Below are 72,089 nucleotides of genomic sequence, written 5' to 3'. Positions count from 1 at the left end.
GTGAAAACAGACGCAAAGTATTCATTAAGAACCATACTCACATCTTCTGCCTCCACACACAGATTACCTTCATGGTCACTAATAGGCTCTATTCATTCTTTAGTTATCCTCTTGCTCTTAATGTATTTATAAAACATCTTCGGGTTTTCCTTGATTTTACTTGCCAAAAATATGTCATGCTCCCTCTTTACTTTCCTAATTACCTTTTTAATGGCAGCCCTGCACTCTCTATACCCTAGCGATTCTGCAGTATTGAGCCCTCGGTACCTGTAAGCCTCCCTTTTTTTCTTTATCCTACCCTGTATGGGCCTTGACATCCAAGGGGGCTCTAGATTTGTTAGTCCCACACTTTTTCTTTAAAGGAACATACTTGCTCTGAACCCTCACTATCTCCTCCTTGAATGACTCCCACTGCTCTGACACGGATTTACCATCATGTAGCTGTTTCCAGTCCACTATGGATAAATCACATTTCAGCTTCGTAAAATTAACTTTCCCCCAATTGAGAACTTTTATTTCTGATTCATCTTTGTCTTTTCCATAACTACCCTAAATCTAACTGAATTATGATCACTTGCACCAAAGTGCTCTCCCACTGATACCCCTTCCACCTGCCCCTCTTCATTTCACAAAACGAAGTCCAGAACCGCCCCCTCCCTTGTTGGGCTTGCTACATACTGGCTAAAAACGTTCTCCTGAATAGTTTTTAATACTTCTGCACCATCGATACCTTTCACACTAATTCTATTCCAGTTAATTTAGGGTAGTTAAAATTATTACTGCCCGATACTTTTTGCGCTTCTCAGAAATTTGCCCACATATTTGCTCTGCCATCCCCTTCTGATTGTTTGGGGGTCTATAGTACACTCCCAGCAGTGTGATCGTCCTGTTTCTATTCTTCAATTCAACTCAGATGGCCTCATAGGGGATCTCATAGAAACATATAAAATTCTGATGGGATTGGACAGGTTAGATGCCGGAAGAGTGTTCCCAATGTTGGGGAAGTCCAGAACCAGGGGTCACAGTCGAAGGATAATGGCTAAGCCATTTAGGACCGAGATGAAGAGAAACTTCTTCACTCAGAGAATTGTGAACCTGTGGAATTCTCGACCACAGAAAGTTGTTAAGGCCAATTCATTATTCAGCCTAGGGGGTAAGTGATTGACTGGTGATTGGTGAGTAGTTTTTCTTTTTCTTCTTATATTGGTCAGTAACTTTTAACATTGTTATTACCAGTTTAAGTGTATCTAAGGGTTAAGACATGGCAGGAGAGCTCGGTCGGGTTTTATGCTCCTCCTGTACCATGTGGGAACTCAGGGACACTTCCGGTGTCCCTGACGACTACGTGTGCGGGAAGTGTGTCCACCTCCAGCTCCTGACGGTCCGCGTTACGGAATTGGAGCTGAGGGTGGATTTACTCTGGAGCATCCACGATGCTGAGAATGACGTGAGTATCACGTGTAGTGAGTTGGTCTTACCGCAGGAGAAGGGTCCACAGCCAGATAGGGAATGGAAGACCAGCAGGAATAGTAGTGCAAGGAAGGTAGTGCAGGGGTCCCCTGTTGTCATCCCCCTGCAAAACAGATACACCGCTTTGGGTACTGTTGAGGGGAATGACTCATCAGGGGAGGGCAGCAGCAGCCAAGTTCATGGCACCGTGGCTGGCTCTGCTGCACAGGAGGGCAAGAAAAAGAGTGGGAGAGCGATAGTGATAGGGGATTCAATTGTGAGGGGAATAGATAGGCGTTTCTGCGGCCGCAACCGAGACTCCAGGATGGTATGTTGCCTCCCTGGTGCAAGGGTCAAGGATGTCTCGGAGCGGGTGCAGGACATTCTGAAATGGGAGGGAGAACAGCCAGTTGTCGTGGTGCACATTGGTACCAACGACATAGGTATAAAAAGGGATGAGGTCCTACGAAACGAATTTAAGGAGCTAGGAGCTAAATTAAAAAGTAGGACCTCAAAAGTAGTAATCTCAGGATTGCTACCAGTGCCACGTGCTAGTCAGAGTAGAAATCGCAGGATAGCGCAGATGAATACGTGGCTTGAGCAGTGGTGCAGCAGGGAGGGATTCAAATTCCTGGGGCATTGGGACCGGTTCTGGGGGAGGTGGGACCAGTACAAACCGGACGGTCTGCACCTGGGCAGGACCGGAACCAATGTCCTAGGGGGAGTGTTTGCTAGTGCTGTTGGGGAGGATTTAAACTAATATGGCAGGGGGATGGGAACCAATGCAGGGAGACAGAGGGAAACAAAAAGGAGACAAAAGCAAAAGACAGAAAGGAGATGAGGAAAAGTGGAGGGCAGAGACACCCAAGGCAAAGAACAAAAAGGGCCACTGTACAGCAAAATTCTAAAAGGACAAAGGGTATTAATAAAACAAGCCTGAAGGCTTTGTGTCTTAATGCAAGGAGTATCCGCAATAAGGTGGATGAATTAATTGTGCAAATAGATGTTAACAAATATGATGTGATTGGGATTACGGAGACGTGACTCCAGGATGATCAGGGCTGGGAACTCAACATTCAGGGGTATTCAACATTCAGGAAGGATAGAATAAAAGGAAAAGGAGGTGGGGTAGCATTGCTGGTTAAAGAGGAGATTAATGCAATAGTTAGGAAAGACATTAGCTTGGATGATGTGGAATCTATATGGGTAGAGCTGCAGAACACCAAAGGGCAAAAAACGTTAGTGGGAGTTGTGTACAGACCTCCAAACAGTAATAGGGATGTTGGGGAGGGCATCAAACAGGAAATTAGGGGTGCATGCAATAAAGGTGTAGCAGTTATAATGGGTGACTTTAATATGCACATAGATTGGGCTAGCCAAACTGGAAGCAATACGGTGGAGGAGGATTTCCTGGAGTGCATAAGGGATGGTTTTCTAGACCAATATGTTGAGGAACCAACTAGGGGGGAGGCCATCTTAGACTGGGTGTTGTGTAATGAGAGAGGATTAATTAGCAATCTCATTGTGCGAGGCCCCTTGGGGAAGAGTGACCATAATATGGTGGAATTCTGCATTAGGATGGAGAATGAAACAGTAATTTCAGAGACCATGGTCCAGAACTTAAAGAAGGGTAACTTTGAAGGTATGAGGCGTGAATTGGCTAGGATAGATTGGCGAATGATACTTAGGGGGTTGACTGTGGATGGGCAATGGCAGACATTTAGAGACCGCATGGATGAATTTCAACAATTGTACATTCCTGTCTGGCGTAAAAATAAAAAAGGGAAGGTGGCTCAACCGTGGCTATCTAGGGAAATCATGGATAGTATTAAAGCCAAGGAAGTGGCATACAAATTGGCCAGAAATAGCAGCGAACCTGGGGACTGGGAGAAATTTAGAACTCAGCAGAGGAGGACAAAGGGTTTGATTAGGGCAGGGAAAATGGAGTACGAGAAGAAGCTTGCAGGGAACATTAAGGCGGATTGCAAAAGTTTCTATAGGTATGTAAAGAGAAAAAGGTTGGTGAAGACAAACGTAGGTCCCCTGCAGTCAGAATCAGGGGAAGTCATAACGGGGAACAAAGAAATGGCAGACCAATTGAACAAGTACTTTGGTTCGGTATTCACTAAGGAGGATACAAACAACCTTCCGGATATAAAAGGGGTCAGAGGGTCTAGTAAGGAGGGGGAACTGAGGGAAATCTTTATTAGTCGGGAAATTGTGTTGGGGAAATTGATGGGATTGAAGGCCGATAAATCCCCAGGGCCTGATGGACTGCATCCCAGAGTACTTAAGGAGGTGGCCTTGGAAATAGCGGATGCATTGACAGTCATTTTCCAACATTCCATTGACTCTGGATCAGTTCCTATGGAGTGGAGGGTAGCCAATGTAACCCCACTTTTTAAAAAAGGAGGGAGAGAGAAAACAGGGAATTATAGACCGGTCAGCCTGACCTCAGTAGTGGGTAAAATGATGGAATCAATTATTAAGGATGTCATAGCAGTGCATCTGGAAAATGGTGACATGATAGGTCCAAGTCAGCATGGATTTGTGAAAGGGAAATCATGCTTGACAAATCTTCTGGAATTTTTTGAGGATGTTTCCAGTAAAGTGGACAAAGGAGAACCAGTTGATGTGGTATATTTGGACTTTCAGAAGGCTTTCGACAAGGTCCCACACAAGAGATTAATGTGCAAAGTTAAAGCACATGGGATTGGGGGTAGTGTGCTGACGTGGATTGAGAACTGGTTGTCAGACAGGAAGCAAAGAGTAGGAGTAAACGGGTACTTTTCAGAATGGCAGGCAGTGACTAGTGGAGTGCCGCAAGGTTCTGTGCTGGGGCCCCAGCTGTTTACATTGTACATTAATGATTTAGACGAGGGGATTAAATGCAGTATCTCCAAATTTGCGGATGATACTAAGTTGGGTGGCAGTGTGAGCTGCGAGGAGGATGCTATTAGGCTGCAGAGTGACTTGGATAGGTTAGGTGAGTGGGCAAATGCATGGCAGATGAAGTATAATGTGGATAAATGTGAGGTTATCCACTTTGGTGGTAAAAACAGAGAGACAGACTATTATCTGAATGGTGACAGATTAGGAAAAGGGAAGGTGCAACGAGACCTGGGTGTCATGGTACATCAGTCATTGAAGGTTGGCATGCAGGTACAGCAGGCGGTTAAGAAAGCAAATGGCATGTTGGCCTTCATAGCGAGGGGATTTGAATACAGGGGCAGGGAGGTGTTGCTACAGTTGTACAGGGCCTTGGTGAGGCCACACCTGGAGTATTGTGTACAGTTTTGGTCTCCTAACTTGAGGAAGGACATTCTTGCTATTGAGGGAGTGCAGCGAAGGTTCACCAGACTGATTCCCGGGATGGCGGGACTGACCTATCAAGAAAGATTGGATCAACTGGGCTTGTATTCACTGGAGTTCAGAAGAATGAGAGGGGACCTCATAGAAACGTTTAAAATTCTGATGGGTTTAGACAGGTTAGATGCAGAAAGAATGTTCCCAATGTTGGGGAAGTCCAGAACCAGGGGTCACAGTCTGAGGATAAGGGGTAAGCCATTTAGGACCGAGATGAGGAGAAACTTCTTCACCCAGAGAGTGGTGAACCTGTGGAATTCTCTACCACAGAAAGTAGTTGAGGCCAATTCACTAAATATATTCAAAAGGGAGTTAGATGAAGTCCTTACTACTCGGGGGATCAAGGGTTATGGCGAGAAAGCAGGAAGGGGGTACTGAAGTTTCATGTTCAGCCATGAACTCATTGAATGGCGGTGCAGGCTAGAAGGGCTGAATGGCCTGCTCCTGCACCTATTTTCTATGTTTTTCTATATTCAAAAGGGAGTTAGATATGGCCCTTACGGCTAAAGGGATCAAGGGATATGGAGAGAAAGCAGGAAAGGGGTACTGAGGTGAATGATCAGCCATGATCTTAGTGAATGGTGGTGCAGGCTCGAAGGGCCGAATGGCCTACTCCTGCACCTATTTTCTATGTCTCCATGTTTCAATATCATCCCTCCTCACAGCTGTAATTGTTATTCTAATCAATACTGCGACCCCTTCCATTTCTTTTTTTATTCCCCTCTTTATCCCGTTTGAAAACCCTGTAAGCAGGAATGCATATCATAGATCTGGATACATCCAATTATTTTAAGTTTACCGATCTTCATGCCACTGAAGACAGTTTCTCCTTACTTACTCTGTCAAAATACTTCAAGATTTTGAACGCCTCGATCAAATCTGCCTTTAACCTTCTCTGCTCTAAGAACAGCCCCAGTCTCCTCTCTAACTGAAGTCCCTCATCTCTGGTACCATCCTAGTAAACCTCATCTGCACCCTGTCCAAGGCCTTCACATCCTTCCTAAAGTGCGGCGCCCATCAATTTTAAGTACCTATGTACCGGGCTTCCATTCTATCCAGCGGTGTTGTTCCTGTTCCCAGACATGGCAGAGACAACACTATGACCCTCGCAGGGTGTCACGGAGGTGGGTGAGGCTTGAAGTACCAGTGATCAAAATGTGCTCACCCTTGACATAACAAGAATGGGAGCGGTTACTAAAACCCAAACAAAATTGCCAAATTTTATGAAGGTCAACTTTAGGCGCTTGAGAGGTCTTTTCGGTGAAGGTCTGGATTTGATTATAGCTACAAGAGTGGAGAAACTGTGGCGTTTCTTCGAAAAGGTGAATCTGAATGCAATTGACCAATCTGTATCTGTGCAAAGCAGAGGTACCAAGTTTAAAGGCCTGGTTTAATGAGACTACCAAGCAATTCATAAAGAAGAAGGAAAAAGCATTCAAGGCCACAAAGGAGAATGGCAGAGCAAGGGGAATGTATAAAGGGCATTAAAATGGCCGAATTGAATATGACAAGGCAAGGGGCCATATGGCCTACTCCTGCTCCTATTTCTTATGTTCTTATATTGTAAGAAAGGGGAAATCTTCATTTCAGAGTCTCCCTGCTAATTAACCTGAGCTAAATCAATTGTTCTATTATTAATTGTAATGGGGATGGTCGGGGATCGCGGGGGGGGTGCGGGGGGTGGGGGGGGGGGTTGGCGTCTGGGAATTGCTGGGGGGGGGGGTGGGGGTTGGAGGATCAGCAGGGGGGGCAGCGGATTGTGACCGGCTTCGTCATTATTCTGGGGGGTGTGGGTGGAGGACTGGGGGCAGGGGAGGCCTGGGAAAGTGATCGGAGGCCTCGTGGCGGGGGGGGTCTCCGATCATGGGGGGTGGGTATGGCAGGGACCCTGGATGCAGGAGATTTTACTATGTTATTGCTGCACCTCTAATCAACTTGTAAACCCCGTTGTACTAAGCCCTGGGTAGATCCGGTTCGATTTTATAACGCAAGTGTTGGGCCTCCCTTTACCAACATATTAAAAGTACTTCTTAGCAAACTTAGTAATAAGAAAGCGACAACATGTCTGTGGGAACGGGATGAGCAACCTCCTGGCCTTCATTCCTCCAGCGACTTCCTGGCTTTCACTCCACCAACGATGTTCTGGCCTCACTCAACGGTGGAGTCTCTGTCGAGCACGGGATGTGCACAATGGCTGTGGTCACTCCGACTTATTTGACCTCTTCCACAAAGTGGACCTTTGACCATCCCAATGCCTGCCCTCAGCCAGGCCTCGGTTTTCTCACCATCCCACTGACGGGCACTGCTCAGCGCCGAGCTTATGGCTCGCATCCCGCCAACGACAACTAGGCTCATAGAGCCTGACCCCCTTGCCACTGATCCAAGACCTTGCTCTGCTAAGCCCTTGTGGTAGCCATTGTGCAATGGTCACCCCGCGCTAAAAGAACTCACGCACAGGCATCTTCCACACTGAAGTTCGGGACCTGGAAAGTCAGGACCCTCATGGACAACTCCGACAGTGACAGGCCGGAACGCCACACCGCCATAGTTGCCCAGGAACTTAGACGCTTCGATGTCAACATCGCCGCCCTAAGGGAGAGCAGGTGGGCAGGGGAAGGCCAGCTCAAGGAACAAGGTGGAGGTTGCACCTTCTTCTGGAACAGCAAACCAGAGGAAGAACGCCGCCTCCACGCAGTCGGTTTTGCCGTCAAGAACGAGCTGGTCGACCTTGGCAAAGTCATATGTGGGACTGCCACTGCCTTGGAATGTTACAACATCCGCAGTGAATTATGAACACAGGCAAACGGCAAGGACACCATGGCCGCAATTTTCTCCGGCTTTACCAGCAGGGCCTAATTTGATTGGGAGGCCTCGGATTCCCGTCCACAGCCAGCCAACTTGGGAGTCTGGCTGGCTGCAGGCAGGAAGGCCTCAGTTGCGAGAGGACAGTCCGGGGACGGGATCATGGGAGAGGGGGGAGTCGGGAATCGCGATGGGTTCGGAAATTGGTGGTGGTGGAGGGGGTGGGGGGGGGGGCGTTTCGGGAATCGGCGGGAGTGGGGGTCGGAAATCAGGAGGAGGACAGCAATCGGGGTGGGGGGGGGTGGAGAGAGAATTGTGAGGGTGGGCAGTGGGGGGGGGGGGGAGTTGCAGGATTGGCAGGGGATCAGGCATTGATCGGTGATGGGGGTGGTCAGGGATCGCGGGGGGGTCCGGGGTTTGCGGAGGCGGGGGGGGGGGCAGCCAGGGATCGGGGGGGGGAGGGGGGGGTCAAAGGATCGGCAGGTGGATTGTGTCCGGCCTCTTCATTATCCTTGCGGGGGGTGGGTGGAAGACTGGGGGCAGGGGAGACCTGGGAAGGTGATCGGAAGCCTCGTGGAGGGGGTCTCGGATCACGGGGGGTGGGGTAGGCAGGGTCCTTGGAGCCAGGAGGTTGTTAGAAAGCCACTTGCCCCCTGGTATCAGCACTCCCTGCCTCGGTTTTACTGTCGGGTTTCACGAATTGTGTGAAACCCATCGACAGGCAGTTAAATTCAATATGGAGGGGAAAATTGTGGCTTCCAACCTCATTACAATATTTAAATTGAGGTAACGCCCGCTGGAGCGGGTTGGTCTTCCGCCACACACCCCCACGACTCCCCGACCCCTGACCCCTCCCCCCCCTCCGCCACCATCCCGCCTCCGGCAAAACCGGAAGTGGGTGGGTTGGAGGTGGGATCAGGTCGGGATTCACATTTTTAACAATTTTTCTGCCCCCACGCTCCAAACACACCCATGCTGTCGAGGTCATTTGTGACACTATTCGGGTCGGCCATTTTGGACTGAGATGAAGAGAAATTTCTTCACTCAGGGGGTGGTGAATCTTTGGAATTCTCTACCCCAGAGGGCTGTGGAAACTCAGTCGTTGAGTATATTCAAGATAGATCGATAGATTTTTCGACTCCAGGGGAATCAAGAGATCTGGGGATCGAGCGGCAAAAAGGAGTTAAAGTCAAAGATCAGCCATGATCTTATTGGATGGCGGAGCAGGCTCGAGGGGCCGAATTCTTAGGTTCTTATGTATTCAAATTACTAGCAGCTTGGTTGTCATGCAACTGCGCAAACTAAAGGTGAATAAATCTCAGGATAAGATGCATCTGAGGATTCTTAAACAAATAAGGAAGAAGATTAAAATAACTCTGGCACAAATCTGCCAGAAATCACTGAATACCGGAGAGGTGACTGGTGAGAGGCAGATATTGTTATGTTTCTGTAAAGCATGCACTCCCATGTTCCGCCACCAGGGAGCGCATCCCCTGAAGTCCCAAGGGATCCCAGCATCCGTTGGGAGCACTGTATATAAGCCGGCCCCGAAGGCCTGTTCCTCACTTTGGAGTGTCTTAATAAAGACTGAGGTCACTGTTATTTTAACCTCCCTGTGTGCAGTCTCATCTGTGTCAGGAACACAATAACTGGCGACGAGTATACAAATCCAACGCAAAGATGCAGCAAACTGTGGGCATCCTGGAGAAGTTCTCGGAGGGTGAGGACTGGGAAGTCCATGTCGAATGGCTAGATCAGTACTTTGTAGCCAACGAGCTGGACGGAGAAGGAAGCGTTGCAAAAAGGAGAGCAGTCCTCCTCACGGTCTGCGGGGCACCGACCTACAGCCTCATGAAGAATCTTCTGGTTCCAGTGAAACCCACAGATAAGTCATACGAGGAGCTGTGTACACTGGTTCGGGAGCATCTTAACCCGAGGGAGAATGAGATATCGGTTCTACACGTGCCAGCGACTTGAAGGTCAGGAAGTGGCGAGCTACGTCGCCGAGCTAAGGCAACTTGCAGGACAATGTGAGTTTCATGGCTACCTGGAGCAAATGCTCAGAGACTTTTTGTAATGGGCATTAGCCACGAGACAATCCATGAAAACTTTTGACTGTAGAGACACCGACCCTCAGTAAGGCCATTGCGATAGCACAGGCGTTTATGTCCAGCAGTGATAACACCAAACAAATCACTCAGCACACAAGTGCTAGCAATGTTCATAAATTAACTGGAACTGTGTTTGCGAGCAGAAATGTACAGGGCAGAAACCATGAGTCTGTAACTGCCAGCAGGCCTCAGGTGACCCAGATGACTCAGAGTGCACAACAAAGAAAGAATGCAAGGCAATTCACACTTTGTTGGCATTGTGGGGGCTTCCATTTAGCCGATTCATGCCGCTTCAAAGGGTATGTTTGCAAGAGCTGTGGGGCATCTCCAACGAGCTTGCAGATGAGCTGCAAGCTCTGCAAAACCTGCTAACCACGACATGGCAGAGGAAGATCGGTCCATGGTGGATCAAAGCAGTTTCGAGCCTCAGAGAGAGGAAGCAGATGCTGAAGTACACAGGGTGCACACATTTGACGAAATATCCACCTATAATGCTAAATGAAAAAATTGAATGGCTTACCCGTCGCCATGGAACTGGACACTGGCACTAGCCAATCCATCATGAGCAAAAAGATGCTTGAGAGACTGCGGTGCAACAAGGCACTCAGACCAGCCCTGAGCCCCATCCACACGAAACTGAGAACATACACCAAAGAACTCATCACTGTCCTGGGCAGCGCCATGGACAAGGTCACCTACGAGGGCACGGTGCACGAACTGCCACTCTGGATTGTCCCAGCGATGGCCTCACACTGCTTGGAAGGAGCTGGCTGGGCAAAATCCGCTGGAACTGGGATGACATCCGAGCGCTATCACATGTCGATGAGGCCTCATGTACCCAGGTTCTAAACAAGTTTCCTTCCCTTTTTGAGCCAGGCATTGAAAACTTTTCCGGGGCAAAGGTGTGGATCCACTTGGTCCCAGAGGCACGACCCATTCACCACAAGGCGCGTGCGGTACCTCACATGATGATGGAGAGAGTGGAAATCGAGCTGGACAGGCTGCAACATGAGGGCATCATCTCCCCAGTGGAATTCAGCGAGTGGGCCAGCCTGATTGTTCCAGTACTCAAAAGTGATGGCACGGTCAGGATTTGCGGCGATTATAAAGTACCTATTAATCGTTTCTCGCTATAGGACCAATACCCGCTACCTGAGGCAGACGACCTATTTGCGACGCTGGCAGGAGGCAAGAAGTTCACCAAGCTCGACCTGACTTCGGCCTACATGATGCAGGAGCTGGAGGAGTCTTCGAAGGGCTTCACCTGCATCAACACGCACAAGGGAATGTTCATCTACAACAGATGCCCGTTTGGAATTCGGTCGGCTGCAGCGATCTTCCAGAGAAACATGGAGAGCCTACTCAAGTCGGTACCACATATGGTGGTTTTTCAGGACAACATATTGGTCACAGGTCGGGACACCGCCGAGCACCTACAAAACCTGGAGGAGATCCTCCAGCGAAATGGATCATGTAGGGCTGCGGCTGAAGAGGTCGAAATGCGTCTTCATGGCAACAGAAGTAAAGTTTTTGGGGAGAAAGATCGCGGCAGATGGCATTCGGCGCACAGACACCAAGACATAGGCTATCAGGAACGCACCAGGCCACAGAATGTCACAGAGCTGTGGTCATTCCTGGGACTCCTCAACTATTTTGGTAACTTCCGACCGGGGTTAAGCACCCTCTTAGAGCCCCTACATGCGTTATTGCATAAAGGTGAGAACTGGGTATGGGGAAAAAAACCAACTAATTGTGTTTGAGAAAGCCAGAAATATTTTATGCTCCAACAAGCTGCTTGTATTGTATAACCCGTGTAAAAGACTCGTGCTAGCATGTGATGCGTCGTCGTACGGAGTCGGGTACGTATTACAACAAGCGAACGTTGCGGGGAAGTTGCAACTTGTCGCCTATGCCTCCAGGAGCTTGTCTAAGGCCGAGAGGGCCTACAGCATGATTGAGAAAGAGGCATTAGCGTGTGTGTTCGGGGTAAAGAAAATGCATCAGTCCCTCTTTGGCCTCAAATTTGAGCTGGAAACCGATCACAAGCCCCTCATATCCCTGTTCGCTGAAAGCAAGGGGATAAATACTCATGCCTCAGCCCGCATACAAAGATGGGCACTCGCGCTATCAGCATATAACTATACCATCCGCCACAGGCCAGGCACCGGGAACTGTATGGATGCTCTCAGTCAGCTATCATTGCCCACCACAAGGGTGGAAATGGCGCAGCCTGCAAACTTGTTGATGGTGGCGCAGCCCGCAGACTTGTTGATGGTCATGGAAGCGTTTGAAAATGATAAATCACCTGTCACGGCCCGCCAGATTAGAACTTGGACCAGCCAAGATCCTCTGCTGTCCCTAGTAAAAATCTGTGTACTGCATGGGAGCTGGGCCAGCATCCCCGTTGAAATGCAAGAGCTAATCAAGCCGTTCCAGCGGTGAAAGGACGAACTGTCCATTCAGGCAGACTGCCTGTTGTGGGGTAACTGCGTAGTGCTACCCAAAAAGGGCAGGAAGACGTTCATCTCGGATCTCCACAGCACACACCCGGGTATAGTAATGTTGAAAGCTATAGCCAGCTCTCACGTGTGGTGGCCCGGTATCGACTCTGACTTAGAGTCCTGTGTACGGCAATGCAGCGTGTGTGCTCAGTTGAGCAATGGGCTCAGAGAGGCACAACTAAGTTTGTGGTCCTGGCCCTCCAGACCATGGGCGAGGATCCATGTCAACTATGCGGGCCCGTTTCTCAGTAAAATGTTCCTGGTGGTGGTGGATGCTTTTTCAAAATGGATTGAATGTGAAATAATATCGGGAAGCACCGCCACCGCCACCATTGAAAGCCTGAGGGCCATGTTTGCCACCCACGGCCTGCCTGACATACTGGTCAGTGACAACGGGCCATGTTTCACCAGTGCCGAATTTAAAGAATTCATGACCTGCGATGGGATCAAACATGTCACCTCGCCCCCGTTTAAACCAGCCTCCAATGGGCAGGCAGAGCGGGCAGTACAAACCATCAAACAGAGCCTTAAACGAGTCACAGAAGGCTCACTCCAAACCCCCCTGTGTGCGCACTAGGTCCGTGCAGCAGAGCTGTTCTCCTGTCATCTTGGTTAATCCTTGCCACCGGACCAAGACCTCGCTCTGTCGAGCCCGTGTGGTGGCTGGTGTGCAACGGCCATCCCATATTAAAAAAAATCCACGCACAGGCATCTTCCACCTTCAACATGTAGTTCGGGATCGGGAATTTCAGGTCCCTCATTGTAACACCTGTGAACTTTTTAGTGTGGAAGCGGATCATCCTCGAGACGAGGGGCTGCCTAAGAAGAGAAGAGAAGATCCTGTGTAATCCTCTGTAGTTGGCTTTGAGAATCGGGAAAACAGACAAAATTCAATGTCGAGAAATGCAAAGCGTTTCTACATACGTGGACAAAACAAATCCAGGAAGAGTCTTTTTCTTAAATGGAAAGTATTAGCCTCAATTTTTCTGCAATGTGAAGACGGGAGCCAAAATGCAGGATCTCAGAGACCTGTTTGCGATGGCCATGTCTAAAAATTGAATGGCTGCCGCTTTGGGGTCAACTGGCCAACCCGATCTAAATTCAGGTCGAGGGTTTTTCAGCCTGGAACCCGATCCCCTCTGAGTGGTTACACTGCCAGTTTTAATCAATAAAAATACTTACCTCCCAATAGTCAGCTGAACTCTTTAATCCCCCACCGCACGGTGCCCCCGGTTTTTCTGCCAGTGCACCATCTCCGCACTGTGCAGCCAGTGCAATCACATCTTTCCTGTAATGCGGTGACCAGAACTGCACACAGTACTCCAGCTGTAGCCTAACCAGTGTTTTATACAGTTCAAGCATAACCTCCTTGCTCTTGTATTCTATTCCTCAACTAATAAAGGCAAGTATTCCATATGCCTTCTTAACCACCTTATCTACCTGGCCTGCTAGTTTCAGGGATCTGTGGACCTGCACTCCAAGGTCCTTTTGTTACTCTACACTTATCAGTGTTGTAACATTTAATAAAGGAAGTGTGCCTGATAATCGCCCCATCATTTACTCTCCGGCTCTTCCCTCCTCTACACTTTTCGGGCAGCTGTTACTTTCTCCGGCAGCCTCCGGCTCTTTTTCACCTCCTGTTTGAACCTTCCCTGCCATTTCAGCCTCTTCCTTACATTAGGTTTAGGCTGAGGAGCTGCCCCTTCTCCCTCCTTCTGCCCCTCACTAACCTTTCCCTTTCCACATGATGCCCCACCACCCCCTAATTCCATGTCTCCATCCCCCTCTGACTCCTCACTCTCGAGCTCATCTGTAACCTCCAGTCCCTGTTCCCCACCGGATACATAATCTCCCTCGGTGAGTCTTCCTGCTAACATGGTTTCTCCAACAGTACCATTCCCTTCGGCCTCACCTCCACCGCTGACCCTTGCTCCCCGTTTCTTCTCTCTCTGGGACAATGGCGCGTCTCCACCCATCTTGCTCCATTTTGGCTTCTTGTCTCCCCGCTCCCATCCTGGTGCCCCTTTAAGGTTCTTGCACCCTCTCCTGGTCTTGCCCCCTCCTGCTCCCCTGGATGTACAACTCCCCATCTTTCTTTGGAGTACTCACACTTATCCTGCACCCCGCTCCTGCCTCTGCTCCCCCCACAGACACTCGAACTTTAGGGAGACCGAGCCGTATTATGGTTCGGCTCTGCCCTTGACCCTCCGCTGTCTTTGTCCTTTTCCACCATACTTGGGATGTTTCCCACCATCTCCGCAATTTTCTGCCTCTTCTTTTCTCATTCCGTTCGCCAGCTGTGTCCTCCGCCTGCTCCGCTCCTCCGGCCACTCCGCTCACACCTCCTGCTCCTTCTCCCATCTGCTCGTCACTCAAGCGGCTTCCTTCTGCCTCACACTCACAGCGGGTGGGGCCTTTGTAACACACCCCACAGCTCACTGCCTCGCAGCTCCGAGCGATATGTCCAGACTCGGCTGCAGTTATAACAGTACAGGTCTGGACAACTTCCTTATAAGCTGGTCATTTCCAAGACAATAATAGCAAACCTTCATCTGGTTATCATGCAGAACCCGGAAGTACTGCACTCCTTCTATTGCCTCAAATTTCATTCTGTAGGGTAATGGCTTGACCCCTCTGAGAACCGCACTTTTACATAACGGGTTCCATCTGCTACCCGAGTCCCTGGATAGTATCTCCTCTTTATTGCTGAGCAAATTTTAAAGTCCCACAACTCCAACTTTTTTATTAGCATCTTGTCCTCAAAATAAACCATCGGGTTTAAGAATGAGACCAACCACCTCTTCAGAATTCAGCAGAGATACATCCAAGAATTATCACCATCCTTCAAACTCAGTAAAAGTCTTACCACCTCCTCTCGGCCACTGACCGTCACTTCGAACCCAACATTCGGCTTTGATCGACCGGCGAAGCAGCTTCCCTCATGTACTGCCTGGATAATATCCCAAGCTCGTATCTCCTTATCCTCGCACTGAACCACCACCGTGATTTCTTTTCCAAACCTCCTGGGGTACCGGTCCAAATCTTTGGGCCTTTTTTTCCCCCTTCCCCCAACATTTTCTCCCCTGATTAAAGTCATCCTGGGAACATTGTCCACTAAGGGGCCCGGCACTCTGGGCCCCTCAGCAGACATCTGGCTGATGTTTATGGGCCAAAAATGGCCAAAAACCTGAAAAAAACCCCACCACCAACCTTTTGCAAACTCACTCCAACTCCGGCAGCGATCAGCAGCACCTGCTCACTCCTAGCCCCTCCAACCTAGAGAGGGCTACCCACTGAGCCACAGCTGACTGAAGCACAGCTCAACAGTAGACCATCTGTGAATTTACCGACATCATTTAAACACCATTTTTTCAAGAGGAGGTAAATCTCATTCTGACGGGACTGTAGATAGCAAGTTTCTGCAGTTAGTTAATTAGAGCTGATTTGCATATGGAAATCATACTGACTGAAAAATTAGCTATTTTCCACAACAGGGGAAAATATGTCCTTTCTAATAGAACATGGAAAGCATAATTGTAATGTGGAGGAAATGCTTATAAATTGTGCTAATTGGAGCTCATTTACATACACATGAGCTCTAATTAGCATAACCCATTGCTACATTAGTCTTATAGGAATTTCAATATCCACGTTTCATTGAAAGACCTTACATTTCTTTATATTTGAAGAGTTATGGTCAGTTTGCTCATCATTTCTAAGCATGATCAAAATTGAAGCAATAAACATGTAGTTGGGAATCGCAGTTAAGTTAATTGAAGGATGAAATTGTCACCAGCTTGAGCTGGATTTCCGAGTCTGGTACACGAACATTATTGCTTAAACAGACAGTGACATGATCACTTCACCAGCAAAATAAAGAGTAACCAACCTGTAATAGGCCAGTCAAATTGAGCCCATCAGTGCAAATAGATATAAACGATTACAATTCTCTTAAAGGCATTAGCGACCCTGCTTAATATGCCAAATGGACATTGAATTTGTATGCTAATTTTGCTGAATCCAATTTCCATTTGGAATAATAAAAATCCCACATCCAGAAATCTAATTAAGATGAGTTCCACCTCTGGCTTGGGAGAAAGCCGTGACATTCACAGACACCATTCCTAAGCTCCAGGATCTAAAACATTAGCCCCAATTATAACATGGAGAAGAGCAAAACTAGAGGCCATCAATATAAGATAGTCACCAAGAAATCCAATAGGGAATTCAGACAAAACTTTTTTACCCAGAGAGTGGTGAGAATGTGGAACTCGATACCACAGGGAGTGGTTGAAGCGAATAGTATCTGTAAGGGGAACTTGGGGTGTGGTTTCGAATCCACACTCCCCTTGGGTTCTGTACATGCGATTTATGAGGGTGGGTGAGTAATGAGGCACCAGACACAGTGGGTAAGAGTATAAAATGGCTAATGTTGTTTATCTAGAATAGCAAACACAAAGATAGAGGGCACAGGAAGAGGTCATAAAATAGCAGTGATGGCAAAATCTCATTCAACAACCCGAAAAATCTCGCAACAGGGAAGGGGAAAACAAGAGGTTAAAACATCCCACTCACACACAACCACAGCTTCCACTCCCACCCTTCCTACAAACTCCTATCCTAAATTGAGTCTGTGAGGGGATTTGGGCTATATTCACAATCCTATCAACTCCGGGGTTCTGGGGGCACTTATTTCAGCTCAGGGTCCCTCTGGAGTGGGTTTATGTTGTTGTTCGGTTTTCCTCTTCGATGTTGCATCGGTTTCTTCTATCTGCCTCTCGGTTATCGTCAGACTACAGCTGTGAATCCAGGTTATTGAACCAGGTGTCCAGGTCTGCACAGCTCTGCATGCTCCAGCCTGATGCTTCGGCTATTCTCACCCTGTCCAGTGTGTTCAGGGCTAACAGCAGCACCTGCTGCCACTTACTAACCAGGAGGTTGGCTCATGGCTTTTTAGTCTCGACCAAAATCAAAGTTTGCAAAACTCTCTCAGCTCCTTTCCCCCCAGCAGCCAGCAGCCCTTTCAAGAACTGACCCCAAACTGTTTTTCCTACTGCCCCAGCTGCATTCCCCCCCCAGCAGCCAGCAGCCTTTTCTCCACACACTTTTTCCACAACCTCTGTTCTCCCAGTTCTTCCCCACCCACTTCTGCAAATCTTCCTCTCCGCACCTTTCCTCCCCTGTGAACTCTGCCCACCATTGTTTTTTGATGGTTCTGTGTCCTATATTTGTATTCAATTCAGTTCTGGTCTTTACGCGCTCAAACCCAGTGGGTGGTCCATTGTGTAAGTTTGGGCGGGGAGATAGCTTTGAATATTTAATCAGAAGATGTCACAGGTACACGCAGGTGTCAGGACAAGGGTATTGTTACGGGGCACATTGGTGCCGGAAAGTCTGTAGGTCCTTTGTTATAGTCCTGGGAGTCAGTGGGTCATTCCTGCAGTGATCCCAGGTCCATTGTCCATTGTCCATATTAATTAGGTAGATGATGGCCCACATCCGTAGTTTGATTTGGGGGGGGAAGTCATTTTCAAACTGAGCCGGGGAGTCCTTATTGGTTGACGATTTCCCCGCTTCAGGCCCAACTCGACCCCTGATTGGCCTGCCAGAATGCACTTTTCCCCCATTGGCCAGTGCCTCTGTCTCACTTGTGAGCCAGACTCCACAATGTCTGTATCCGTCCACACATTTTCCCAGCCTGCTTTTACTTGGCCAAAAGTGTTCATTTAGTGTATGGAACGATCCCATGTTAGTTTTCTTGTCCTTACGGTGTTTCAAATGCGGCCGTGGATTTTTGACCCTTACATATCAATGCATTTAAGGGGAGGCTAGACAAGCATATGAGGGAGAAGGGAATAGAGAGTTACGCTGATAGTTTTTTATGTTCCTGGGTTGCGTGCATCGCTGGGATGGCCGGCATTTATTGCCCATCTTTCCTTGCCCTCCCGAAGGTGGTGGTGACAACTGAATGGTTTGCGAGGCTATTTCAGAGGGCAGTTACGAATCAACCACATTGCTTTGGGTCTGGAGTCACATATATGATGATGATGATTATGATAATAGGCCAGACTGGGTAAAGGCGGCAGATTTCCTTCCCTCAAAGACATGAGTGAACCAGATGGGTTTTTACAACAACCTGGTAGCTTCATGGTCACCATTGCTGATATATAAGAACATAAGAAATAGGAGCAGGAGTAGGCCATCTGGCCCCTCGAGCCTGCTCCGCCATTCAATAAGATCATGGCTGATCTGACCATGGACTCAGTTCCACTTCCCTGCCCGCTCCCCATAACCCTTTACTCCCTTATCGCTCAAAAAATTGTCTATTTCAGCCTTAAATATATTCAATGACCCAGCCTCCACAGCTCTATGGGGCAGTGAATTCCACAGATTTACAACCCTCTGAGAGAAGAAATTCCTCCTCATCGTATTCTGAGACTATGTCCCCTAGTTTTAGTTTCCCCCATGAGTGGAAATATCCTCTCTGCATCCATCTTGTTGAGCCCTCTCATTATGTTATATGTTTCGATAAGATCACCTCTCATTCTTCTGAACTCCAATGAGTATAGACCCAACCTACTCAACCAATCTTCATAAGTCAACCCTCTCATCTCCGGAATCAACTGAGTGAACCTTCTCTGAACAGCCTCCAATGTAAGTATATCCTTTTTTAAATACGGAGATCAAAACTGTACGCAGTACTCCAGGTATGGCCTCACCAATACAGTTGTAGTAAGACTTCTCTGCTTTTATACTCCATAAAAGGTTACTGCACAAAATAAAAGGTCACAGGGTTGGGGGTAATGTATTAGCATGGATAGAGGATTGGCTAACTAACAGAGAACAGAGAGTTGGGATAACTGGTTCATTCTCAGGTTGGCAATCTGTAACTAGTGGGGTGCCGCAGGGATCAGTGCTGGGACCCCAACTATTTACAATTAATATCAACGACTTGGAAGAAGGGACTGAGTGTAACGTAGCCAAATTTGCTGATGATACAAAGATGGGAGGAAAACAATGTGTGAGGAGGACACAAAAAATCTGCAAAAGGACATAGACAGGCTTAGTGAGTGGGCAAGAATTTGGCAGATGAAGTATAATGTTGGAAAGTATGAGGTCATGCACTTTGGCAGAAAAAAAATCAAAGAGCAAGTTATTATTTAAATGGAGAAAAATTGCAAAGTGCCACAGTACAACGGGACCTGGGGGTACTTATGCATTAAACACAAAAGGATAGTATGCAGGTACAGCAAGTGATCAGGAAGGCCAATGGTATCTTGGCCTTTATTGCAAAGGGGATGGAGTATAAAAGCAGAAAAGTCTTACTACAGCTATACAGGGCATTGATGAGGCCACACCTGGAATACTGCGTGCAGTTTTGGTTTCCATATTTAAGGAAGGATATACTTGCTTTGGAGGTAGTTCAGAGAAGGTTCACTTGGTTGATTCCGGGGATAAGGGGGTTGACTTATGAGGAAAGGTTGAGTCGGTTGGGCCTCAACTCATTGGAGTTCAGAAGAATGAGAGGTGATCTTATCGAAACGTATAAAATTATGAGGGGGCTTGACAAGGTGGATGCCTAAAGGATGTTTCCACTAGAACTAGAGGGCACGATCTTAGAATAAGGGGCCACCCATTTAAAACAGAGATGAGAAGAAATTTCTTCTCTCAGAGGGTTTTAAATCTGTGGAACTCGCTGCCTCAGAGAGTTGTGGAAGCTGGGACATTGAATAAATTTAAGACAGAAATAGACAGTTTCTTAAATGATAAGGGGATAAGGGGTTATGAGGAATAGGCAAGGAAGTGGAGCTGGGTCCATGATCAGATCAGTCATGATCTTATTGAATGGCGGAGCAGGCTCGAGGGGCCTTATGGCCTACTCCTGTTCCTATTTCTTATATTCTTATCCCCCTTGCAATAAAGATACAAGCTTTTTTATTCCAGATTTATTTAATCAAACATAATTTAAATTCCCCAGCTGCACTGTTGGGATTTGAACTCATATCTCTGGATAATTAGTCCAGGCCTCTGGATTACTGGTCCAGTAACATAACCACAATGCTACCTGATGAGTTAGATGAGGAAAGATGAGCAAAGGCTCGAGTGGAGCATAAAAACCAGCATGGACTGGTTGGGCCAAATGGCCTGTTTCTGGGCCTGTATAGCCCACTTAAAACCTGAGGTGGGAATGGTGCAGGTGGGGCGAGACAGCAATCTCCCCATGACAATACGGGATCGAGGCCTCTGAGCTGCGAGGAGGATGCTAAGAGGCTGCAGAGTGACTTGGACAGGTGAGGTGAGTGGGCAAAAACATGGCAGATGCAGTACAATGTCGATAAATGTGAGGTTATCCACTTTGGTGGAAAAAACAGGAAGGCAGAATATTATCTGAATGGTGACAGATTAGGAAAAGGGGAGGTGCAATGAGACCTGGGTGTCATGGTACATCAGTCATTGAATGTTGGCATACAGGTACAGCAGGCGGTGAAGAAGGCAAATGGCATGTTGGCCTTCATAGCGAGAGGATTTGAGTATAGGAGCAGGGAGGTCATACTGCAGTTGTACAGGGCCTTGATGAGACCACACCTTGAATATTGTGTACAGTTTTGGTCTCCTAATCTGAGGAAGGACATTCTTGCTATTAAGGGAGTGCAGCGAAGGTTCACCAGACTGATTCCCGGGATGGCAGGACTGACATATGATGAAAGATTTGATCGACTAAGCTTATATTCAATGGAATTTAGATGAATGAGAGGGGATCTCATAGAAACATATAGAATTCTGACGGGATTGGACAGGTTAGATGCAGGAAGAATGTTCCCATTGTTAGGGAAGTCCAGAACCAGGGGTCACAGTTTAAGGATAAGGGTTAAGCCATTTAGGACCGAGATGAGGAGAAACTTCTTCACTTGGATATAAAAGGGGTCAGAGGGTCTAGTAAGGAGGAGGAACTGAGGGAAATCCTTATTAGTCGGGAAATTGTGTTGGGGAAATTGATGGGATTGAAGACCGATAAATCCCCAGGGCCTGATGGACTGCATCCCAGAGTACTTAAGGAGGTGGCCTTGGAAATAGCAGATGCATTGACAGTCATTTTCCAACATTCCATTGATTCTGGATCAGTTCCTATCGAGTGGAGGGTCGCCAATGTAAGCCCACTTTTTAAAAAAGGAGGGAGAGAGAAAACAGGGAGTTATAGACCGGTCAGCCTGACATCGGTAGTGGGTAAAATGATGGAATCAATTATTAAGGATGTCATAGCAGCGCATTTGGAAAGAGGTGACATGATAGGTCCAAGTCAGCATGGATTTGTGAAAGGGAAATTATGTTTGACAAATCTTCTGGAATTTTTTGAGGATGTTTCCAGTAGAGTGGACAAGGGAGAACCAGTTGATGTGGTATATTTGGACTTTCAGAAGGCTTTCGACAAGGTCCCACACAAGAGATTAATGTGCAAAGTTAAAGCACATGGGATTGGGGATAGTGTGCTGACATGGATTGAGAACTGGTTGTCAGACAGGAAGCAAAGAGTAGGAGTAAATGGGGACTTTTCAGAATGGCAGGCAGTGACTAGTGGGGTACCGCAAGGTTCTGTGCTGGGGCCCCAGCTGTTTACACTGTACATTAATGATTTAGACGAGGGGATTAAATGTAGTATCTCCAAATTTGCGGATGACACTAAGTTGGGTGGCAGTGTGAGCTGCGAGGAGGATGCTATGAAGCTGCAGAGCGACTTGGATAGGTTAGGTGAGTGGGCAAATGCATGGCAGATGAAGTATAATGTGGATAAATGTGAGGTTATCCACTTTGGTGGTAAAAACAGAGAGACAGACTATTATCTGAATGGTGACAGATTAGGAAAAGGGGAGGTGCAACGAGACCTGGGTGTCATGGTACATCAGTCATTGAAGGTTGGCATGCATGTACAGCAGGCGGTTAAGAAAGCAAATGGCATGTTGGCCTTCATAGCGAGGGGATTTGAGTACAGGGGCAGGGAGGTGTTACTACAGTTGTTCAGGGCCTTGGTGAGGCCACACCTGGAGTATTGTGTATAGTTTTGGTCTCCTAACCTGAGGAAGGACATTCTTGCTATTGAGGGAGTGCAGCGAAGGTTCACCAGACTGATTCCCAGGATGGCGGGACTGACCTATCAAGAAAGACTGGATCAACTGGGCTTTTATTCACTGGAGTTCAGAAGAATGAGAGGGGACCTCATAGAAATGTTCAAAATTCTGACGGGTTTGGACAGGTTAGATGCAGGAAGAATGTTCCCAATGTTGGGGAAGTCCACAACCAGGGGTCACTGTCTAAGGATAAGGGGTAAGCCATTTAGGACCGAGATGAGGAGAAACTTCTTCACCCAGAGAGTGGTGAACCTGTGGAATTCTCTACCACAGAAAGTTGTTGAGGACAATTCACTAAATATATTCAAAAAGGAGTTAGATGAAGTCCTTACTACTCGGGGGATCAAGGGGTATGGCGAGAAAGCAGGAATGGGGTACTGAAGCTGCATGTTCAGCCATGAACTCATTGAATGGCGGTGCAGGCTAGAAGGGCCGAATGGCCTACTCCTGCACCTATTTTCTATGTTTCTATGTCTATGTTTCAGAGAATTTTGAAGCTGTGGAATTCTCTGCCACAGAAAGTTGTTGAGGCCAGTTTGTTAGATATATTCAAGAGGGAGGTAGATGTGGCCCTTACGGCTAAAAGAATCAAGGGGTATGGAGAGAAAGCATGAATGGGGTACTGAGGTGAATGATCAGCCATGATCATATTGAATGGTGGTGCAGGCTCGAAGGGCCGAATGGCCTACTCCTGCACCTATTTTCTATGTTTTTATGTTTCTATGTTTGGGCCATTCTAACTCTGAAGGCCTCATTTACATTTGAAGAGCGGACAATCGTCCGTGACGCCTGCAGGGTGAGGCAGCATGCCCACTTAGACCCGCGCAGGCTCCTGCTCCTTCCCCACCGCCCACTGACTGAGCTGTCGGGGCAGCCCCTGATCGCATTAGGCTGTGTATGCCCAAGAGTCCGAGGCCCAACCATAAAACGCACAGTAGACCTTTGCTCAATAACCAGCAGCCGGCTGTCGTGTGCTGGCTTACATTTCACCGGAAGCCCACCCTGCAAGCATAATGACCCACCCGCCATCCCAGAAAATAGGTCAGGGTCACGGCAAGGTCAGCGCACTCCAACCCTCCTCCAGTGGAATGAACAGAATTGAGACCAATGCAAAGAAAGACTTAAAATTATATAATGCCTTTCGCGACCACCGGAGGCCCAAAAGCGCTTTATATCCAGTGGAGTATTCTTGGAGTGTAGCCACTGTTGTAATGTGTGGAACACAGCAGCCGATTTGCGCACAGCAAGCTCCCATAAACTGCAATATGATAATGACCAGATCATCTGTTTTGGTTATGTTGATTGAGGGATAAATATTGGCCAGGGCACCGGCGATAACTCCCCTGCTCTTCTTCGAAATAGTGGCCATGGGATATTTTACGTCCGCCTAAGAGGGCAGACGGGGCCTCAGTTTAACGTCTCCTCTGAAAGACGGCATCTCTGACAGTGCAGCGCTCCCTCAGCACTGCGTTGGAGTGTCAGCCTAGGATTGCCAAACTGGGAGCGGCAGCGGAATCAAAGAACGCAACTCAGAAAATGCACGTTAAGTTGACAAAATAAGCATGTCGACAGAGAAAGGGCAAATAAAATCAAACTCAGATCAAGCGACAGGTACTGAGTTCAGGAAAGGAAAATAAGCAAGAAACATACTCACATTTTTTGCCGGGTCTTTCTCATTGGATGAATTAAGATGGGCCTCATGGCCTTCCTAGTACATAAATATCGTGATTTTGCAAAGATTATAAAGGAAATAATGCTGAGAATAAAGAGAAATTATAGTATACACATTACTTTCAAATCGAGCTTATAAATTCAATTGAATTTTGGCTTAAATGGATGTCAGTTTTGCACTGCAGGGTGCTAACATTATCATTTAGGCTAATCCATATATTCTACTCACTCGGCATCCAAATCAATCAGATTTGTTGTAACAAGACATGCCATCGCTGGTGACTGATGTTATATCATAGTTCTGACAAGGTTATGTGCAGCCTCAATAACAATCTTCATGTCACCTTTATGCTGAAAAATGTCAGTTTGAGAACAGTGAGAATAACAAAGCTGTCAGTTTGCTGCATAGTGGCTGCAGAGTCAATCCACAAGTTCATGAAGATGAATCACACAATGTTGAAATGTGGCACTTTTTTTTCAAAAACTATAATAGCGAGACCAGAACATATCATGCTGAACGTGAATATTTGATTGTGTGTCTGTGTTAGTGTGATTATGCATATGAGTGTGTATGTGTGTATGTGTGTGTGTGTGTGTGTGGGGTGTGGGGGGGGGGGGGGGGGTTGTGTGTGTGTGAGAGTGTGAGTGAGTGAGTGAGTGAATAAGTGAGTGAGTGTCTGTATGAGTGTGAGGGTGTGTGTGTGTGTGTGAGTGAGTGTGAGGGTGTGTGTCAGTGAGTGAGTGAGTGCGTGAGTGTGTGAGTGAGTGTGTGAGTGAGTGTGAGGGTGTGTGTGAGTGTGTGTGTGAGTGTGTGTGTGTGTGAGTGAATGAGTGTTTGAGTGAGTGTGAGGGTGTGTGTGTGAGTGAGTGTGTGAGTGAGTGTATGAGTGAGTGTGAGAGTGTGTCTGTGAGTGTGTGAGTGAGTGTGTGAGTGAGTGTGAGTGTGTGAGTGAGTGAGTGTGTGAGTGAGTGTGTGAGTGAGTGTGAGGGTGTGTGTGAGTGTGTGTGTGAGTGTGTGTGTGTGTGAGTGAATGAGTGTTTGAGTGAGTGTGAGGGTGTGTGTGTGAGTGAGTGTGTGTGTGTGAGTGTGTGAGTGTGTGAGTGTGAGGGTGTGTGTGTGAGTGTGTGAGTGTGTGAGTGTGTGAGTCAGTGTGTGAGTGTGTGAGTGTGTGAGTGTGAGGGTGTGTGTGTGAGTGTTGAGTGTGTGAGTGTGTGTGTGAGTGTGTGAGTGTGTGTGTGAGTGTGTGAGTGTGTGAGTGTGAGGGTGTGTGTGTGAGTGTGTGAGTGTGTGAGTGTGAGGGTGTGTGTGTGAGTGTGTGAGTGTGTGAGTGTGTGTGTGAGTGTGTGAGTGTGTGAGTGTGAGGGTGTGTGTGTGAGTGTGTGAGTGTGTGAGTGTGAGGGTGTGTGTGTGAGTGTGTGAGTGTGAGGGTGTGTGTGTGAGTGTGTGAGTGTGAGGGTGTGTGTGTGAGTGTGTGAGTGTGTGAGTGTGTGTGTGAGTGTGTGAGTGTGTGAGTGTGTGTGTGTGTGTGTGAGTGTGAGGGTGAGTGTGTGAGTGTGTGAGTGTGAGGGTGTGTGTGTGTGTGAGTGAGTGTGAGGGCATGTGTGCGTTAATGTGTGAGTGTGTGAGTGAGGGTGTGTGTGTGAGTGTGTGAGTGAGTGTGTGAGTGAGTGTGAGGGTGTGAGTGTGTGTGTGTGTGTGTGTGTGAGGGTGTGTGAGTGAGTGAGTGTGAGGGTGTGTGTGTGAGTGAGTGTGAGGGTGTGTGTGTGAGTGTGTGAGTGAGTGTGAGGGTGTGTGTGTGAGTGTGTGAGTGAGTGTGTGAGTGAGTGTGAGGGTGTGTGTGTTAAAGTGTGTGAGTGTGTGAGTGAGTGTGAGGATGTGAGTGTGTGTGTGTGTGTGTGTGTGAGGGTGTGTGAGTGAGTGAGTGTGAGGGTGTGTGTGTGAGTGAGTGTGAGGGTGTGTGTGTGAGTGTGTGAGTGAGTGTGAGGGTGTGTGTGTGAGTGAGTGTGAGGGTGTGTGTGTTAAAGTGTGTGAGTGTGTGAGTGAGTGTGAGGGTGTGAGTGTGTGTGTGTGAGGGTGTGTGTGTTAAAGTGTGTGAGTGTGTGAGTGAGTGTGAGGGTGTGAGTGTGTGTGTGTGAGGGTGTGTGTGTTAAAGTGTGTGAGTGTGTGTGCGTTAATGTGTGAGTGAGTGTGTGAGTGAGTGAGTGTGTGAGTGAGTGTGAGGGTGTGTGTGTTAAAGTGTGTGAGTGTGTGAGTGAGTGTGAGGGTGTGAGTGTGTGTGTGACTCCCTCCATAAGCATATAGAAGTAGTCATGTGGAGCCTGGGTGCATCCTTGCACCTCTGTGCACCTCAATGCTGCAGAACACTGGCAGCACAACTGGAGTCACTGTTGTAATGCGGGAAACGCGGCAGCCAACTTGCGCACAGCGAACTCCCACAAACAGCAATGTGATAATGACCAGATAATCTGTTTATTTGTTATGTTGATTGAGGGATAAATATTGGCCAGGACACCGGGGATAACTCCCCTGCTCTTCTTCGAAACAGTGCCATGGGATTTTTTACGTCCATCTGAGAGACCAGTCGGGGCCTCGGTTTAATGTCTCATCCGAAAGATGAGGGAATTCCAGAGCTTAGGGCCTGGGCAGCAAAAGGCACGGCCACCGATGGTTGAGCGATTGTAATCAGGGATGCGCAAGAGTACAGAATTAGAGGAGCGCGTACATCTCGGGGGCTTGTGGGGCTGGAGGAGATTACAGAGATAGGGAGGGGGGAGGCCATGGAGTGATTTGAAAACAAGGTTGAGAATTTTGAAATCGAGGTGGTGCTTAACCGGGAGCTAATGTAGATCAGCGAGCACAGGGGTGATGGGTGAGCAGGACTTGGTGTGAGTTGGGACTCGGTCAGTGAGCACAGGGGCGAAGGGTGAGCGGGACGTGGTGCGAGTTCGGGCACGGGGCAGCGAACACAGGGGCGAAGGGTGAGCGGGACGTGGTGTGAGTTAGGACACGGGGCAGCGAACACAGGGGTGATGGGTGAGCGGGACTTGGTGTGAGTTAGGACACGGGGCAGCGAGCACAGGGGTGATGGGCGAGCGGGACTCGGTGCGAGTTAGGACACGGGGCAGCGAGCACAGGGGGTGATGGGCGAGCGGGACTCGGTGCGAGGCAGGACACGGGCAGCTGAGTTTTGTCTTTTGTTATATAATGGTGTGCTGCCACCTCTCTAATGTGGCAAAGATTACCCGAAGCTGCCTGGAAGAAATCACTGGGAAAAACAAATCAAGACATCAGTCCCTTTCACTGCGACAGACGATGTCCTTCTCCTCATGTTCCTCCAGCCTCTGGCTTTAATTCTCTGAAAACCTCTGGCAGAACGAGGGGAACTTGTGGTCCTCTGAGACAGTTACAGACAGAGGAAACAGAAATCTGAAACTTCTAGGTCCATAAACCAGTGAGCATCGACGTGTAGCAGCGAAAAGATCTTCAATTTACAAGTCCCCATATCCTTATCTTCTTTCTCTTCCGAGCGGTCTCTTCAAACCTGCCTGTTTCTGCCGTGAAGTGTTAAAAGAAAGACTTGCATTTATATAGCGCCTTTCACGACCACCGGATGTCCCAAAGTGCTTTACAGCCAATTAAGTTCTTTTGGGGTGTTGTAACTGTTGTAACGTAGGAAACACGGCAGCCAACTTGCGCACAGCAAGCTCCCACAAACAGTAATATGATAATGACCAGGTAATCTGTTTGTGTTATGCCAATTAGGAAGGCAAATGAAATAGTACCTTTATTGCAAAGGGTTGGAGTATAAGAGTCATCATCATAAGCAGTCCCTCGAGATCGAGGAAGACTGGCTTCCACTCTAAAAGTGAGTTCTCAGGTGACTGAACAATCCTATACAGGAATTACAGTCTCTGTCATGGGTGGGACAGACAGTGGTTGGAGGAAAGGGTGGGTGGGACTGGTTTGCCGCACGCTCCTTCCGCTGCCTGCGCTTGGTTTCTGTATGCTCTCAGCGATGAGACTCAAGGTGCTCAGCGCTCTTCCTCCACTTAGGGCGGTCTTTGGCCAGGGACTCCCGGATGTCAGTGGGGATGTGACACAGTTAACTCAGAGACTAGGGTCCTGAACTTGGGGAAAGGTAACTTCGATGGTATGAGACGTGAATTGGCTAGAATAGACTGACTAGTGATACTTATAGGGTTGACAGTGGAGAGGCAATGGCAAACATTTAAAGATCACACGGATGAACTTCAACAATTGTACATCCCTGACTGGAGTAAAAATAAAACGGGGAAGGTGGCTCAACTGTGGCAAACAAGGGAAATTAAGGATAGTGTTAAATCCAAGGAAGTGGCATATAAATTGGCCAGAAAAAGCAGCAAACCTGAGGACTGGGAGAAATTTGTAATATAGCAGAGGAGGACAAAGGGTTTAATTAGGAGGGGGAAAATAGAGTACAAGAGGAAGCTTGCTGGGAACATAAAAACTGACTGCAAAAGCTTCTATAGATCTGTGAAGAGAAAAGGATTAGTGAAAACAAACGTAGGTCCCTTGCAGTCTGATTCAGGTGAATTTATAATGAGGAACAAAGAAATAGTGGACCATTTAAACAAATACGTTTGTTTTGTTTTCACGAAGAAGACACAAATAACCTTCCAGAAATACTAGGGGACCGAGGGTCTAGTGAGAAGGAGGAACAGAAAGATATCCTTATTCGGTGGGAAATTGTGTTAGGGAAATTGATGAGATTGAAGCCCGATAAATCCCCAGGGCCTGATAGTCTGCAACCCAGAGTACTTAAGGAAGTGGCCCTAGAAATAGTGATGCATTGGTGATCATTTTCCAACAGTCTATTGACTCTGGAGCAGTTCCTATGGACTGGAGGGTAGCTAATGTAACACCACTTTTTAAAAAGGGAGGGAGAGAGAAAACGTGTAATTATAGACTGGTTAGCCTGACATCAGTAGTGGGGAAAATGTTGGAATCAATTATTAAGGATGAAATAGCAGCTCATTTGGAAAGCAGTGACAGGATCGGTCCAAGTCAGCATGAATTTATGAAAGGGAAATCATGCTTGACGAATCTTCTGGAATTTTTTGAGGATGTAACTAGTAGAGTGGACAAGGGAGAACCAGTGGATGTGGTGTATTTGGACTTTCAAAAGGCTTTTGACAAGGTCCCACACAAGAGATTGTTGTGCAAAATCAAAGCACATGGTATTGGGGATAATGTACTGATGTGGATAGAGAACTAGTTGGCAGACAGGAAGCAGAGTGTTGGGATAAACGGGTCCTTTTCAGAATGGCAGTGACTAGTGGGGTGCCGCAGGGCTCAGTGCTGGGACCCCAGCTCTTTACAATATACATTAATGATTTAGATGAAGGAATTGAATGTAATACCTCCAAATTTGCAGATGACATTAAACTGGGTGGCAGTGTGAGCTATGAGGAGGACACTAAAAGGCTGCAGGATGACTTGGACAGGTTAGGTGAGTGGGCAAATGCATGGCAGATGCAGTATAATGTGGATAAATGTGAGGTTATCCACTTTGGGGGCAAAAACTCGAAGGCAGAATATTATTTGTATGGTGGCAGATTAGGAAAGGCGGCGGTGCAATGAGACCTGGGTGTCATGGTTCATCAGTCATTGAAAGTTGGCATACAGGTACAGCAGGCGGTGAAGAAGGCAAATGGCATGTTGGCCTTCATAGCTAGGGGATTTGAGTACAGAAGCAGGGAGGTCTTACTGCAGTTGTACAGGGCCTTGGTGAGGCCTCACCTGGAATATTGTGTTCAGTTTTGGTCTCCTAATCTGAGGAAGGACGTTCTTGCTATTGAGGGAGTGCAGCAAAGTTTCACCAGACTAATTCCTGGGATGGTGGGACTGACATATGATGAGAGACCGGATCAACTGGGCCTTTATACACTGGAGTTTAGAAGGATGAGAGGGGATCTCATAGAAACATATAAGATTCTGACGGGACTGGACAGGTTAGATGCGGGAAGAATGTTCCCGATGTTGGGAAGTCCAGAACCAGGGGACACAGTCTTAGGATAAGGGGTAGGCCATTTAGGACTGAGATGAGGAGAAACTTCTTCACTCAGAGAGTTGTTAACCTTTATTCCCTACCGCAGAGAGTTGTTGATGCCAGTTCATTGGATATATTCAAGAGGAAGTTAGATATGGCCCTTATGGCTAAAGGCATCAAGGGGTTTAGAGAGAAAGCAGGAAAGGGGTACTGAGGTGAATGATCAGTTGAATGGTGGTGCAGGCTCGAGGGGTCGAATGGCCTACTCCTGCATCTATTTTCTATGTTTCTATGTTTCTATGGGATGTTGCATTTTATCAAGGAGGCTTTGCAGGTGTCCTTGAAACGTTTCCTCTGCCCACCTGGGGCTCACTTGCTGTGTAGGAGTTCCAAGTAGAGTGCTTGCTTTGGGAGTCTTGTGTCAGGCATGCGAACGATGTGGTCTGCCCAGCAGAGCTGATCAAGTGTGGTCAGTGCTTCAATGCTGGGGATGTTGGCCTGATCGAGACGCTAACCCTAACCCTAACCCTCCGAGGGGATTTGCAGGATTTTGTGGAGACATCGTTGGTGGTATTTCTCCAGCGATTTGAGGTGTCTACTGTATATAGCCCATGCCTCTGAGCCATTCAGGAGGGCGGGTATCACTGCAGCCCTGTAGACCATGAGCTTGGTGCCAGATTTGAGGGCCTGATCTTCGAACATTCTCTATCTCAGGCGGCCGAAGGCTGAACTGGCGCACTGGAGGCGGTGTTGAACCTCATCATCAATGTCTGCCCTTGCTGATAATAGGCTGCCGAGGTATGGAAAGTGGTCCACGTTGTCCAGGGCCGCGCCGTGGATCTTGATGACTGGGGGATAGTGCTGTGTGGCAGGGTCAGGTTGGTGGAGGACCTTTGTCTTACGGATGTTTAGTGTAAGGCCCATGCTTTTGTGCGCCTCAGTGAAGATGTTGACTATGACTTGGAGTTCAGTCTCTGAATGTGTGCAGACGCAAGCGTCGTACTGTAGCTTGACGACAGAGGATGGGACGGTGTTGGATCTGGCCTGGAGACGACGAAGGTCGAACAGGTTCCCACTGGTTCTGTAGTTTAGTTCCACTCCAGAGAGTAGCTTGTTGAATGTGAGGTGGAGCATTGGTGCGAGGCAGGGAACAACACCAACCCTTGTACATGACCTTCTTTGACCTTACAAAGGCCTTTGACACTGTTAACCGCGAGGGACTATGGCGCTCCGTTTCGGTTGCCCCAAAAAGTTTGTCGCTATCCTCCGCCTGCTCCACAACAACATACAAGCCGTGATCCTGACCAACGGATCCACCACAGACCCAATCGACATCCGGACCGGGATCAAGCAGGGCTGCGTCATCGTGTCAACCCTCTTCTCGATCTTCCTCGCTGCAATATAAGAGTAGGGCTTTGGTGAGACCACACCTGCAGTACTGTGCACAGTTTTGGTTTTGTTACCAAAGGAAGGAGATACTTGCCTGAGAGGAGGTGCAACAAAGGTTCAATGGACTAGTTCCTGAGTTGAGAATGTTGTCTTCTGAGGACAGCTGGAGTACAATGGGCTCATGTTTTCTGGAGTTTAGAAGGATGAGAGATGATCTTATTGAAATGTAAAAAATGTTTAAAGGGCTTGACAGGGTCGATGCTGAGAGGCTGTTTCCTCTGGCTGGAGAGTCTAGAACTATGGGGCACTGTCTCAGGAGGCTGAGATGAGGAGGAATTTCTTCACTCAGAGGGTGGTGAATCTTTGGAATTCTCTACCTCAGAGGGCTGTGAATGCTGAGTCATTGAGTATATTCTAGGCTGAGGTCGATAGATTTTTGGATTCATGGGAATCAAGAGATCTGGAGATCAAGCGGGAAGGTGGAGTTGAGTTAGAAGATCAGCCATGATCTTATTGAATGTGGAACAGGTTCAAAGGGACGTATGTTCTTACTCCCAATAGAAAATCCATTTCCCAAGTACAGAAAATATACTTTCTTAAGTGCTCACAAAAGAATCTTAGAATGATCACAGTGCAGAAGGAGGCCATTTGGCCCATTGAGCCCGTGCTAGCTCTCTGCAAGAGCATTAATGCTAGTCCCACTCACCCCGCCCTTTCCCCATAGCCCTGCAAATGTCTTTCCTTCAGGTACATAAGAACAGAAGAAATAGGACCAGGAGTAGGCCGTCTGGCCCCTCGAGCCTGCTCCGTCATTCAATAAGATCATGGCTGATCTGATCATGGACTCAGCTCCACTTCCCCACCCTTATCCCCTTATCATTTAAGAAACTGTCTATTTCTGCCTTAAATTTATTCAATGTCCCTGCTTCCACAGCTCTCTGAGGCAGCGAATTCCACTGATTTATGTGCCTTTGAGAGAAGAAATTTCTCCTCATCTCTGTTTTAAATGGGCGGCCTCTTATTCTAAGATCATGCCCTCTAGTTCTCGGCTCCCCTGTCATGTATGTGATCTTCATGCAACTGTAACTTTTATGTAACAACACTGTACACTGTATACACCTAAGAAATGCACACCTTGACCACAGGGGGTGAACTTGTGGGAGACAGTCCTCACCTGGTCATCCAGGTATATAAAGGGAGGTCCCACGCAGGGTCAGCACTCCTTGGTCCTGTGAATAAAGGTACAGGTCACAGAGTGATCTTGTCTCCAGTATGTGCCTCGTGTTGATTTACAGTAGTGTGTAAGGACATAACATTTGACGACGAGAAATGGGAATCAACGACTCACGAGAATGGCCACCGGTAGCACAGAGGAACGGTACTGTGTTGGTGAGGACTGGGCCTATTTCGTTGAGAGGCTCCAGTGAGCTTTGTCACGAAGGACTGGCAGTGGTGTGGGCAGCATCTCATGATTTTCCTCAGGTTCCTCAGTGTCCATTCTGAACCTTTTTTTTACTTGGTCCAGGTGCTGGGAGTGGCAGCGGCTGACAAGCAAAGGGCGCATCTACCGACCAGCTGTGGACCTAAGACGTACGTGCTGATGAAAGACCTGCTCACACCCGAGAAGCCGGTGGACAAGACCTTTGAGGAGCTCAGCAAACCGATCGGTGAGCACCTCAAACCGGCGAGCAGCATACACATGGCCCGACACCGATTCTAAACGCACCAACGTCGGGAAGGGCAGAGCATATCGGACATTGTTGCGGACCTACGGCGCTTGGCCAGCCTCTGTAAGTTCACAGACGCCTGCAGGGGGGAGATGTTATGGGATTTCTTCACTGAGGTCATTGGTCATGCCGGGATTTTTAGGAAGCTAATTGAGACCAAGGATTTGACCTGCGAAGCAGCGGCGTTGATGGCTCAAACCTTCATGGCGGGGGAGGAGGAAACCAAGATCAAATACGCGCATAACTCTGCTCCCAATGTGGCAATGGAGCAGGGAGTTAACATGGTAAACGCGACTCAGAACCCTGCAGGTAGGCAAGGGCAATTCAACACCAACCAGCCAGTAACAGACTCTAGGGTGGTCCTCAACAGAGACAATGGCAGGTTGAATGGACATTTACACCATCACAAGGGACAATACGTCCCGGGATGGGACCATTGACACCCACTAACAGAGTGCTGAAGAGTAATCAAAGAGACAATCAGAGAGGAATGCCTGGTAACTGCTCTTTTGTTCACAACAATCTTAGCTCATTCTGGAGGTGCGGGGGCAAACATGCTGCGAAAACCTGCAGGTTTCAGCAATTTACCTGCAGAAATTGTAACTTCAGTGGATATTTTGCCAAAATGTGCAGGAAGCCCACAGCGAGGCTGGTTTACGAAGCGGATGAACCACAAGAGGGGTCTGCAAGGCATGGTTATGCTTGGGACACAGCAATGGACGCTGAAGTTCAGTGGGTTCAGATGGCAAACATTCACAGCTCATACACAAAGACGCCACCTATGATGATGAGAGTACTGTTAAACAGCATCCCGGTACGCATGGATCTGGACACAGGAGCCAGCCAGTCACTTATGAGTGTCCAGCAATTCGAGAAACTATGGCCGCTCAGAGCTAGCAGACCCAAACTAGAACGCATTGACACGCAATTACGGACGCATATCAAAGAGATCATCCCAGTGCTAGACAGTGCAATGTTGGTGGTCACACATTGACTCTGGATCAGTTCCTATCGAGTGGAGGGTAGCCAATGTAACCCCACTTTTTAAAAAAGGAGGGAGAGAGAAAACAGGGAATTATAGACCGGTCAGCCTGACCTCAGTAGTGGGTAAAATGATGGAATCAATTATTAAGGATGTCATAGCGGTGCATTTGGAAAGAGGTGATATGATAGGTCCAAGTCAGCATGGATTTGTGAAAGGGAAATCATGCTTGACAAATCTTCTGGAATTTTTTGAGGATGTTTCCAGTAAAGTGGACAAAGGAGAACCAGTTGATGTGGTATATTTGGACTTTCAGAAGGCTTTCGACAAGGTCCCACACAAGAGATTAATGTGCAAAGTTAAAGCACATGGGATTGGGGGTAGTGTGCTGACGTGGATTGAGAACTGGTTGTCAGACAGGAAGCAAAGAGTAGGAGTAAATGGGGACTTTTCAGAATGGCAGGCAGTGACTAGTGGGGTACCGCAAGGTTCTGTGCTGGGGCCCCAGCTGTTTACATTGTACATTAATGATTTAGACGAGGGGATTAAATGTAGTATCTCCAAATTTGCGGATGACACTAAGTTGGGTGGCAGTGTGAGCTGCGAGGAGGATGCTATGAGGCTGCAGAGTGACTTGGATAGGTTAGGTGAGTGGGCAAATGAATGGCAGATGAAGTATAATGTGGATAAATGTGAGGTTATCCACTTTGGTGGTAAAAACAGAGAGACAGACTATTATCTGAATGGTGACAGATTAGGAAAAGGGAAGGTGCAACGAGACCTGGGTGTCATGGTACATCAGTCATTGAAGGTTGGCATGCAGGTACAGCAGGCGGTTAAGAAAGCAAATGGCATGTTGGCCTTCATAGCGAGGGAATTTGAGTACAGGGGCAGGGAGGTGTTGCTACAGTTGTACAGGGCCTTGGTGAGGCCACACCTTGAGTATTGTGTATAGTTTTGGTCTCCTAACTTGAGAAAGGACATTCTTGCTATTGAAGGAGTGCAGCGAAGATTCACCAGACTGATTCCTGGGATGGTGGGACTGACCTATCAAGAAAGACTGGATCAACTGGGCTTGTATTCACTGGAGTTCAGAAGAATGAGAGGGGACCTCATAGAAATGTTCAAAATTCTGACGGGTTTGGACAGGTTAGATGCAGGAAGAATGTTCCCAATGTTGGGGAAGTCCAGAACCAGGGGTCACAGTCTAAGGATAAGGGGTAAGCCATTTAGGACCGAGATGAGGAGAAATTTCTTCACCCAGGGAGTGGTGAACTGTGGAATTCTTTACCACAGAAAGTAGTTGAGGCCAATTCACTAAATATATTCAAAAGGGAGTTAGATGAAGTCCTTACTACTCGGGGGATCAAGGGGTATGGCGAGAAAGCAGGAAGGGGGTACTGAAGTTTCATGTTAAGCCATGAACTCATTGAATGGCGGTGCAGGCCAGAAGGGCTGAATGGCCTGCTCCTGCACCTATTTTCTATGTTTCTATGTTTCTATAATGGATCAGAGAACCGGTTGCCACTCTGGATTGTCCCGGAAAATGGTCCCGCACTTTTGGGGAGGAGCTGGCTCGCTGAGATGAACTGAAAATGCGGCGATGTGCACACCATTTCATCTGTGGAGCGAAGTTCATGCTCACAGGTCCTACAAAAGTTTGAGTCACTATTTCAAGCTGGTGTCGGTACTTTCAAAGGTACCAAAGTAGTGATACGCATCACCCCAGATGCCACACCAATGCACCATAAAGCCAGAGCTGTGCCATATGTGATGTGGGAGAAAATTGAGAGTGAGTTGGACAGGTTGCTAAGAGAGGGCATAATTTCGCCCATTGAATTCAGCGACTGGGCAAGCCCCATCATCCCTGTCCTAAAAACGGATGGCTCGGTCAGGATCTGTGGCGACTACAAGGCCACCATCAACCGAGTGTCACTACAAGACCAATATTCGCTTCCGAGAGTGGAGGATCTTTTTGCCACGCTGGCAGGCGGCAAGCTATTCACCAAGTTGGACCTCACTTCAGCCTACATGACCCAAGAACTAGCCAAAGAATCCAAGCTACTGGCCACCATCACCATACACAAGGGGCTGTTTGTTTACAACAGATGTCTGTTTGGCATTCGTTCAGCAGCCGCTATCTTTCAAAGGAACATGCAAAGCCTGCTCAAATCCATCCCTGGAACAATCGTATTTCAGGACGACATCCTTATCACGAGTCAAGACACCGAGGAACACCTCCACAACCTGGAGGAGGTGCTACGCCGACTGGACCAGGTAGGCCTGCGACTCAAGAAGTCCAAGTGTGTGTTTTTGGCCCCTGAGGTTGAGTTTCTGGGCAGGAGGGTTGTCGCAGACGGGATCCGGCCTACCGAATCCAAAACGGAGGCGATCCATCGCACGCCCAGGCCCGGCAACACATCAGAGTTGCGTTCATTTCTGGGACCATTGAACTATTGCGTTCATTTCTGCCGAACTTAAGCACATTGTTGGAACCGCTACACGTGCTCCTGCATAAGGGTTGCGATTGGTTTTGGGGGGACTGTCAGGAACGGGCTTTCAATCGGGCGTGGAACCTGCTTTGTTCTAATAAGTTATTGTACTACCCCTGTAAGAAATTGGCTTTGACATGCGATGCATCATCCTATGGGGTTAGGTGCGTGTTGCAGCAGAGTAATGATGAGGGCCAACTCCAACCTGTGGCTTATGCTTCCAGGTCGTTCTCCCAAGCAGAAAGGGGATATGGGATGGTTGAAAAGTAAGCAGTCGCATGCGTCTACGGGTGAAAAAGATGCACCGGTACCTTTTTGGCAGAAGATTCGAGTTAGAAACGGCCAACAAGCCGTTAACATCCCTCTTGTCCGACAGCAAAGCTGTCAATGCCAATGCGTCAGCTCGCATACAGCGATGGGCTCTCACGCTGGCTGCATATGACTACACCATCCGGCACCGGCCAGGCACCGAAAATTGCGCTGACGCACTCAACAGGCTTCCACTGGCTGCCACTGAGGGGGCAGCGGAGCAAAGCACGGAGATAGTCATGGCTGTCGATGCTTTCGACACCGCAGGCTCCCCCATCACAGCCCACCAGATCAAAACCTGGACCAACAGAGATCCCCTCCTATCCTTGATTAAGAAATGTGTCTGACTGGGGATTGGACGCCCGCACACGGAGCATGCCCTGAAGAGGTCAAGCCATTTCACAGACGGATGGATGAACTCTCCATCCAAGCCGACTGCCTACTATGGGGCAGCCGGGTAGTCATGCCCCAGAAGGGCAGGGAAGCATTCATCAGGGAACTCCACAGCGAGCACCCAGGCATTGTGCTAATGAAAGCCATTGCCTGGTCACATGTTTGGTGGCCTGGAATTGACTCAGACCTGGAACACTGGGTTCGCAGGTGCACGACGTGTGTCCAGCTGGGCAATGCCCCCAGGGTGGCCCCACTCAACCCGTGGCCCTGGCCCACCAGGCCATGGTCACATATTCACGTAGACTATGCGGGCCCGATCATGGGGAAATGTTCCTCATTGTTGTTGATGCGTACTCGAAATCGATCGAGTGCATCATATTGAATTCGTGCATGACATCCACCACAGTGGAGAGTCTGCGTGCGGTCTTTGCGACCCACGGCCTGCCGGACATCCTGGTTAGCGACAATGGCCCATGCTTCTCTAGCTATGAATTCCGGGAGTTCATGTTGGGTAATGGCATCAAACATGTCAGGACAGCACTGTTCAAGCCGGCTTCCAATGGCCAGGCGGAACGTGCAGTCCAAATCATAAAACAGGCATGCTCCGGATTCAAGGACCCTCCCTTCAATGCCGCCTATCGCGCCTCCTTCTGGCCTATTCGCTCACGGGAGTCACGCCAGCAGAACTACTCATGAAACGTGCACTTTAAACTCGGCTGTTCCTCATTCATCCAGTCCTGTCAGACATTGTTGAGGGCAAGCGCCAGTCCCAAAATGAGAAATCGATGACCCTGTATTTGTTCTTAATCACGCTCTGGGGCCCAAGTGGCTTGAGGGTACTGTAATTGGTAAAGAGGGGAATAGGGTCATAGTGGTTCGACTTAACAATGGACAGATATGCCGCAAGTACCTGGACCAAGTAAAAAAAAAGGTTCAGCATGGACGATGAGGAACCTGAGGAAAATCATGAGATGCTGCCCACACCACTGCCAGTGAACGAGCAACAAGAACCGTCAGCAGCATGCACAGTCCCTGCGGCCAGCCCGGACAAGCCGGAATCACCACAGGTGACAAAGACGCATGCCGAGACTCAACAACCAGAGCCCCAACTGCGGCGCTCCACGAGAGAGCGTCGACCACCCGAAAGACTCAATCTTTGACCCAAAGACGTTGGGGGGGAGGTGATGTCATGTATGTAATCTTCATGTAACTGTAACCTTCATGTAACTACACTGTACACTGTGTACACCTAAGAAATGCACACCTTGACCACAAGTGGTGAACTTGTGGGAGACACTCCTCACCTGGTCATCCAGGTATATAAAGGGGGGTCCCACGCAGGGTCATCACTTCTTGGTCCTGTGAATAAAGGTACAGGTCACAGAGTGACCTTGTCTCCAGTATGTGCCTCGTGTTGATTTACAGTCGAGTGTAAGGACATAACATCCCCCATTAGTGGAAACATCCTCTCTGCATCCACCTTGTCATAACCTTATACGTTTCGATAAGATCACCTCTCATTCTTCTGAATTCCAATGAATAGAGGCCCAACCTACTCAACCTTTCCTCATAAGTAAACCCCCTCATCCCCAGAATCAACCTAGTGAACCTTTTCTGAACTGCCTCCAAAGCAAGTATATCCTTTCGTAAATATGCAAACCAAAACTGCACGCAGTATTCCAGGTGTGGCCTTGGCCAATACCTTATATAGCTGTAGCAAGACTTCCCAGCTTTTATACTCCATCCCCTTTGCAATAAAGGTCAAGATACCATTGGCCTTCTTGATCACTTGCTGTACCTGCATACTATCCTTTTGTGTTTCTTGCATAAGTATCCCTCGGTCCCACTGTACTGCGGCACTTTGCAATCTTTCTCCATTTAAATAATAACTTGCTCTTTGATTTTTTTCTGCCAAAGTGCATGACCTCACACTTTCCAACATTATCTCCATCTGCCAAATTTTTGCCCACTCACTTAGCCTGTCATTGGGCTTCAACTTTGGGCTTCATTCCATCGGCTTCAACATTGCTGGCAAGCCTATTATGTGGTACTTTATCAAATGCCTTTTAGATGTTATGTCCACCACATCACCCACATTGCCCTCATCCAATCCTCTCTGTTACCTCATCAAAAAACTCAATCGTTAGTTAAAGAAAATTTGCCTTTAACACATCTGTGCTGGCTTTCCTTAATTAATCCACACTTGTCCAAGTGACTGTTAATTTTGTCCCTGATTATCATTTCTAAAAGCTTCCCCACAACCGAGGTGTCATCTGAAGCCTTCCCCAAAGTTCCAGAGCAGGAACCAGCCGGCCATTGCTGTCGGTAAACTTTCTGCAGGCTCCAGTTAGGAAAATCAGCATGGACTTCTCCATGCAGTATCTGCTCGGTGCTATTTGTTTTGTACGGAAATACGGACTAACTGAAACAGGAGTAATGTAACTTACTGTGTCCTTTATAGCAACTCCCCAAAAATGGTGGCCCAAAACCAATATGGTTACAGCAGTGCGTGAATAGCTTCAGCAGGGTCCTAATGCCTGTCTTATGAGGGTTGGTGTAACAAACAGAGTATGAACACAACACTACTTAAACCATCAGCCGATATTGTCAGATGATGGAGGAAATGGTGTGCAGGTAGCTTGGCCATGCAAACCAACTCGACTGAGTTCAACAACTTCAGATCATAACCACTGTTCCCTCCCATTTTGTCAGACAGCAGCTTTTGGTGATGATTCTGCTGTTGCCATTTACACCTCCTCCAGACCCAACTATTGTTGATAACTTTTCCCAGTATCACCCACTTTTGCCTTGCACCTTTAGACATTTAACCTCTCCTGCCTTCCACCCTATCACAGACCTTCCCTTTTGTTTTTTTCTCCCACCCCTGCTTTCCCTGCCTCTGTAAATGCTTAATGTCTGTTACATCTCTAACCTTATTCAGTTCTGAGGAAGAGTCATCGACCTGAAACATTAACTCTGTTTCTCTCGGCACAGATGCTGCCCGACCCGCTGAGTATTCCCAGCATTTTCTGCTTTTATTTCAGATTTCCACCCTCGGCAGCATTTTGCTTTTTCAACCTGCATTTATGTCTGTCGGAATGGGAGTGTAGACTGACAGGTTACCAGGCGAAGGTTCTTGGTGCAAAGTTGTAGCGAGAAGTCATAACACCCCATTGCTGTTGTAGGGGGTGGTGGATCTGTCAGCTTGCCTTCCTGACCAGAGCAGTTTCGAGTCGCTCCCACTCCCTGGTTCTCGACCTTGGATTTATTAATCAGGGTGTGATAAAGTACAGCAGACAACTGTTTTGTACAAAGAAGGTTTGGGTTTTATTCAAGAAAGCAAATACCACAAATACACTCCAATAAAACTGTAAAATCTTACAAAAGGGTTCTAAACAATGGGGAATACTTTATTACAGGTAATGAACACAACAGAAATACCTCCCACTTCCCACTTACTCTCTAACTAGGTCAAACTCTAGGGCTCCAGGGATTTAAGGCTCACCAGATCCTTCCTTTGACAGCTTGGGCTTTTTTGCGGTTTTGGGGTTCGTTGGTTACAGCCGGTTTGCCGTGCCATACCGCGGACGTGGTAGAAAACCTCCGCTGCATATTGAAGCCAGTTGGGATGAGTCCGCTGATGCGGTTAGACACGTTTTGGATTTATCTCTGGTGAGTACCCAATTTCCTTTGTTATCAGTAGGGTTTTAAGTTCTTTAGATACTTTTTATACGCTGGATAGTCAAGGCACAAATTGTAGAGTGGAAAACTTGCGTGGACCCCGGTTTTCTTGGTGGTTGATTTCCCTGGTTGGTTTCGTTGGTCGCGGTGGTCCGGTTGATGGCTGTTACCAAGTCAGTTGGTATTGATGTTCCACTGATTGGTTTATTTGAAGTTCTTTTCTCTGGTGTCACGATGTTTCTTCCTGTGTTTTCTTGCCACGTGCTCTCGATCTTGATCTTGTTGTTCCGAAGTGATGGTAAGATAGTTCTTCTTTTTCTTTTTGTACGATAGGCCCTCAGTTATACTCTGAGAGGCTGCTTAAACTTCACGCCAAATCTAATGTTTCTTTTGTTTAAGTTTTGCTGCCCATTGTTTTTAAATGGTCTTCTTTGTATAAGTTTTGGCGGGCTAACTAACTGAAACTTGATTAAATGTTTTAATCTGGCATTGATAGACTTTGGGATCACGGTACTCCTTATTTATGAGCTGATGAGCTCTTGTCCATTGTAATAGCACTGCTTTGGCTTCGGGAAGTCTGGGCTTAGCCAGATATTTCTATGCATGTTGAAAAGGTGTTGGAATATGTATGTTATATTTGGGTCCTGTGGGTGGGGTGGATAATGTTTCTTCCGTGGTCGATTTTTTAAATGTTAATGTTTTCTGGGAGCCTGACTATGGTTAAACAGCTCCCCCAGACAAACCAATTAGCTACAATATCCAAATTCGAAAGGTAAAGGTTGATCCTACCCCTCTGATATTGCAGCTTTTCCTCACAGGACCAAGCATGCCTTTTAAAATTCCAAACTTGGTTCAGACTCGTAGATTTCTTCCATATGCATTTTAGGATGCCAAACTTTCTGTTTAATAGGCCCAAATCGAATTTCCTTTCCAGTGAGTCCAAACACTGGGGGGTTTCCACGAATTTTGGAATCTTACAGTCCCCCATTTGACACTGTTCACCACAGAGTGTCATCCTAAGTGAACAAAATTCTTGGAACCCGAGAGCTAAAAACCTTCCCTGACATTTACCCAGCTAAACCCAAACGTACATTCCCTTTTGAAATGTATTGCTATGTACAGGTAAATTTAGTCATTCCAATTACATTACAGCATAGAGGGGGTCCAACGCACCTGCATTACTCCAGTTTCACTAAATACACAGTACACACACACATTATACAAACTTTTTACAACACTTGACCTCTGTGTTTTTACAGCAGGTGGACATCACCATGTGACTGCGATTTTTCCGCAGAGTTCTATCATATTTTGTGTTTCCCTCCCTGATGCAATCCTTAAGTTCCGCTAGGGCTCGTCCAGCACTCTCTGGTGCCGGAATCGATGACATCTGCCCTTCACCCTGCTGGTAGTACACCATAAATAAAAAATAATCACGAGCTGGCAGATAACTAAAATGTGGGAAGCTATTCTGATCCAAGGAGGGACCTCTATATTTCTGACAATATCCCACCAGAGTGGAACGGTGATTTCCGAAATTTCGCCCCCTATCTCAACTGTTTTTTGTTCTAGAGTATAGAAATGTTTCTATGATACGTCTATAGCTTTCAGTAGGGTGGTAAGATGTTCAGGTAGATGAGGAATTTCATATCCAAAATGTGCAACGTAATCTTGTAAATTTGTGAAATTGTTGTTTACAGTGAGGTGAATAGCGGAGGGTTCAGGAATGGGAGCAATCAGTTTTTGGGCCACTTGAACTTCCGCCTCGAGTTTAAACATAGAAACATAGAAAATAGGTGCAGGAGTAGGCCATTCGGCCCTTCGAGCCTGCACCGGCATTCAATAAGATCATGGCTGATCATTCCCTCAGTACCCCTTTCCTGCTTTCTCTCCATACCCCTTGATCCCCTTAGTCATAAGGGCCATATCTAACTCCCTCTTGAATATATCCAATGAACTGGCATCAACAACTCTCTGCGGCAGGGAATTCCATAGGTTAACAACTCTCTGAGTGAAGAAGTTTCTCCTCATCTCAGTCCTAAATGGCCTACCCCTTCCTTCAGGCTATGTCCCCTGGTTCTGGACTTTCCCAACATCGGGAACATTCTTCCTGCATCTAAACTGTCCATTCCCGTCAGAATCGTATACGTTTCTATGAGATCCCCTCTCATCCTTCTAAACTCCAGTGAATAAAGGCCCAGTTGATCCTGTCTCTCCTCAAAATGACAGCCCAGCCATCCCTGGAATCTGTCTGGTGAACCTTCGCTGCACTCCCTCAATAGCAAGAACGTCCTTCCTCAGATTAGGAGACCAAAACTGAACACAATATTTCAGACGAGGCCTCACTAAGGTCCTGTACAACTGCAGTAAGACCTCCCTGCTCCTATACTCAAATCCCCTAGTTATGAAGGCCAACATACCATTTGCCTTCTTCACCACCTGCTGTACCTGTATGCCAACTTTCAATGACTGATGAACCATACACCCAGGTCTCGTTGCACCTCCCCTTTTCCTAATCTGCCGTCATCCAGATAATATTCTACCTTCGTGTTTTTGCCCCCAAAATGGATAACCTCACATTATACTGCATCTGCCATGCATTTTGCCCACTCACCTAACCTGTCCAAGTCACCCTGCAGCCTCTTAGCATCCTCCTCACAACTCACACCACCACCTAGTTTAGTCTCATCCGCAATCTTGGAGAAGTTCCACTCAATTCCTTCATCTAAATCATGAATGTATATTGTAAAGAGCTGAGGTCCCAGCACTGAGCCCTGCAGCACCCCACTAGTCACTGCCTGCCATTCTGTAAAGGACCCATTTATCCCGACTCTCTGCTTCCTGTCTGCCAACCAGTTCTCTATCCACTTCAGTACATTACCCCCAATACCATGTGCTTTGATTTTGCACAACAATCTCTTGTGTGGGACCTTGTCAAAAGCCTTTTGAAAGTCCAAATACACCACATCCACTGGTTCTCCCTTGTCCACTCTGCGAGTTTCATCCTCAAAAAATTCCAGAAGATTCGTCAAGCATGATTTCCCTTTCATAATCCATGCTGACTTGGTCCGAACCTGTCACTGCTTTCCAAATGCGCTGCTATTTCATCCTTAATGATTGATTCCAACATTTTCCCCACGACTGATGTCAGGCTAACCAGTCTATAATTACCTGTTTTCTCTCTCCCTCCTTTTAAAAAAAAGTGCTGTTACATTAGCTACCCTTCAGTCCATGGGAACTGATCTAAGTCGATAGACTGTTGGAAAATTATCACCAATGCATCCACTATTTCTCGGGCTACTTCCTTGAGTACTCTGGGATGCAGACCCTCAGGCCCTGGGGATTTATCAGCCTTCAAGCCCATCAATTTCCCGAACACAATTTCTCACCTGATAAGGTTGTCTTTCAGTTCCTCCTTCTCACTAGACCCACTGTCCTCTAGTATTTCTGGAAGGTTATTTGTGTCTTCCTTCGTGAAGTCAGAACCGAAGTATTTGTTCAATTGGTCTGCCATTTCTTTGTTCCCCATTATAAATTCAGTCCGTCTGCAGGGGACCTACAATTGTCTTCAGTAATCTTTTTCCCTTCACACATCTATCGAAGCTTTTGCAGTCAGTTTTTATCTTCCCTGCAAGCTTCCTCTCGTACTCTATTTTCCCCCTCTTAATTAAACCCTTAGTCTTCCTCTGTTGAATTCTAAATTTCTCCCAGTCCTCAGGTTTGTTGCTTTTTCTAGCCAAATTATATGCCTCTTCCTTGGCTTTAACAATATCCTTAATTTCCCTTGTTAGCCACGGTTGAGCCACCTTCCTAGTTTTCTTTTTATCCAGAGAGGGATGTACAATTGTTGAAGTTCATCCATGTGATCTTTAAATGTTTGCCATTGCTTATCCACCGTCAACCCTTTAAGTATCCTTTGCCAGTCTATTCTAGCCAATTCACTCCTCATACCGTCGAAGTTACCTTTCCTAAAGTTCAATACCCTAGTTTCCGAATTAACTGTGTCACTATCCACCTTTATAAAGAATTCTACCATATTATGGTCACTCTTCCCCAAGGGGCCTCGCACAACAAGATTGCTAATTAGTCCCTTCTCATTACACATCACCCAGTCTAGGATGGCCAGCTCTCTAGTTGGTTCCTTGACATATTGGTCCAGAACACCATTCCTAATACACTCCAGGAAATCCTCCTCCACCACATTGCTACCAGTTTGGTTAGCTCAATCAATATGTAGATTAAAGTCGCCCATAATAACTGCTGTACCTTTAATGCACACATCCCTTATTTCTTGTTTGATGCTGTCCCCAACCTCACTACTACTGTTTGGTGGCCTGTACACAACTCCCACGAGTGTTTTCTGCCCTTGGGAATTCCGCAGCTCCACCCATACCAATACCACATCATCCAAGCTAATGTCCTTCCTTACTATTGCATTAATTTCCTCTTTAACCAGCAATGCCACCCCGCCTCATTTTCCTTTCTGTCTATCCTTCCTAAATGTTGAATACCCTTGGATGTTGAGTTCCCAGCCTTGGTCACCCTGGAGCCATGTTTCCGTGATGCCAATTACATCATACCCGTTAACTACTATCTGCGCAGTTAATTCATCCACCTTATTCCGAATACTCCTTGCATTGAGGCACAGAGCCTTCAGGCTTGTCTTTTTAACACACTTTGCCCCTTTAGAATTTTGCTGTAATGTGGCCCTTTTTGTTCTTTGCCTTGAGTTTATCTGCCCTCCACTTTTACTATTCTCCTTTCTATCTTTTGCTTCTGACTCCATTTTATTTCCCTCTGTCTTCCTGAATGGGTTCCCATCCCCCTGCCACATTAGTTTAACTCCTCCCCAACAACACTAGCAAACACAGCCCCCTAGGACATTGGTTCCGATCCTGCCCAGGTGCAGACCGTCCGGCTTGTACTGGTCCCACCTCCCCCAGAACCGGTTCCAATGTCCCAGGAATTTGAATCCCTCCCTGCTGCACCACTGCTCAAGCCACGTATTCATCTGAGCTATCCTGCGATTCCTACTCTGGCTAGCACGTGGCACTGGTAGCAATCCTGAGATTACTACTTTTGAGGTCCTACTTTTTAATTTAACTCCTAGCTCCTTAAATTCGTCTTGTAGGACCTCATCCCGTTTTTTACCTATGTCGTTGGTACCAATATGCACCATGACAACTGGCTGTTCACCCTCCCTTTTTAGAATGTCCTGCACCCGCTCCGAGACATCCTTGACCCTTGCACCAGGGAGGCAACATACCATCCTGGAGTCTCGGTTGCGGCAACAAAAACGCCTATCTATTCCCCTTACAATTGAATCCCTTATCACTATGGCTCTCCCACTCTTTTTCCTGCCCTCCTGTGCAGCAGAGCCAGCCACGGTGCCATGAACTTGGCTGCTGCTGCCCTCCCCTGATGAGTCACCCCCCCCAACAGTACTCAAAGCGGTGTATCTGTTTTGCAGGGGGATGACCGCAGGGGACCCCTGCACCACCTTCCTTGCACTGCTGTTCCTGTTGGTCTTCCATTCCCTATCTGGCTGTGTACCCTTTACCTGTGGTAAGATCAACTCACTAAACATGCTACTCACGTCATTCTCAGCATCGTGGATGCTCCAGAGTGAATCCATCCGCAGCTCCAGTGCCGCAACGTGGTCCGTCAGGAGCTGGAGGCGGATACACTTCCCGCGCACCTAGTCGTCAGGGACACCGGAAGCGTCCCTGACTTCCCACATAGTACAGGAGGAGCATAACACGTGTCCGAGCTGTCCTGCCATGACTTAACCCTGAGATCAACCTAAATTGACAACAACAATGTTAAAGGTTACTTACTGATAGAGAAAAGAAAAAAGAAAAGCTACTCTCCAATCACCAGCCAATCACTTACCCCCTTGGCTGTGACGTCACCTTTTGATTTCTTTCTACTTCTTTTTTGCCTTCAGCAACGAACTCCCGACTCCCGTTCGGCCTCCGACGACGCTTCTCCCCGGACTCCCGGCTGTGCCTTTTGTAGGCCTCAGCAACTGCTTTCACTCACCGGACACCAAAAGTGTTGACCGTGTTGGTCGTGGGGTGCACTGGTGGTGACACACTATGTCCCAGCCCCTATATGTGCTACCTGTGGAGGGACCTGGTCTTGTGTCATTACTTCCATGGTACAGTTGATAGGCTGTGCACCAGCAGCTTTAAGCTAGTCTTGTGGTCAAGAGTAGGCATTTCAAATGCTGGGGACACAGTATTATGTGTGCGTCCCGGCTCCGGCACCCGGAGAGGTCAGTACCCTGTCATAGCGTGCTCCCACTTTATGACATAGGGTGGGACCGCTGTGAAACGAACGTGTGCGCCTCCTTGAATGACTCCAATGTTCTCCACCCTGTATACCGGTGCGGGTCGGGCTGTTCCCCCCATGACCGGCATCGTTCATACTATCCCCACGATGGTATGATTAGATCTCCCACAATCTACTGGGACAGGATAGGCTTCAGAAGCTAGACGGAGCGGACTCAATGAATTGCTATACGGATGGAGGGCTGCAAGGTGCTTGTTGCTGATCCAAGAGGGGACTTGGCCTTGCGTTAGATCCTCGAGGTTACCGCGGCCCTCACCCAGCAACCATGCCCCATACAGTACACACACCTCATTCCTTGCAGCCTGATCCGAGGCATTCCTGTCCTCCCGTATAAGTGCATTTACTGTTTTTGCGTGTCTTTCCAGCTCAGCAATAATCTCCTTTAAATGGACCGTCACAGCCTGGTCCTCATGTAGCTCTGAGCCTACCACTGTGTTCTCTTCCCTTAGGATCTTCTGTAATTGGTTTTTTCGACCATTTATTTGCATTTGCAGTTCCATATCATCCATACTATTTATCACAGAGGATCCTGTATTATATGCAGTGAAAATGTAATTCCAGGTTCCCCTTCTTTGTCTCCCCGTGCCCATAGTATTCCCAGCGTTTTTGTTGTATAAATCTGCCTTGTCTACGTTGCCAAAATCTAATTCGTAAGATTTCCTGAACATTTCTCTAGTAGGGCCTGGTATAGCTGCTCCTTTGGGCACCATGCAGGTAAGTGTACTTCTGTAAAGTTTAAGATAACTGAAGCTACTGCATAGTGTACGCCCTGGTATAGTACCTTTTTGGTCAGTACTAACACGAACCCATTCCCTGGTCCCTTGGTGATGGTAGGACACCTCTCTATCACTGTCCGTACTGTCGGGGACATGGGTAGGGGCTTTCTGGTGCGTGCTACGAGTTCAGTGGCGTTGACTGGGACCGGGGCATGTGGGATCACACATGATTCCAAGCTCTGATCCCAGCCCATCCCCTCCCCATCATCCTGCCACTGCCTGGCAAACACAATGGATATGCCTGCGGGTCAGACCCTCTCTGACCCCCACATGCAGACATAGATCCCCTGTTCAGACTCCCACCACTTATCCCAACACACACTCACTCCTCCCTGAGCCCCTACCCATGACCCCGACAGTACGGACAGTGATAGAGAGGTGTCCTACCACCACCAAGGGACCAGAGAATGGGTTAATGTTACTGAATCATTCCCAGTCAGCTCCCCGTGTCACTGCTCAGCTTCCTGAGCCCACCACCATCTATCCAGGGGAATCTGCCCCTTACATGTCAAACACACTTGTTTCCCCTCAGTGACACTGACCCGTGCTGCAACCACCTATACCCTGGGGCATGGGATGGAGGCCTCCCCGTAGGTGAACCCGGCCTGGCTGGAGTATCGGGTAGAATTGGACCCCAGCCATCCTGGCCAACTCCCCTCGTGGAAGTAGGTGGCGACCTCCTCCACGCCCGGTGTACCACCTCCAGCAGTAACGGTGGCTGCTCTTCCTCCTGAGCACCCAAAGATACGAGATTCCTCGATGTCACCTCTGTGACCCGTACTCACCCCCATTAGGGCGAGCAGGAGCAAGGCCCCCACTCTCATCATTCGGTTCCTTCCCTGTCGGGACACAAAATAGATAGCCTTGCCCTTGAGAAAAACAGTTCTCTGGCTTGGCAAAGGTGATCCAGTTCTACAATCCAACTTAAACTTTACATTTTGTTTTAAAAATTCCAACTAAAATACTAAAATACTAAACTAAAAAAACAATCCTGGAAAAGCTATGTACACCGCCACCCGTCCCCGGGTGACCAAGCTCGGTCCTGCTTGCCCCATGCTTTTTCCGGTCCTTCGGCCGCTTGTACATTTGAGTGTACGGTGCCTTGTGCCTTAGAACTCGGTGAGTTCTTCCCACGGTAGCTGGGGGCTTTCCCGAGTCCCAGATAATGGGCGGGATAGCTCCTCCTGTACTACAGTTCACCACCCCTTGCTGTAGGGCCGGTGAATCTGTTATTTCTTCTGTGGGTTGTGCACAGCCTGAGGCCGCCGGCTGGGGACCCTCATTTGGTGGCTGGTCCACCACTACCTCCCCTGTGAGTCCCTCACCGTTGGAAGCTGCAGGCTGCCCTTTAAGTGGTCCCCCGCCACAATCAATCTTTTTCGTCTTGTAGCCCTCTCGGGGCTGAGCAGTGTGAACTGGGGCGCTGGTGACCACAGCGCTCTTGGCCGTGGTGTGCGGGAGGTTCTCCTTTAGGGCTACGGTTATTAGGGGTCTATCCGAGTCCCAGATGATGGGTGGGATAGCCCCTCCTGTAGCGCAGCTCACTGCTCCCAATGGTATGGTCTGCGGGTCGGCAACTTCCCCTGTGGGATTCCCACTATTAGAGGCTGCTGGCTGGGGACCCTTATCCTCGGGACGGTTCACTGCCCCTGGCTGCTCTTTGTGTTTGGTGGCCTTCCCTGGGTTGAACCGTTTGCACTGATTTATATGAAACCATTTTGTGTGAACATAAGAACATAAGAATTAGGAACAGGAGTAGGCCATCTAGCCTCTCGAGCCTGCTCCGCCATTCAAAAAGATCATGGCTGATCTGGCCGTGGACTCAGCTCCACTTACCCGCCCACTCCCCGTAACCCTTAATTCCCTTATTGGTTAAAAATCTATCTATCTGTGACTTGAATACATTCAATGAGCTAGCCTCAACTGCTTCCTTGGGCAGAGAATTCCACAGATTCACAACCCTCTGGGAGAAGAAATTCCTTCTCAACTCGGTTTTAAATTGGCTCCCCCGTATTTTGAGGCTGTGCCCCTTAGTTTCTAGTCTCCCCGACCAGTGGAAACAACCTCTCTGCCTCTATCTTGTCTATCCCTTTCATTATTTTAAATGTTTCTATAAGATCACCTCTCATCCTTCTGAACTCCAATGAGTAAGGACCCAGTCTACTCAATCTATCATCATAAGGTAACCCCCTCATCTCCGGAATCAACCTAGTGAATCGTCTCTGTACCCCCTCCAAAGCTAGTATATCCTTCCTTAAGAAAGGTGACCAAAACTGCACGCAGTACTCCAGGTGCGGCCTTACCAATACCCTGTACGGTGTGCAGCAGGACCTCCCTGCTTTTGTACTCCATCCCTCTCGCAATGAAGGCCAACATTCCATTCGCCTTCCTGATTAACTGTGGCGGGGCATCTTTACGGCATACACCATGGGGCTTGCTTTACCGACAATACCGTACGGCCCCATGTACAATGCTTCAAAGGCCCCTACCCGAGCATAGTTCCTCACCATGACCTGGTCTCCTACCTCCCATTCGTGGTGTTTGCGGGGCTCCAGCAGCAGTCGGTTGCTCCAATGCTGCCTCCCCATGTTGCGAGCAGCCTGCCAGTGAATCTGCTTGAGGTGTTCAAACAGATTCCTGACAAAGCTGTCCCGGGTCACCTCTCTGATCTGGCCTTCCGTGAGCAACGGAGCTAGCACATGGGTGAGGCTATGCATAACCCTGCCGGTCATAAGCTCGTATGGGGAGTACCCCGTGCTTTTAGACTGGCTGGCCCGGACCCCAATTAGGACGAACGGCAAGACCTCCACCCATTTCTTGCGTGAGTCTCCCGTCTCCTTTCGCGGCCTTTCCTTAATGGTTCTATTTAGTGGCTCCACCATACTCGATGACTGCGGGTTGTGGGCGACATGCCATTTCCCCTCCACACCGAGCACCTTAACGGTTGCCTGCATGACCTGCCCGGGAAAATGACACTCCTGGTCGGACTCCACATACAGTGGTAGTCCCCATCGTGAGAATACTTCCCTTACCAAGATCCGAGCAGTACCCAATGCGGTGGCTGTTCGGCATGGGAAGGCCTCCACCCACTTGAAGAAAACATCCACCAATACCAGGTAGTATTTGTAGCCTCCCTGGGCAGTGGGTAGGGGACCCGATGCAGTCGACCTGAATCGACTGCCATTGTACCTCTACCCTCCTGACGTTTCCCATGGACACCTTCCTCTTCTGGGGGTCAGGGTTGTTCGCAGCACACACCAGGCATTCTGCGCAGAACTCGCGGACATCTTCCCTGAGCCCCAGCCACCACCCTGCCTGTTCCACCCGTTGCCAGGTGGTCTCAGGTCCTGGGTGTCCCACTCCTAGACTCTCGTGGGCCAGTTGGAGGAATTCCTTTTGGTGTTGCTGCGGGACTACCCATTGCTCCCCTCGGAACAGCATACCTTCTTTTAGGGCTATATCTGCTGCGCCGTATGGACACTCTACTCACTCCCCTTTAGCCAGCGTGCTCAGGACAGTTTTCAGGACGGGGTCCTGGGTCTGAACTGTTTTCAGGTCCGGGGCCAATGCTACCCCTGCCCTCCCTGTTGTCCCAATCCTGCCCCTAAACGCTGCGATTGGGTCTGAGTCATCGGGATCCCAAAACTCGCCCGTGCGGGCACTCTCTTTAGCCAGCATGTCGGGGCTGTTATGGAAACCCTGAGGGAGACAGTTCCAAGTGTATTGCTGGCCTTTAAAGGTAAACGTAAGCTTGTACTGATCTTCCTTTCTTAAAGGTATGGACCAGAGCCCGTTGGAAATATCCAGCACCGTGAAGGTGGTCGCGGAGGCTGGGATACTTCCAATGAGGTCGGCGACGACGGTGACCATGGTGCACAGGCGGGGATGTTACGGTTGAGTACTCAATAGTCCACCGTGGCTCTCCAGGAGTTGTCCGGTTTCTTAACCGACCAAAGTGGAGAGTTCGCATGGGTAGCTATTGGCCACAACAAGCCCTGTTTAACTAGGGAACCCAGGGCCGTCTCCATATCGGCCTCCGCCATCCTGGGGAAGTTATATTGCTTTTGTGGACGAGACATGGGATCCCCTTCCACACTAACCTCAAACCCGTTTAACCTCCCATAATCGTGTTTGTGGGTGGCGAATGCTGCGAGATTAACCAGAACATACGCCTGGTCTTCCAAAGAAGTGTTACTGACCAGTTGGTCGAAGGTTAGGGTTCGGGTTTTGGTCTTACGGCACACAAGGTTCCCTTCCCCTGCTTGTCCGGGATGACTACCACCTCTTCTTCCTTTCCAGTGCATGCCGCCCTCCAACGACAGTGGTTCCGGAGATCCACTGGGATCTTATGGCCTATAATGAAGTCGGCCCCCAAGATGCCCTTCCCCTCCTGCTCCCATTTCATCAGGGCGCACGTCCACTTGGTGTGGAGTGCTCCCAGATGAATGGTGAGCGGGATGGAAAACGAACCAGCCTGCTCGTTCCCTGTGAACCCTACGAGGCTGTAAGGGACCCCCGTTGGATAGGGCTGAAGTGGGCTGGGCTAGACAATAGTGCTCGAAGCTCCAGTGTCCAGCAGATAGGTCCCCTTTACCTTTTCCACCTCCATCTTGACGCATGGCCTCCTCCATGCATCATACTCCAAGGGACACAGGTATATGGGCTGCCCCGGTTCGAGTCATTGCTTGGTGTTGTTTGGGGCGGATGGGATTTCCCTCCCGATGGCCGGAGCTACCTTCCCTGGGCCGCCCAATACGGACTGGAGCACGGCCACGAACTCCTCGAAGGAAGAGGGAGAGTTCTGCACTCCGGGTCCAGCTTTTTGGGCAGGTGCTGGCGATTCCTTAGCTACGCTATCCTTCCAAGGGTTCCTACAATCCTTTCTCCAATGCCCACTTTTCCCGCACCCAAAGCAGTTACGCTTGGTGTCGGAAGAGATACCCCCTTCCTGGTGCCATTCCCTCTTTGCTTGGTGGGGCCTTAACTCATGTACCCTCCCCTTGGGTGGGTTCTCCTCCGTCCCTCGGCCGCCCCTAAAAGCCAGGGTCAATTGCCTAATCACTGACTCCTTGGTGGCATTGGGTTCCTTAGGATCGAACCACAGCTCGGTTTTGGCCTTCACCCATGGCAAACTCTTTGCAACCAGGCTCCGGAACCAGTGGGCCCTCTCATCCCGGGTCAAGTGATCCCGGTTGAGGGTCCCATTGCAGGCGCTCTCGTAGACGGACCACAGCCTGTCTGCGAAAGCTTGTGGGGTTTCCCCTGCCTGTTTGCATCGTCTTCTCCAGTCGGGAGAAGGGATTCCCGTCATTTAGGCCCATAACTTCCAGGACTTCTTCCTTGACTGCAGCGTACGTACTCTGCCCTCTCTTCCATTCCGCAGAGAGAGACTGGTATACTCGACTGTGAAGGGAGAATAGGAGCATTTTTGCTGTTTCGGAGTCGTTGCACCCATTGATGCCTGCTGCTTGGTCTACTTCCATAAAGTGAACCGAAGGGTCCCCTTTATGGGTGAGCTTGTCCAGGTGGGCTACCATGGTTCTAAGCTGCTGGGTGTTATGGGGGAATACGAAGTTACTTTCGAGGGGCCCTGCTGCTGTACCGGGCACATCGGCACCAGTCCCGGCCCTTGTCGTACTGGTGTCGCTCCCTGCTGCCAAGCCGAGTCACAATCCAATGCCACAGATGGTGGTGCACCATCCCCATCTGCCCCGCAAACTGATCGCCCCTCCTGCTGCCTGACCGGGCTGGGCCCCGGCACCTCAGGTACTGGGTGAATGTCCCTCTCCGTTCGCCCCTCCTGCTGCCTGACTGGGCTAAGCCCCGGGGCCACAGATACTGGGTGAACGTTTCCCTCTGCTCTTCCAGGTCTGCCCGAGCCGTACTGGGGTTGATTCGGCAGAACATGCCTTTGGCTTGCAAAGAGCAAGGTTTAGACTCTCAATTTGCTTTTGGCAGGGACTGTGGTCTCGAGTCTCGAACCCTCTGTTGCTTGCTACCTTATAAGCGGCCTGTACATCCCTTAACTTCTCCTCCTGCTCTTTAATTGTTCCGGTGAGGCGGGCGTTTTCTCCCCGCAACACCAGTTCTTCGCCCTTCGCTTCGGTGACCTGGCACTGAAGGTAACCCTGGCGGTTTCGATGTGTTTCCACTAACCGTAGTTTCCCTTGCGTTTGCTTGCCTAACTCCTCAAATAAGCTCTCCCCCATGATAGCTCTGGCACTTGAGTGTTCCTCGGACTCTGAGGTCTGCCTCCAGCAACTCGACTTTCTTGTCCAATTGCTGGACCTGTTGCTGTAGACAGACTAACCATATTGCTTTCTCCACAGAGTGCTTATGGTCCTTACTCTCAGTCCATTTGGCAGCAGCGTCCACAGGACACTCAGCGCGCAATAGGTTCAGTCCCATTTCTTTTTATATTGACTTTCTTTAATATGTAAGAGGAAATCCTCTCTTTCCTTTTGCTTCTTTCCTCAAAAACAGTGTCTACTGCATCACACCCTTTTGACCAAGGTCCTGCCGTGGTCGCCATTCTGTCGGGAGTGGTGGGTTTGACAGCTTGCCTTCCTGACCAGAGCAGTTTCGAGTCGCTCCCACTCCCTGGTTCTCGACCTTGGATTTATTAATCAGGGTGTGATAAAGTGCAGCAGACAACTGTTTTGTACAAAGAAGGTTTGGGTTTTATTCAAGAAAGCAAATACCACAAATACACTTCAATAAAACTGTAAAATCTTACAAAAAGGTTTGAAACAATTGGGAATACTTTATTACAGGTAATAAACACAACAGAAATACCTCCCACTTCCCACTTACTCTCTTAACTAGGTCAAACTCTGGGGCTCCAGGGATTTATGCTCACCAGATCCTTCCTTTGACAGCTCGGGCTTTTTTGCGGTTTTGGGGTTCTTTGGTTATAGCCGGTTTGCCTTGCTGTACTCTGGAGTGGTAGACGACATCTTCTGCGTGTTGAAGCCAGTTGGGGTGAGTCCGCTGATGCGGTTAGACGCGTTTTGGACTCATCTCTGGTGAGTACTCAATTTTCTTTGTTATCAATAGTTCTTCAGATACTTTTTACCCGCTGGATAGTCGAGGCACAAATTGTAGAGTGGAAAACCTGCGTGGACCCTGGTTTTCTTGGTGGTTGATTTCCCTGGTTGGTTTCGTCGGTCGCGGTGGTCCGGTTGATGGCTGCTGCCAAGTCAGTTGGTATTGATGTTCCACTGATTGGTTTATTTGAAGTTCTTTTCTACGATGTTGCAATGTTTCTTCCTGTGTTTTCTTGCCACGTGCTCTCGATCTTGATCTTGTTGTTCCGAAGTGATGGTCAGATAGTTCTTTTTCTTTTAGTATGATAGGCCCTCAGTTATACTCTGAGAGGCTGCTTAAACTTCGCGCCAAATCTAACGTTTCTTTTGTTTAAGTTTTGCTGCCCATTGATTTTAAATGGTCTTCTTTGTATAAGTTTTGGCAGACGAGCGAACTGAAACTTGATTAAATGTTTTAATCTGGTGTTGATAGACTTTGGGATTGCTATACTCCTTATTGATGACCTGATGAGCTCTTGTCTATTGTAATAGCACTGCTTTGGCTTTGGGAAGTCTGGGCTGAGCCAGATATTTCTATGCATTTTGAAAAGGTGTTGGAATATGTATGATATATTTGGGTTCTGTGGGTGGGGTGGATAATGTTTCTTCCGTGGTCGATTTTTTAAATGTTAATGTTTTCTGGGAGCCTGAGTATGGTTAAACAGCTCCCCCAGACAAACTGATTAGCTACAATATCCAAATTCGAAAGGTAAAGGTTGATCCCACCCCTCTGTCACTGCAGCTTTTCCCCACAGGACCAAACATGCTTTTTAAAATAACAAACTTGGTTAAGTCTCGTGGATTTCTTCCCTATGCATTTTAGGATCCCAAACTTTTCTGTTTAATCAGCCCAAATCGAATTTCCTTTTCAGTGAGTCCAAACACTAGGGGGTTTCCATGAATTTTGGAATCTTACAAGTGTAACTCCCGGTCAGTGTAACTCCCGGGGTCAGTGTAATTCCAGGGGTCAGTGTAACTCCTGGTCAGTGTAACTCCCGGCCAGTGTAACTCCCGGGTTCAGTGTAACTCACGGTCAGTGTAACTCCCGGGGTCATTGTAACTCCCAGTCAGTGTAACTCCCATCAATGTAAATCCCGGTGTCAGTGTAGCTCCCATCAATGTAACTCCCGGGGTCAGTGTAACTCCCGGTCAGTGTAACTCCCAGGGTCAGTGTAACTCCTGTAGAGTGTAACTCTCAGAGTCAGTGTAATTCCCAGCGTCAGTGTGACTCCCGGTCAGTGTAACTCCCGGTCAGTGTAACTCCCGGGGTCAGAGTAACTCCCGGGATCAGTGTAACTCCCGGTCAGTGTAACTCCCGTCAGTGTAACTCCCGGGGTCAGAGTAACTCCCGGGATGAGTGTAACTCTCGGTCAGTGTAACTTCCGGTCATTGTAACTCCTGGGATCAGGATAACTCCCGGTCAGTGTATCTCCTGGGGTCAGTGTAACCTCCGGCGTCAGTGTAATTCCCAGTCAGTGTAACATCCAGTCAGTGTAACTCCCGGGGTCACTGTAACTCCCGGTCAGTGTATCTCCCGCGTTCAGTGCAACTCCCAGTCAGTGTATCTCCCGGTCAGTGTAACTCTCGGGGTCAGTATAACTCCCGGGGTCAGTGTAACTCCCGGTCAGTGTAACTCTAGGGGTCAGTGTAACTCCCGGTCAGTGTAAGTTCTGGTCAGTGTAACTCCTAGGGTCAGTGTAACTCCCAGTGTCAGTATAACACCCGGTCAGTCTAAATACCGGTCAGTGTAACTCCCGGGGTCAGTATAACTCCCGGGGCCAGTGTACCTCCAGTGGTCAGTGTAACTCCCGGGCAGTTTAATACCCAGGGTCAATGTAACTCCCGGTCCATGTAACTCCCGGTCAGTGTAACTCCCGGGGTCAGTGTAACTCCCGAGGTCAGTGTAATTCCAGGCCAGTGTAACTCCCGGTCAATGAAGCTCCAGGGGTCAGTGTAACTCCCGGGGTCAGTGTACCTCCCATGCGGTGTAACTCCCGGTCAGTGTAACTCCCGGTCAATGTAGCTGCAGGGGTCAGTGTAACTCCCAGACATTGTAACTCCCGGGGTCAGTATAACTTCCGGGGTCAGTGTAACTCCCGGTCAGTGTAACTCCCAGGGTCAGTGTAACTCCTGTAGAGTGTAACTCTCAGAGTCAGTGTAATTCCCAGCGTCAGTGTGACTCCCGGTCAGTGTAACTCCCGGTCAGTGTAACTCCCGGGGTCAGAGTAACTCCCGGGATCAGTGTAACTCCCGGTCAGTGTAACTCCCGTCAGTGTAACTCCCGGGGTCAGAGTAACTCCCGGGATGAGTGTAACTCTCGGTCAGTGTAACTTCCGGTCATTGTAACTCCTGGGATCAGGATAACTCCCGGTCAGTGTATCTCCTGGGGTCAGTGTAACCTCCGGCGTCAGTGTAATTCCCAGTCAGTGTAACATCCAGTCAGTGTAACTCCCGGGGTCACTGTAACTCCCGGTCAGTGTATCTCCCGCGTTCAGTGTAACTCCCAGTCAGTGTATCTCCCGGTCAGTGTAACTCTCGGGGTCAGTGTAACTCCCGGGGTCAGTGTAACTCCCGGTCAGTGTAACTCTAGGGATCAGTGTAACTCCCGGTCAGTGTAAGTCCTGGTCAGTGTAACTCCTAGGGTCAGTGTAACTCCCAGTGTCAGTATAACACCCGGTCAGTCTAAATACCGGTCAGTGTAACTCCCGGGGTCAGTATAACTCCCGGGGCCAGTGTACCTCCAGTGGTCAGTGTAACTCCCGGGCAGTTTAATACCCAGGGTCAATGTAACTCCCGGTCCATGTAACTCCCGATCAGTGTAACTCCCGGGGTCAGTGTAACTCCCGAGGTCAGTGTAACTCCAGGTCAGTGTAACTCCCGGTCAATGAAGCTCCAGGGGTCAGTGTAACTCCCGGGGTCAGTGTACCTCCCATGCGGTGTAACTCCCGGTCAGTGTAACTCCCGGTCAATGTAGCTGCAGGGGTCAGTGTAACTCCCAGACATTGTAACTCCCGGGGTCAGTATAACTTCCGAGGTCAGTGTAACTCCCGGGGTCAGTATAACTTCCGGGGTCAGTGTAACTCCCGGGGTCAGTGTAACTCTCGGGGTCAGTGTAACCCCCGGGGTCAGTGTAACTCCAGGTCAGTGTAACTACCGTGTTCAGTGTAGCTCCCAGACATTGTAACTCCCGGGGTCATTGTATCTCCCGGTCAGTGTAACTCCCTTGCGGTGTAACTCCCGGTCAATGTAGCTCCAGGTGTCAGTGTAACTCCCGGGGTCAGTGTATCTCCCATGCGGTGTAACTCCCGGTCAGTGTAACTCCCGGTCAATGTAGCTGCAGGGGTCAGTGTAACTCCCAGACATTGTAACTCCCGGGGTCAGTATAATTTCCGGGGTCAGTGTAACTCCCGGGGTCAGTGTAACTCTCGGGGTCAGTTGAACTCGGGGTCTGTGCAACACCCGGTCAGTGTAACTCCCGGTCAGGGTAACTCCCGGGGTCAGTGTAACTCCAGTCAGTGTAACTCCCAGGGACAGTGTACCTCCCGGGGTCAGTGTAACTCACGGTCAGTGTAACTCCCTTGCGGTGTAACTCCCGGTCAATGTAGCTCCAGGTGTCAGTGTAACTCCCGGGGTCAGTGTATCTCCCATGCGGTGTAACTCCCGGTCAGTGTAACTCCCGGTCAATGTAGCTGCAGGGGTCAGTGTAACTCCCAGACATTGTAACTCCCGGGGTCAGTATAATTTCCGGGGTCAGTGTAACTCCCGGGGTCAGTGTAACTCTCGGGGTCAGTTGAACTCGGGGTCTGTGCAACACCCGGTCAGTGTAACTCCCGGTCAGGGTAACTCCCGGGGTCAGTGTAACTCCAGTCAGTGTAACTCCCAGGGACAGTGTACCTCCCGGGGTCAGTGTAACTCACGGTCCGTGTATCTCCCGGGGTCAGTGTAACTCCCGGTCAGTGTATCTCCTGGGGTCAGTGGAGCTCCTGGTCAGTGTAACACCCGGGGTCAGTGGAACTCCCGGTCAGTGGAACTCCCGGTGTCAGTGTAACTCCTGGTCAGTGTAACTCCCGGTCAGTGTAACTCCCAGGGTCAGTGTAACTCCTGTAGAGTGTAACTCCCAGAGTCAGTGCAATTCCCAGCATCAGTGTAACTCCCGGGATCAGTGTAACTCCTGGGATCAGTGTAACTCTCGGTCAGTGTAACTTCCGGTCAGTGTAACTCCTGGGATCAGGATAACTCCCGGTCAGTGTATCTCCCGGGGTCAGTGTAACTCCCGGGATCAGTGTAACTCCCGGGATCAGTGTAACTCTCGGTCAGTGTAACTTCCGGTCAGTGTAACTCCTGGAATCAGGATAACTCCCGGTCAGTGTATCTCCTGGGGTCAGTGTAACCCCCGGCGTCAGTTTAATTCCCAGTCAGTGTAACATCCAGTCAGTGTAACTCCCGAGGTCACTGTAACTCCCAGTCAGTGTAACTCCGGTCAGTGTAACTCCCGATCAGTGTAACTACCGGGGTCAGTGTAATTTCCCGGTCAGTGTAACTCCCGGTCAGTGTAACTCCCGGGGTCAGTGTAACTCCCAGTCAGTGTAACTCCCGGTCAGTGTAACTCCCGGTCAGTGTAAGTCCTGGTCAGTGTAACTCCTAGGGTCAGTGTTACTCCCAGTGTCAGTGTAACACCCGGTCAGTGTAACTCCCTGCCAGTGTAACACCGGGGTCAGTATAACTCCCGGGGCCAGTGTACCTCCAGTGGTCAGTGTAACTCCCGGTCAGTTTAATACCCGGGGTCAGTGTAACTCCCGGTCAGTGGAACGCCCTGTCAGTGTATCTCCCGGGGTCAGTGTAAATCACGGTCAGTGTAGCTCCCGGTCAGTGTAACACCCGGGGTCAGTGTAACTCCTGGTCAGTGTAACACCGGGGTCAGTATAACTCCCGGGGCCAGTGTACCTCCAGTGGTCAGTGTAACTCCCGGTCAGTTTAATACCCGGGGTCAGTGTAAATCACGGTCAGTGTAGCTCCCGGTCAGTGTAACACCCGGGGTCAGTGTAACTCCTGGTCAGTGTAGCTCCTGGTCAGTGTAACACCCGGGGTCAGTGTAACTCCCGGTCAAAGTAGCTCCAGGGGTCAGTGTAACTCTTGGGGTCAGTGTAGCTCCCAGTCAGTGTAACTCCCGGTCAACGTAGCTCCTAGTGTCAGTGTAAATCCCAGGGTCAGTGTAACTCCCGGTCAGTGTAAGTCCCGGGGTCAGTGTACCTCCCATGCGGTGTAACTCCCGGTCAGTGTTACTCCCGCTCAGTGTAACTCCCGGTCAGTGTTACTCCCGGGGTCAGTGTAACTCCTGGTCAGTGTAGCTCCTGGTCAGTGTAACACCCGGGGTCAGTGTAACTCCCGGTCAAAGTAGCTCCAGGGGTCAGTGTAACTCTTGGGGTCAGTGTAACTCCCAGTCAGTGTAACTCCCGGTCAACGTAGCTCCTAGTGTCAGTGTAAATCCCAGGGTCAGTGTAACTCCCGGTCAGTGTAAGTCCCGGGGTCAGTGTACCTCCCAGTCAGTGTATCTCCCGGTCAGTGTAACTCTCGGGGTCAGTGTAACTCCCGGGGTCAGTGTAACTCCCGGTCAGTGTAACTCTAGGGGTCAGTGTAACTCCCGGTCAGTGTAAGTCCTGGTCAGTGTAACTCCTAGGGTCAGTGTAACTCCCAGTGTCAGTATAACACCCGGTCAGTCTAAATACCGGTCAGTGTAACTCCCGGGGTCAGTATAACTCCCGGGGCCAGTGTACCTCCAGTGGTCAGTGTAACTCCCGGGCAGTTTAATACCCAGGGTCAATGTAACTCCCGGTCCATGTAACTCCCGATCAGTGTAACTCCCGGGGTCAGTGTAACTCCCGAGGTCAGTGTAACTCCAGGTCAGTGTAACTCCCGGTCAATGAAGCTCCAGGGGTCAGTGTAACTCCCGGGGTCAGTGTACCTCCCATGCGGTGTAACTCCCGGTCAGTGTAACTCCCGGTCAATGTAGCTGCAGGGGTCAGTGTAACTCCCAGACATTGTAACTCCCGGGGTCAGTATAACTTCCGAGGTCAGTGTAACTCCCGGGGTCAGTATAACTTCCGGGGTCAGTGTAACTCCCGGGGTCAGTGTAACTCTCGGGGTCAGTGTAACCCCCGGGGTCAGTGTAACTCCAGGTCAGTGTAACTACCGTGTTCAGTGTAGCTCCCAGACATTGTAACTCCCGGGGTCATTGTATCTCCCGGTCAGTGTAACTCCCTTGCGGTGTAACTCCCGGTCAATGTAGCTCCAGGTGTCAGTGTAACTCCCGGGGTCAGTGTATCTCCCATGCGGTGTAACTCCCGGTCAGTGTAACTCCCGGTCAATGTAGCTGCAGGGGTCAGTGTAACTCCCAGACATTGTAACTCCCGGGGTCAGTATAATTTCCGGGGTCAGTGTAACTCCCGGGGTCAGTGTAACTCTCGGGGTCAGTTGAACTCGGGGTCTGTGCAACACCCGGTCAGTGTAACTCCCGGTCAGGGTAACTCCCGGGGTCAGTGTAACTCCAGTCAGTGTAACTCCCAGGGACAGTGTACCTCCCGGGGTCAGTGTAACTCACGGTCAGTGTAACTCCCTTGCGGTGTAACTCCCGGTCAATGTAGCTCCAGGTGTCAGTGTAACTCCCGGGGTCAGTGTATCTCCCATGCGGTGTAACTCCCGGTCAGTGTAACTCCCGGTCAATGTAGCTGCAGGGGTCAGTGTAACTCCCAGACATTGTAACTCCCGGGGTCAGTATAATTTCCGGGGTCAGTGTAACTCCCGGGGTCAGTGTAACTCTCGGGGTCAGTTGAACTCGGGGTCTGTGCAACACCCGGTCAGTGTAACTCCCGGTCAGGGTAACTCCCGGGGTCAGTGTAACTCCAGTCAGTGTAACTCCCAGGGACAGTGTACCTCCCGGGGTCAGTGTAACTCACGGTCCGTGTATCTCCCGGGGTCAGTGTAACTCCCGGTCAGTGTATCTCCTGGGGTCAGTGGAGCTCCTGGTCAGTGTAACACCCGGGGTCAGTGGAACTCCCGGTCAGTGGAACTCCCGGTGTCAGTGTAACTCCTGGTCAGTGTAACTCCCGGTCAGTGTAACTCCCAGGGTCAGTGTAACTCCTGTAGAGTGTAACTCCCAGAGTCAGTGCAATTCCCAGCATCAGTGTAACTCCCGGGATCAGTGTAACTCCTGGGATCAGTGTAACTCTCGGTCAGTGTAACTTCCGGTCAGTGTAACTCCTGGGATCAGGATAACTCCCGGTCAGTGTATCTCCCGGGGTCAGTGTAACTCCCGGGATCAGTGTAACTCCCGGGATCAGTGTAACTCTCGGTCAGTGTAACTTCCGGTCAGTGTAACTCCTGGAATCAGGATAACTCCCGGTCAGTGTATCTCCTGGGGTCAGTGTAACCCCCGGCGTCAGTTTAATTCCCAGTCAGTGTAACATCCAGTCAGTGTAACTCCCGAGGTCACTGTAACTCCCAGTCAGTGTAACTCCGGTCAGTGTAACTCCCGATCAGTGTAACTACCGGGGTCAGTGTAATTTCCCGGTCAGTGTAACTCCCGGTCAGTGTAACTCCCGGGGTCAGTGTAACTCCCAGTCAGTGTAACTCCCGGTCAGTGTAACTCCCGGTCAGTGTAAGTCCTGGTCAGTGTAACTCCTAGGGTCAGTGTTACTCCCAGTGTCAGTGTAACACCCGGTCAGTGTAACTCCCTGCCAGTGTAACACCGGGGTCAGTATAACTCCCGGGGCCAGTGTACCTCCAGTGGTCAGTGTAACTCCCGGTCAGTTTAATACCCGGGGTCAGTGTAACTCCCGGTCAGTGGAACGCCCTGTCAGTGTATCTCCCGGGGTCAGTGTAAATCACGGTCAGTGTAGCTCCCGGTCAGTGTAACACCCGGGGTCAGTGTAACTCCTGGTCAGTGTAACACCGGGGTCAGTATAACTCCCGGGGCCAGTGTACCTCCAGTGGTCAGTGTAACTCCCGGTCAGTTTAATACCCGGGGTCAGTGTAAATCACGGTCAGTGTAGCTCCCGGTCAGTGTAACACCCGGGGTCAGTGTAACTCCTGGTCAGTGTAGCTCCTGGTCAGTGTAACACCCGGGGTCAGTGTAACTCCCGGTCAAAGTAGCTCCAGGGGTCAGTGTAACTCTTGGGGTCAGTGTAACTCCCAGTCAGTGTAACTCCCGGTCAACGTAGCTCCTAGTGTCAGTGTAAATCCCAGGGTCAGTGTAACTCCCGGTCAGTGTAAGTCCCGGGGTCAGTGTACCTCCCATGCGGTGTAACTCCCGGTCAGTGTTACTCCCGCTCAGTGTAACTCCCGGTCAGTGTTACTCCCGCTCAGTGTAACTCCCGGTCAATGTCGCTCCAAGGGTCAGTGTAACTCCCGGTCAGTATAACCCCAGGGGTCAGTATAACCCCAGGGGTCAGTGTAACTCCTGGGGTAAGTGTAACTCCCGGGGTCATTGTTACTCCCACGGTCAGTGTAACTCCCGGTCAGTGTAACTCCTGGTCAGGGTAACTCCCGGGGTCAGTGTAACTCCCGGTCAGTGTAACTCCCGAGGACAGTGTATCTCCCAGTCATGTTACGCCCGGTCAGTGTATCTCCCGGGGTCAGTGCAACCCCTGGCGTCAGTGTAACTCCCGGGGTCAGTGTACCTCCCATGCGGTGTAACTCCCGGTCAGTGTAACTCCCGCTCAGTGTAACTCCCGGTCAATGTAGCTCCAAGGGTCAGTGTAAAGCCCGGTCAGTATAACCTCAGGGGTCAGAATAACCCCAGGGGTCAGTGTAACTCCTGGGGTCACTGTAACTCCCGGGTTCATTGTAACTCCTGGTCAGTGTAACTCCTGGGATCAGTGTTACTCCCACGGTTAGTGTAACTCCCGGTCAGTGTAACTCCCCGTCAGGGTAACTCCCGGGGACAGTGTATCTCCCAGTCAGTGTTACGCCCGGTTAGTGTAACTCATGGTCAGTGTATCTCCCAGGGTCAGTGTAAATTCTGGCGTCAATGTAACTCCCGTTCAGTTTAACATCGGGTCAGTGTAATTACCGGTCAATGTAACTTCCGGTCAGTGTATCTCCCGGTCAGTGTAATTCCCGGTCAGTGTAACTTCCGGTCAGTGTAACACCGGGGTCAGTGTAACTCCCTGGGCCAATGTACCTCCCGTGGTCAGTGTAACTCCCGGTCAGTGTAATACCCGGGGTCAATGTAACTCTCGGTCTGTGTAAATCCCGATCAGTGTAACTCCCGGGGTCAGTGTAACTCCCGGGGTAAGTTTAACTCGGGGTCAGTGTAACTCCCGTTCAGTGTTACTCCCACGGTCAGTGTAACTCCCGGTCAGTGTAACTCCCGGTCAGGGTAACTCCCGGGGTCAGTGTAACTCTCGGTCTGTGTAACTCCCGATCAGTGTAACTCCCGGTCAGTGTAACTCCCGGTCAGTGTTACTCCCACGGTCAGTGCAACTCCCGGTCAGTGTAACTCCCGGTCAGTGTAATACCCGGGGTCAATGTAACTCTCGGTCTGTGTAACTCCCGATCAGTGTAACTCCCGGGGTCAGTGTAACTCCCGGGGTAAGTTTAACTCGGGGTGTGTGTAACTCCCGGTCAGTGTAACTCCTGGTCAGTGTAACTCCCAGTCAGGGTAACTCCCGGGGTCAGTGTAACTCCCGGGGTCAGTGTAACTCCCGGTCAGTTTAATCCCCGGTCACTGTAACTCCTGGGGTCAGTGTAACTCCCCGGGTCAGTGTAACTCCTGGTCAGTGTAACTCCCGGAGTCAGTGTAACTCCCATGCGGTGTAAATCCCGGTCAGGGTAACTCCCAGACAATGTAACTCCCGGGGTCATTGTATCTCCCGGTCAGTGTAACTCCCGGTCAGTGTAACTCCTGGTCAGTGAAACTCCCGGTCAATGTAGCTCCAGGGGTCAGTGTAACTCCCGGGGTCAGTGTACACCCCGGTCAGTTAAACTCACCGTCAGAGTAACTCCCGGGTCAATGTAACTCCTGGTCAGTGTAACATCCGGTCAGTGTAACATCCGGTCAGTGTATCTCCCGGGGTCAGTGTAACTCCCAGTCAGTGTATCTCCTGGGGTCAGTGTAACTCCCAGTCAGTGTATCTCCTGGGGTCAGTGTAACTCCCAGTTAGTGTAACTCCTGGAATCAGTGTAACTCCCAGTCAGTGTATCTCCTGGGGTCAGTGGAGCTCCCGGTCAGTTTATCTCCTGGTCAGTGTAACTCCCGGACAGTGTAAATTCTGGTCAATGTAACTCCCGGTCAGTGTAAATCTCAAGGTCAGTGTAACTCCCGGTCAGTGGAACTCCCTGTCAGTGTATCTCCCGGGGTCAGTGTAAATCACGGTCAGTGTAGCTCCCGGTCAGTGGAACTCCCGGGGTCAGTGTAATTCCCGGTCAGTGTAACTTCCGGTTAGTGTAAACCCCGGTCAGTGTGACTCCCGGGGTCAGTATAACTCCCAGTCAGTGTAACTCCCGGGGTCAGTGTAACTCCCGGTCAGGGTAACACCCGGGGTCAGTGTAACTCCCAGTCAATGTAGCTCCAAGGGTCAGTGTAACTCCCGGGGTCAGTGTAACTGCCGGTCAGTGTAACTCCCAGGGTCAGTGTAACTCCCGGTCAGGGTAACTCCCGGGGTCAGTGTAACTCTCGGTCTGTGTAACTCCCGATCAGTGTAACTCCCGGTCAGTGTAACTCCCGGTCAGTGTTACTCCCACGGTCAGTGTAACTCCCGGTCAGTGTAACTCCCGGTCAGTGTAATACCCGGGGTAAGTTTAACTCGGGGTGTGTGTAACTCCCGGTCAGTGTAACTCCTGGTCAGTGTAACTCCCGGTCAGGGTAACTCCCGGGGTCAGTGTAACTCCCGGGGTCAGTGTAACTCCCGGTCAGTTTAATCCCCGGTCACTGTAACTCCTGGGGTCAGTGTAACTCCCCGGGTCAGTGTAACTCCTGGTCAGTGTAACTCCCGGAATCAGTGTAACTCCCATGCGGTGTAAATCCCGGTCAGGGTAACTCCCGGACAATGTAACTCCCGGGGTCATTGTATCCCCCGGTCAGTGTAACTCCCGGTCAGTGTAACTCCCGGTCAGTGAAACTCCCGGTCAATGTAGCTCCAGGGGTCAGTGTAACTCCCAGTGTCAGTGTACCCCCCGGTCAGTTAAACTCACCGTCAGAGTAACTCCCGGGTCAATGTAACTCCCGGTCAGTGTAACATCCGGTCAGTGTAACATCCGGTCAGTGTATCTCCCGGGATCAGTGTAACTCCGAGTCAGTGTAACTCCTGGGGTCAGTGTAACTCCCAGTCAGTGTATCTCCTGGGGTCAGTGTAACTCCCAGTCAGTGTATCTCCTGGGGTCAGTGTAACTCCCAGTTAGTGTAACTCCTGGAATCAGTGTAACTCCCAGTCAGTGTATCTCCTGGGGTCAGTGGAGCTCCCGGTCAGTTTATCTCCTGGTCAGTGTAACTCCCGGACAGTGTAAATTCTGGTCAATGTAACTCCCGGTCAGTGTAAATCTCAAGGTCAGTGTAACTCCCGGTCAGTGGAACTCCCTGTCAGTGTATCTCCCGGGGTCAGTGTAAATCACGGTTAGTGTAGCTCCCGGTCAGTGGAACTCCCGGGGTCAGTGTAATTCCCGGTCAGTGTAACTTCCGGTTAGTGTAAACCCCGGTCAGTGTAACTCCCGGGGTCAGTATAACTCCCAGTCAGTGTAACTCCCGGGGTCAGTGTAACGCCCGGTCAGGGTAACACCCGGGGTCAGTGTAACTCCCAGTCAATGTAGCTCCAAGGGTCAGTGTAACTCCCGGGGTCAGTGTAACTACCGGTCAGTGTAACTCCCGGGGTCAGTGTAACTCCCGGTCAGGGTAACACCCGGGGTCAGTGTAACTCCCAGTCAGTGTAACTCCTGGGGACAGTGCACCTCCCAGGGTCAGTGTAACTCCCGGTCAGTGTATCTCCCGGGATCAGTGTAACTCCCGATCAGTGTATCTCCTGGTCAGTGTAACTCCCGGTCAGTGTATCTCCCGGGGTCAGTGTAACTCCCAGTCAATGTAACTCCCGGTCTGTGTAACTTCCGGTCAATGTAACTCCCAGTCAGTGTAACTCCCGGGGTCACTTTAACTCCTGGTCAGTGTAACTTCCGGTCTGTATAACTCCCGGGGTCTGTGTAACTCCCGATCAGTGTAACTCCTGGGGTCAGTGTAACACCCGGTCAGTGTAACTCCCGGTCAGTGTAACTCCTGGGTTCAGTGTAACTCCTGGTCAGTGTAACTCCCGGTCAGCATAACTCCCAATCAGTGCAACTCCCAGTCAATGTATCTCCAAGCCAGTGTAACTCCCGGGGTCAGTGTAACTCCCGGGGTCAGTGTAACTCCCGGGGTCAGTGTAACTCCTGGAGTCAGTGTAACTCCCGGAGTCAATGTATCTCGTGGGGTCAGTGCAACTCCCGGTCAGTGTAACTCCCGGGAACAGTTTTACTCCCGGGATCAGTGCAACTCACGGTCAGTGTAACTCCCGGGATCACTGTTACTCCTGGTCACTGTAACTCCTGGGGTCACAGTAGCTCCTGAGTTCAGTTTAACTCCCGGTCAGTGTAACTCCCGGTACAGTGTAACTCCTGGGGTCAGTGTAACTCCCGGTTCAGTGTACCCACCATGCAGTGTAATGCCCGGTCAGTGTAATTCCTGGTCAAAGTAGCTCCAGGGGTCAGTGTAAGTCCCGGGGTCAGTGTATCTCCCACGCGGTGTAACTCCCGGTCAGTGTAACTCCTGGGGTCAGTGTAACTCCCGGGTTCAGTGTACCCCCCATGCAGTGTAACGCCCGGTCAGTGTAATTCCCGGTCAAAGTAGCTCCAGGGGTCAGTGTAACTCCCGGGGTCAGTGTATCTCCCACGCGGTGTAACTCCCGGTCAATCTAACTCCCGGTCAGTGTAACTCCTAGTGTCAGTCTAACTCCCAATCAGTGTAACTCCCGGTCAGTGTAACTCCAGGGGTCAGTATATCTCCCAGGGTCAATTTAACTCCCAGGCAGAGTAACTCCTGGTCAGTGTAACTCCCAATCAGTGTAACTCCCAGACAGTGTAACTCCTGGTCAGTGTAACTCCCGGTCAGCATAACTCCCAATCAGTGTAACTCCCAGTCAATGTAACTCCAAGCCAGTGTAACTCCCGGGGTCAGTATAACTCATGGTCAGTGTAACTCCCAGGGTCAGTGTAACTCCCGGGGTCAGTGTAACTCCTGGAGTCAGTGTAACTCCCGGGGTCAATGTATCTCGTGGGGTCAGTGCAACTCCCGGTCAGTGTAACTCCCGGGAACAGTTTTACTCCCGGGATCAGTGCAACTCACAGTCAGTGTAACTCCCGGGATCACTGTTACTCCTGGTCACTGTAACTCCTGGGGTCACAGTAGCTCCTGAGTTCAGTTTAACTCCCGGTCAGTGTAACTCGCGGTCAGGGTAATGACCAGTCACTGTTACTCCCGGTCAGTGTAACTCCCGGTCAGTGTAACTCCCGGGGTCAGTGTAACTCCTGGGGTCAGTGTAACTCCCGGTACAGTGTAACTCCTGGGGTCAGTGTAACTCCCGGGTTCAGTGCACCCCCCATGCAGTGTAACGCCCGGTCAGTGTAATTCCCGGTCAAAGTAGCTCCAGGGGTCAGTGTAAGTCCCGGGGTCAGTGTACCTCCCACGCGGTGTAACTCCCGGTCAGTGCAACTCCCGGGGTCAGTGTAACTCCCGGTCAATCTAACTCCCGGTCAGTGTAACTCCTAGTGTCAGTCTAACTCCCAATCAGTGTAACTCCCGGTCAGTGTAACTCCAGGGGTCAGTATATCTCCCAGTGTCAATTTAACTCCCAGGCAGAGTAACTCCTGGTCAGTGTAACTCCCAATCAGTGTAACTCCCGGACAGTGTAACTCCTGGTCAGTGTAACTCCCGGTCAGCATAACTCCCAATCAGTGTAACTCCCAGTCAATGTAACTCCAAGCCAGTGTAACTCCCGGGGTCAGTGTAACTCCTGGTCAGTGTAACTCCCGGGGTCAGTGTAACTCCCGGGGTCAGTGTAACTCCTGGAGTCAGTGTAACTCCCGGGGTCAATGTATCTCGTGGGGTCAGTGCAACTCCCGGTCAGTGTAACTCTCGGGAACAGTTTTACTCCCTGGATCAGTGCAACTCACGGTCAGTGGAGCTCCCGGGATCACTGTTACTCCTGGTCACTGTAACTCCTGGGGTCACAGTAGCTCCTGAGTTCAGTTTAACTCCCGGTCAGTGTAACTCCCGGTCAGGGTAATGACCAGTCACTGTTACTCCCGGTCAGTGTAACTCCCGGTCAGTGTAACTCCTGGTCAGTGTAACTCCCGGGGTCAGTGTAACTCCTGTGGTCAGTGTAACTCCCGGTCAGTGTAACTCCCGATCAGTGTAACTCCCGGGGTCACTGTTAGCCCCCGGTCATTGTATCTCCCAAGGTCACAGTAGCTCCAGGGGTCAGTGTAACTCCTGTGGTCAGTGTAACTCCTGATCAGTGTAACACCAGGGGTCAGTGTAACTCCCGGGTCAGTGTAATCATCGGAGGCAGTGAACTCCTGGTCAGTGTAACTCCCGGGATCAGTGTAACTCCCGTGGTCAGTGAACTTCCGGTCAGTATAATTCCTGGGGTCAGTGTAACTCCAGCGGTCATTGTAACTCCTGGTCAGTGTAACTCCAGGGGTCCGTGTAACTCCCAGGTAGTGTAACTCCCAGCGTCAGTGTATCTCCAAGGGTCAGTATAGATCGCGGGGTCAGTGTAACTCCCAGGCAGAGTAACTCCCGGTCAGTGTAACTCCCAGTCGGTGTAACTCCCGTTCAGTGTAACTCCTGGTCAGTGTAAATCCCGAGGTCAGCGTAACTCCCGGTCAGTGTAACTCCCGATCTGTGTACCTCCCAGTCAGTGTAACTCCCGGGGTCAGTGTAATTCCTGGTCAGTGTAACTCCCGGTCAGTGAAACTCCCGTAGTCAGTATAACTTCCGGTCAGTGTAACTCCCAGGGTCAGTGTAACTCCCGGAGTCAGTGAAACTCCCGATCAGTGTAACTCACGGGGTCAGTGTAACTCCACGGGTCAACGTAACTCCTGGGGTCAGTGTAACTTCCGCTCAGTGTAACTCCCGCGATCAGTGTAACTCCCGGGATCAGTGTAACTCCCGTGGTCAGTAAACTTCCGGTCAGTATAATTCCTGGGGTCAGTGTAACTCCAGCGGTCATTGTAACTCCTGGTCAGTGTAACTCCAGGGTTCCGTGTAACTCCCAGGTAGTGTAACTCCCAGCGTCAGTGTATCTCCAAGGGTCAGTATAGATCGCAGGGTCAGTGTAACTCCCAGGCAGAGTAACTCCCGGTCAGTGTAACTCCCAGTCGGTGTAACTCCCGTTCAGTGTAACTCCTGGTCAGTGTAAATCCCGAGGTCAGCGTAACTCCCAGTCAGTGTAACTCCCGATCTGTGTACCTCCCAGTCAGTGTAACTCCCGGGGTCAGTGTAATTCCTGGTCAGTGTAACTCCCGGTCAGTGAAACTCCCGTAGTCAGTATAACTTCCGGTCAGTGTAACTCCCAGGGTCAGTGTAACTCCCGGAGTCAGTGAAACTCCCGATCAGTGTAACTCACGGGGTCAGTGTAACTCCACGGGTCAACGTAACTCCTGGGGTCAGTGTAACTTCCGCTCAGTGTAACTCCCGCGATCAGTGTAACTCCCGGGATCAGTGTAACTCCCGGTCAGTGTAACTCCCAGTGTCAATATTACTCCAGGTCAGTGTAACTCCCGGGGTCACAGTAGATCCTGGGTTCAGTTTAACTCTCCGGTCAGTATAACTTTCAGTCAGTGTAACTCCCGGGTCAGTGTAATCATCGGAGGCAGTGTAACTCCTGGTCAGTGCAACTCCCGGGATCAGTTTAACTCCCGTGGTCAGTGAACTCCCGGTCTGTATAATTCCTGGGGTCAGTGTAACGCCCAGGGTCAGTGTAACTCCTGGTCAGTGTAACTCCAGGGGTCAGTGTAACTCCCGGGATACATGTAACTCCCAGGTAGTGTAACTCCCGGTCAGTGTAATTCCCAGTCAGTGTAACTCCCAGCGCCGGTATATCTGCAGGGGTCAGTATAAATCATGGGCTCAGTGTAACTCCCGGTCAGTGTAACTCCCGATCTGTGTACCTCCCAGTCAGTGTAACTCCCAGTCGGTGTAACACAAGTTCAGAGTAACTCCTGGTCAGTGTAACTCCAGGGGTCAGTGTAACTCCCGGGTAGTGTAACTCCCGGTCAGTGTAATTCCCAGTCAGTGTAACTCCCAGCGCCGGTATATCTCCAGGGGTCAGTATAAATCACGGGCTCAGTGTAACTCCTGGTCAGTGTAACTCCCGATCTGTGGACCTCCCAGTCAATGTAACACCCGGGATCACTGTAACTCCTGGTCAGTGTAACTCCTGGTCAGTGAAACTCCCGGTCAGTGTAACTTCAGGGGTCACTGTTAGCCCCCGGTCATTGTATCTCCCAAGGTCACTGTAGCTCCAGGGGTCAGTGTAACTCCTGTGGTCAGTGTAACTCCTGGTCAGTGTATCTCCCGGGGTCAGTGTATTCCAGGGTCAGTGTAACTCTCGGGGTCAGTGAACTCCAGGTCAGTGTAACTCCTTGGGTCAGTGTAAATCCTGTGGTCAGTGTAACTCCTGATCAGTGTAACACCAGGGGTCAGTGTAACTCCCGGGGTCAGTGTAACTCCTGATCAGTGTAACTCCCGGGATCAGTGTAACTCCCGTGGTCAGTGAACTTCCGGTCAGTATAATTCCTGGGGTCAGTGTAACTCCAGCGGTCATT

Source organism: Pristiophorus japonicus, chromosome 1 (genome assembly GCF_044704955.1).
Source record: "Pristiophorus japonicus isolate sPriJap1 chromosome 1, sPriJap1.hap1, whole genome shotgun sequence".
NCBI classification, from domain to species: Eukaryota; Metazoa; Chordata; class Chondrichthyes; family Pristiophoridae; genus Pristiophorus; species Pristiophorus japonicus.
Note: the sequence above shows the minus strand (reverse complement) of the source record.